Genomic DNA, 72089 nt, shown 5'->3' with positions numbered 1-72089 from the left:
GTGAAGGTGGAAGGCCTTCCATACTCCTTCTCCAACATCTCAATCCAAGTGTCGACATATTCCTCCTCTAGTATCTACATATATTCCTCTCGGTCCTCCTATTGTAAGGTTTGTTATTTCACTTCTTTTCTATCCTCTATTTCCCCTATTCTGTCGGTCAAGTCTTGAACACTATCAAATAATTCTTGTATCATCTCTACCCACTCCATGGGTTTTGCATCTGTGCAATCCAACCTCTCATAAACTTCTTCCTCTCACTTGATGTCTTCCACACCCATTTTTGTTATCTTACATTCACCCATCATGGCTATTATGGTAGGAATACTCAAAGGTACATCCTCCTATCCATCGTAAATATACAACTTCCACAAATGTGGCACAATCATAGCTCCATACCGCTTCATGAATTCCATACCCGAAAATGCTTCATAATCATCCATCAACATGATTTTGAAGTCAATGTTTCCATGTGATTAACTAATATTAACCTCCACTACCTATGCCACACCAATGACTTAGTTTGGTGGAGATTTCACTGCCTTGAGACAAGCTTGAGTTGTTATAAATCTCAAACTACCTTTCCTTTTTTCCTCCTCTGTCATGAAGTTATGGGTTGTATCATTGTTCACAATGGTGAGCAATTTGCCCTGGCCAATCTACATTTCAACATATTCCAACTTATTCCTTTTAGGATCGCACTTTGGGATAACCTTCATAGCTACTGAAGCACCCAAAATATACATCACACTAACCTCTAATTCTTCCTCCTTCTTCCCATCCGGTTGTGTGACAGCTGCAATATTTGGTATTAAAGGACAATTATTTACCATATGATCACCCTCGCACAACCAACACTTTAAAGGTTTATTTGTCTTTCATTTACACCTATCCTTGCATTGTCTTCCTTTGAAGGTTTCTCTTTCGGTCTGTTGGACTTCTTCTTCTTCTATTCAGTCCCTTCATCATAATGGTCCACCAATCTATCAACTGCAGCAAATGCCTCCTCAAGTGTTTTTGTCTTCTTCCTCTTCACCTCATTGCATGCCGAAGGTTTCAATCTAATGATGAAGTTGAAAATTTTTTCTTTCTCTTCTATGTCAGGTCGCTCCAAGTCCACACTTGCAAATTCCCATTGATACACTTGTAGAATTTTGATTCGCTTAATGTACTTGATATTTTTTCGTGCATCCCACGTCTCATCTTATGGGGTGAAATGAGTCAACAACACCTCCTTCAATTCTTCCCAAGTAGAGATGTCATCAGCATCACCATGTGAAATTGGGTCCACTCTTCGTCTCCACCACAACTTGGCATCCTTTGTAAGGAATTAAGTAGCAACCTTTACTTTAGCTTCCTCTGATGCAAGCCCCAACCATTCAAGGTATTGGTCCATATCCCATAGAAATTTTCCAAGTGTCTTTGTGCTTCTCATCCCATCGTATGAATCTATCTCCCTTATTTTGATGTGGGAAGCTCCTCCAATCGAAGCCTACCCCCACTGCTTTTTTCAAAATCGTAATCTCATTCTGAGCTTCAACAAGACTCTTCTGCAGTTTTGCGATCTCTTCCATGCCTTGATCCTTCACAACTTCAAATTTATTGACTTCATTCACAGTTTGATGGTATTCCCATTCCAAATATTCATTCCACACCTTGAGGTCAACATAACTCCCCCCCTGCTTAGTGAAATTTTCCCTAAGCTCAACATTTTTTGCTTCAAGTGCATTCATTTTTGTGTTCAACTCATCCATATGATCCAACACCTTGTTCATAAAGGCTGCATCGATCTCCATGCTAGATTCATTTGTAACATGTGATTCTTCTCCAACACTTGCCATCAACTTACTTTGTCAATGTGTCATGACCATAAACTATGTTTTTGTTCAGCTTGACCTTGACTTGTTGCCTTGCCCTTGCCAAAATTTCCCTATGTCTCATTGTGACCAACCATTATTCTGCAAATCCCTTTTTCTACAAAACAGGCTTTGATACCGTCTATCATGAACCACACTAGTTGTGACTTCTAGCCCACTTGTGAGCACAGTGCAACACCGTATAAATGTTTTGTTTCCCACTACTTGAGTTTACGGACTGTGCCTAACCTCCAACACTTAGATTATTTTTCTTCAATTGTTAAAAATGCAACGAAATTAACAATTATCTTCAAGTGTGGTGGAAATAAACATCAACATAAATAATGTACGCACATATACAAGAGAGGGGGAAACTTCCCAAATAAATCTTCCCTTACTGCAAATAATTCAACTTCTGTAAATTTTACAAGTTACAATTATTTAACAACCCTGTGCAACCCCTGCACGATTTCTGATCAAATGTTTTCTTCGTGCAACCTTGGCCCATCCACATTTAGTAAGATCCATGTGTAGACCACTGTGACCCACACCTAGGTCCTTGTCAGGTGTAGTGGCTTAGTGCCCTCCTGCCCAACTTTCATTCCTCCTTTCACCTCTTGTGTCCCTTATAGCAGCCCGCGACCCACACTATAGCAGCCTCTATACAATGCCTACACTATAGCGACCTGCTTATCCGCAGTAGCCTCCGTGCAACGTGTGCCCTATAATGACCCGCTGCGTAACAACTTTCTTGTAGTGGGTAACCTGTCGCAACCTATGGCCCCAGTTTAGTTGTTTTCACTATGGCCCAAGGAACCCTAAATTTTTCCCTATGAGATTCTACAGCCCTACAACTCGTCTTAAATGAGTTCCACTCCTACCTCACCCTTTGTTCCATCTAAGTTTGGTCCTGCGTTTTCTTTATGGTTTTCCCTTCGCTCTGTTTTAGAACGAGTTCCTTAATGGTCTCCAACGAATGGTCCTTACGTTATACTTATATGCTTGTCCACCATACGTTTTATCAAGGGTCGCATCCCTTCATAGGGCCAACCTTTTAGCCAACATGCCCACTCTCCCACATGTCTAGTTGACATGCCTACACGTGCCCCTTCACTTTTCTTTGTTGTCGTGAGCCAACCTTTGGTTGTTTGAGTGGGCGCCCTCGCTCACCCTTGCTTGCCTACATGTGCCCTCCCATCGCATACCCATCGGTCGCTTGCCCAAATCACGCACCCATGTTTCCTCTACACGCTCATCATACTCCTCTCGACAGTAGGCCCATTGCATGCCTACTACACACCGCATTCATCGTGTTGGGTGGGCGCTCACCCTTACAATGTAGTTGTGTTACCCATCACATGTTTTTGGTTAAACACGCTTGGGTGACTCGCCCATCAGTTATGTGTGCGTGCCCCTTTGATTGCCCATGTACATTTGGTTAAATGCACCTGTTGCCCAAGTTCAGTTTTTCGACTCTCCACAAGTTGGTGGGTCATCTTGGGCGCTCGATAACTCGAGGCCCTAATAGTGGAAGACACATGTGCGGAGGAAGCGTTTATAGAGGCAAGAGCTGTGCAGAGGTGGCTTTCATTGTGTGGAGTGTCAATATGTAGAGGAAACATGTTCGCAGGAGGGAATAACGACATATTGTGGAGACGATTGCGAAAACGAAGCATTCTTGGAAAACAACAAATCATGGTCCCCGCATTGCCCAAATCAATTAATTAACGGTAGAGGCAAAGACTATGTTGCGTTGCAACTATTATTATTATTATTAAATGTATCATATCAATTATGTATTAAGAATTAAATAAATTACACATCTTGCTTGTAATAAAGAGTAAATAAATTGTTTTACTTTCAATCATTTCATCCTTTTAAACATTAAAATATTTTATATAATAAACATTAAAATATTTTTCTATCTATATATGCATATAAATTTTCTCTCTAAATATATATACACTTTATCTTGCGAATCAGGGAAGGCATTACATGGGCCTACTTTGACGGGGCAGCCCAAAACAACAATGCAGGTGCTGGAATCGTCATTCATATTAGCCCCTCTCACTCTCTCAAAGCCGCTGTGGGATTAGGACCCGGCACCAACAACTTTGCTGAACTATCCGCCCTAAAACTTCTTTTATGCTGGCTAATAAACAGAAACATCTTCTCGGTTCAGATCTTTGGTGATTCTTTGAATGTAATAAACTGGGTCAATGGGAAATATAGATGTCAAAACTATATGCTGAGGCCGCTATTGGAAGAGATTCAAAACTTAAAGCTCCATTTTAATACTTTTTCCATTGAACATATTTACAGGGACAGGAATGAAGAGGCAGATAGGTTTTCTAAAGAGGGTTTGCAGCTCGCTGTGGATTCGTGGAGGATAACTGAACAGATGCATGATCAGATCCGTGTGTCGGATCTCCCTCCTCACTCTTAACTTTATCTTAAAATTTTCAGTTGTTACAGGATATTGGTTTTATAGTCAGTTTGCATATATCCTGTACTTTTTTGTTTCGGTCAAGTGAAAACTCTGATGGTTACTATTTCCTGTTTTCGGATATGTATTGCTGGAAACAAACACATAAAAAACAGATCCGTGGGTCGTTTTCCTGTGTTAAAAGGAGGCCCATGTTTTTATTTTTTGACATGTTTTAAAAATCTTTTGACAGAGTTGTCCTTAGTAGGCAACGATACAGTGCTGAAAGTAAGCGAGAAAGTGCTTATTTCTTTTTTGGTTGGACTTGATGATTCAAGGGGGAGTATGACTCTCTCCTTGAGGACTGATGGTGGTCTCAAGATCACAGAAGCTGCTGGAATGTTAACTCATGTGCTTGTAACTTTTTTATTTTTTTAATAAAAAAGTTCACTTTTTTTCCTCGGGAAAAAAAATATACACTTTATCTCTCTTTAAAATATATAAAATTATATTAGTTATATTTTATTTACAATTGAAAGTAAGAATGATATATTTTTATTAAATCTCATTCACCCTACATGTCAACCATGAATCAAACACGAAGAGACTTAGATTCTTGATACCAATAATGATGAGAATAAGATTACTAGTATTTTTTAATGTTTTTAATTAAAACTTAATAGTTTATATTTTTCCATTTAAAAATTAATTTATTTTTATTTAAAAAAAACATATATAGACTTAAAATACCTCTTACATTTATATATAAACGTATATCGATTTAAAATATCTCGTACATTTAAGTATAAAATGTCTTATCAAGAATATAATTAATCTTTATATTTTAAATAAAAAATATAAATGTCTAGAAAAAAATTATAAATATTTAAAAAATATAAAATAACCAAATCTATATATATATATATATATATTTTTTTTTTAACAATGTCGTCTACTCATATATTATAAAACCAACAGTCCAGTGATCTGGTACAAAAGAGGGAGATTTCGAGAGCTGAGGTTCAAAATTGGGTTCGTAGACCCATAGTCCTAGCTTCTATAGATTAACCACAAAACTAAAAATAAACGGCTATAATGCCTGACATATGAACCTCCTAACCAACGAAATTGGGGGAGTGCTGGGTAACAGAGTCATCCGGGAGAGGACCTCTCCTGCTTACTCTAGCTGAGGCTTCAGTCTGCTGGCTTTCGGTGAGGGAGCGGAGGTGATCTATGGCAGCTTCCATGTGTATGCAGCGATCCTTTAAATTTTCGATTTCTTTCTTCCTTTTCTCCAATTTCTTTCGTTTGGAGTTTCTGTCAGCATGATAATCCTCGGTTAGCTCCTTAACCTGCTTGTTCAGTGCATTTATCATGATTACATGCGCTTTGCACATGTGGCAATCCTTATTGTTGAAGATGCTTCCCATTGTATTCCTGGCCTGAGGCTGATTAGCAGGTTGGTTGTGCAGGTCCGCCATTCTAAAGTGGAAATCTAGATCAGCTGTATCCCAAGGAACTTCAGGAATGACAGTGAGCGTGAGGACGATCCCACTGGTCTGCTTGCTCACTGGATGATTTATGCAAAGTTGTTTTGACTTATGATTTATATTAAGATATCTTTGACTTATGTTTTATCTCAACCGAAAAACCTATCATAATAAGAATAAATTTTTGAAAAATAATTATAATATGGGAGAAAGCATTGTCAATTCAATTACATTAATATAAAAACTCTCCGATACTGATAAATTTTTTCTTTTCCATGGTTTTCAAATACTGTTCACGTGCAAAACTGTAGGGCGGCCTTATCTTTTATTTGATGATGGGTTCATCCGCATATACACTGGAATGTTAGAAGTGCCCAATCATCGGCTCGCATGGCGCTCAAATGTTTTTAAAAGTTTAACGATAGAATTTGAGATAGTAAAAGAATTTTTTTGGTAAAATGGTGATTGTTTTTTACTTAAAATGGGTTGAACGTATAAATAAATTTAGTTTTAAAAATTTACAAAGTTTAGAGTTCAATGGTGTGATTTTAGTTATTTTACATAAATGTGATGTTAAGAAAAAATTTAAAACATAAAATAATTAAATTATTAAAATTTCAATGAAAAGAAATTAGGCAAAAAAAAATTTATTCTCGAATGTAATTTTGGTTTAGTTAGGCATTTTAATAAAGGTAGTGTCTATTTATTATGCATTTTTTTTTTTTTATGGAATTGGGCCAGACAAGTTTGTAAATTTTTATTTATTTTTTGTTATTTGAAATCTGTTTTTGATTGCATTTATAAATTTGGCATGCTATAAATTTTTAAAACATTCAGATTGTAGAAAATTCACAACTCAAATTTGTGATTTCAGAAATTCTTTATTAGATTGTGAGAAAATTCAACCAAAAAATATACTATGCCAAAAGAACTCCAAAACATCTAACAAATATATTACGCTTTTCAATAAAGGATTGAATGAGCCCTTAATAATCTTCATCTATAAAAGAAATGAAATTTATTTAACAGTGGGAAAACCTAACATAATTCAATTGTCAAACCAGTACCGAGCGATGTCGGCTAACTCATCATTGTTATTCAAGGAAAACCATGTCGGCTGGAATTACCCCACTAGTGGATTGTAAGGGGGTAATATTTCACTTTTGCCATATGCCTTTCAGTCTTAGACCCTTAACCTATTTCCTTAAGTCTAAGGAAGAAAATTTAGAAGGTATATTTCAATTCTTAGTCAAGAAAGCTAGAATTCATTCCAGTTTGCATCTATCCTCCTAACATTCCACTTATTTTTTTGGCCAGTCAATGTGTTTCATGAAATTGGGAACACCCATGTAGCTAACTTTTTCTACTTAAAGAGAACTCATATGGGCTTGATCCATATTTTAGTCGGGATTAATACCTCAAATTTGTTTGTAGAGGCCATCACTACCAAGAAAAAAAACTATTTCTAAACAAATTATCAATTATGAAGGAATTCCATTTACGTGTGGAAGATGCCATACCTATGACCATATAGGAGTATAATTCTTATAGCTTGCTAAGCATGAAAATTGAGTATGAAAGGGTCCATACAGGTTGGGTGTTTCAACATTTAGCATTCAAGGTTCCCCTTCTTATTTAAAGAACTATAATTATCGGTCTTCTATCAACATGTAGTTGGATGCAGTGAAACTAGCCTCCCAAGGAATGTTTAAAGCAATCCCAACATCTAACACCAATCTTGTAGATAAGAACGCTCTTTCTTTCGCCCCGAGTCTCCTGTCCATATGCTCTAATCATAGTTATTTTGTTCATCACCCTTGTTCATGGGACATACACTCACGTTTGAGGGTCTATAGGTTTTTTGTCAGGAAAGTACCTTCCAAAGGAAGATTTAGATGATTTTTTGACCAAATTATCGGGACTCTCTAGTCCTCAATTCTCCTTAGTGATCCTTATTCCACCCTTTATCTATGGATTTGACCCTTCCCTCTCACTAGATGTGGATGCATCACTAAATTCATCATGTTATTTTTAATAAATCTCTGTGTTGGGCTATTTTAATGTCACAATAAAAACCCTTCACAAGTCAATTTGGGATGTAAACTCATGAGTTGCAAACCATAATATGTTTAGGCAACGTAAAATCTATCTACTTCTTAAAACAAATAAAATAATTATCTTTTAATTTGATTCGAAAGAATAACTCAAACTCATATATAGTGAAAAAGATATAAGGTGTGTTGGAAATAATACTGGGGGGGGGGGGGGGGGGGTGGTGAATTAGTATTATCAAATCAACCACTTTTTCATTTCCATACTCAGATTCATATATGCTACTTCAGTTAAGGGAACCTGCGTGTACACGCAACTGTGTCTAATGCAACTAGCGTATATCCAGTAAACTTATGATTCAGTTAATCCATTAAATTGTTGATCTTTAGTTAGTGCATCATAACTTTATTAACCATATAAACAGTAAACAGGTGCAGTCAAATCGAACAGATCATCACACACAAGAAGCACACATGAACACCATGATGTAAGGTGGAAACCCAATGCGGGTGAAAACCACCTGCTGCAATTCGTTTATATCTTCCTTTAATAAGAAACTTCTTTTTACAATATTTCTGTACTGGAGTAGAAATATACCAGTACGCAAGCTTCTACCTGCAGAAGGCCACAATCTTCTTTCATTCTCCAGCTTCTCCTGGAAGGAAGCTACAACCCCTTTAGCTCTTGTACTAGCTCATGTACTAGTATGTAGGTGCCGACTTACAGAAAGCTACAACCTTCTCTCGTTCTCCAGCTTCTCCTGGAAGGGAGCTACAACCCCCTTAGCTCTTGTACTAGCTAAAGTACTAGTACATAGGTGCTGACCTACAAAAGGCTACAACCTTCTCTATCTTCCTCCAGGTACCACGTTTCATAAATTTTTAGATTGGATACTCCTGAAGCACAACATCATAATCTAAAGGCCACGTGTCATCCAATTTTCATACTGGACCCATCAATATCATTGAAGGACATAATCAATCAACACTAGCATCATTAATCTCTGAATCACCCAATACTGAATCACTGAAACCCTGTCAACAAACTGCAGTCACTAGAACATAGAGTAGAACACAGAACATTGCAACAATGTTTAGATCTAATTGTGTCATCAAAAATCATGCATTAGAGTGCATACGCTACTTGGAAGAGCCGAACCAGTGTGTATACACAACTTCACCAAAGCGAACCAACGTATATGTCATTAATTACTTACTTATAACTTCGCTGCACTTCCTGACTTCAGACATACCCAGATCATTACATATACAAGGATAATATATGTGTTAGCAACCAGATCTAGTCCATCAGATCACATAAAGATAAGTCATTATGCTCCCGATCCATTATCAGATCTTGTCAATCAACACTGAAGCTAAACACAATCAACCAAACTGAATATGCAGAATACTGACACCAGTAAATAGTCATCAGAACTCATCAACAACCAGAAGCACCTGTAACTTCAAACATCATAGTTCATATGGTATAAGCTACTTAGATGTATTGAACCTGCGTATGTACATGTTTTTATCATAGTCAATGAGCGTATACATTATACATCTGTAAATATTCATTCATGATTTGTAGCTATTCCAAACTTGATTTATACCCAGATCATAATATTTACAGAAAATTACATGCGTCAGTATACAGATCTAGAATAAGCGTGATCAAACGGTATAGAGAAGATTCATTCCAAGCCATTAGATCCCAATCTATCCTTAGATCTTGTTCTCCATCAACCACTGAGATTCCTCCTTAGCTCAGATCAAGCAAAGCATTATAAAACCATAACCTACATACTAGATCTCATACTTCATGAGATATTCAAGACTTTCTGAGTATCTTTGTCTAATGATCTTCTCCTCCTTTTATAGTCTTAGGCCTTACTCAATACCATGGTCCAAAACCACTTAGAACCAATACCTTGGACCAAATACTTGGGGTCAATACGTCGGACAAGATACCTTGGACCAATACCATGGATCACAATACCATGGTCCAAATACCACGGACCGAAACCCAATGTACACGCCTTCCCTTGCATGAAAGTGCATGTATACGTATACCCGTGTGTATACATGGCTTTATCAAGGGAAACTTGCGTATATTTCTTTTTCTTCATTCTATGAGCCTGAGCTGTGATCTGTCATCTTAGTAAGTTGCCATCAAGGACAACACCTGTATCATAATGCCAACAATCTCCCCCTTTGGACTTGATGGCAAAGTTAACTTGCCATATTGAGAACTGTCATCTTAATGAGTTGTCATTGTTCATTACATATGAACTGATTCCTTTGAGCTGCCCTGCATCCCATGTATTCTGTCACATCTGATCTCTCTTCTGTAGATTCATCTAGTTATATATAAGTGAGATGTTCTGCTACAAGTGGTTTGCCATCAAGTATAACACATGTATCATAATGCCAACAATCTCCCTCTTTGGACTTGATGGAAACAACCATACCAAGTCACTCTCCCCCTTTGACATCAAGGGCGAAGGGCTGACCACGATATTCTCTTCCTTGACATACATTTCGCTGTCCATACTCCCCCTGAGTACATGCTGAAATCTTTGCTCTGCTGAAGTGTGCTGTTCATGCTCCCCTTGACTGTAAGCAAGGTCTACAGAAAGATGTTCTACAACATGATTCTATATATCATAAATGACATTCCTATCACCAAAGACTCATACATACATCCATTTCCCAACCAAGTGGGGATATACCAATATTGACTCATCCACCCAACCAAGTGGGGATATACCAGATACCAATTGTTTATACATGACTGAAATATTACATCATCCTTCCCATGCATAGTGGGGGTACAAATTACAAAAGGGATTCATCAAATGACTACAATAGACAGAGACAAACTATTACATCATGAGTCTTGATATGACCTTTACATGACATTTATAACAGAGACCAAACATCTAAATAAGACCATGATAGTCATCAACAACTATCATACACAGTGTATGATCTGCTCCATAAGCATCTGTCAACAGCATCTAGACCAGCAACCTGTATATGTCCATTAGTGTAGATAACATCAACCTGTGCCAAGATATGTCTGCATATAGATATCAATTCATCCTCTTGATCTTGAGCATTATCATAACCTTCCATGAATCAATTCTGCATATGTCATACAAAATCATTCACATTATATCATATGTGAAAAACACCATAGTCATCACATCATCATCAAGATCTGCATGATCTTATATACTATCCATGTATCATCACTCGGGAACATCCCTCATTGTGTATAGCACTATGTATCTTGAGCTCAAGATCTTTTGTTAAGACAACAACGATCCTCATCCATGTGAGCGCCAAGAACTATAGGAATCCTGCATCATAACTGTATTATAAGTCGACATCATCATATGAGTGACTCATCATCAAGTAATGAAGTTGTGTATTCAAGCTTTGTACTTCTCCTTATCCATATAAAGATCACCATGTAAGCACCATATATGCATCATCAGAGAATCAACCAAAAATCTGATCTAAACACCAACTATGTAACCCCAAGAATCATATGAGATTTTGTCATGGACAACTCATAGAAAGATGTATCATTTATCCATATAAGCATCATCACCAAGGACTACTAACCATAATGCCAACAATGCATTATTAAAAGCATATGTGCCCCTGAACCTGTGCCATCTTGTTTACTGTCAGATCTGATCATGCAAAGATCAACGAGAAGTATCAAGTCATCAACACTTCTAAACATCTTACAAGTATCAAGACATTTCCACACATCATCAGTAGATTGTAACCATTATCAAACAGAGCAAATAATGGATTGAATCATATCAGACCCTTTTCCTGAACCTGTCCTACTGCTTTTCTCAAACTGACATATACGCGACTGTGTAGTGTCTAAATCGCATATATACGCGACTTCTCTTTATGAAACTTGCATATGAGATTGAGAACACTGAAGTTTTACACTTTCAGCTTCCTCTGAGTCTGTTATGTCTGTACATTGTGTTGTGCCACATCTTTCTAATTGTACTTCCTTCTTCTTCCATATCTTCAAGTGTGATGATGTTTTCTCCTTTTGGTATGGTGCTCATACTTTATTCCTGCATTCCTTTGCTATATGTCCAAGCTTGTTACATGCATAACATCTTACATGTTTCATATTCCTTCTGTAGCAATCAACATCTTTGTGACCAAACATATTGCAAGAAAAACAATATCCCTTAAAGTACCTGGAACATGATGATCTTTTTGTGTGATGGTCTTGAACCATTCTACTTCTACATCTGGCTGCAACATGTCCAAGATTATGACATACATAACATTCAACATTATTCATCGTACGAGTAAAAGATTTGCTTTGAAGAATTTCTTTCCTTGGTTGTTGATGGGATTGACCTCTCATCTCCTTGTTGAGTATTTCAAATTGTGCATTAGTATTCCTTGTCTTATTTTGTGAACTAGATTCACCTTCAATAGATTCATGAAAACCAAGACTATTTTTGATAGCAGGAGACCTTTGACTACTAAGAATATCATCCAAGATCTTAGTACTATCTTGAAATCGTAAGAGCTTATCTTTTTCTTCTAAGTTATCTTTTAGAATATTTACCTCAACCTGATGTTGCTCTTCCTTTTCACGATACTGCTTCTTCATGTTTTCTTCCTTCTTCCAACTGATGTCTTAATTCAAAATCTTAGTTTTCTTGTTTTTCAAGAGCTTGGAGTAGTTCCTTATTCTACTTATTTGACTCTTCAAGATCTTCTTTTAATGATAGGATTGTAGCTTCAAGACTTTCATAGTAACTGGATCTTTCTCTGAGTTTCTTGATTGTTGTGCTCTTCTCATTTACTTCATTTCTTAATGATGTTACTTCATCCTGCAACTTTTGACATTGATCTTCCTTTTCCTTGAATAGCTTCCTTACCTTGTTTCCTTATTCTAGTTGGGCTTTTAGATTGGTAACATCTTCTTTGGAGACACATTCCCTTTTGTGCAATAGATCTTGTTGATCTCTAATTTTTTTTGTAAGCCTTCTAAATTTTGCCTCTATTTGATATATTTCTTTCTCACCCATAAGAGAAAATTTAGTTGTTTCACTATCACTTTCATCATCTTCAAATGGATGGATAAATGTATCACCAGAGAATAACAAACTCATACTTGATAGCTCTTTTTCTTGTTCATCTTCATTCTGAGGTGATTCTGAATCTGAAGTGTTGCTTCCACATATTCCCCAATCAATTCTTCCACAATCATAGTTCTTCTGAGATGTCTTCTTCTTCTTAGGTGCTTTCTTCTTAAACTTCTTTCCCATTGTTCTACGGATCTCCTTCAAGCGATCAAGCTTCTACCAAAGGACCTACTCTGATTCCAATTGTTGGAAATAATACTAAGAGGGGGGGTGAATCAGTATTATCAAATCAACCACCTTTTCATTTCCATACTCAGATTCGTATACGCTACTTCAGTTAAGCGAACCTGCGTGTACACGCAACTGTGTCTAATGCAACTAGCGTATATCCAGTAAATTTATGATTCAGTTAATCCATTAAATTGTTGATCTTTAGTTAGTGCATCAGAACTCTATTAACCATATAAACAGTAATCAGGTGTAGTAAAACAGAATAGATCATCACACACAAGAAACACACATGAACACCATGATGTAAGATGGAAACCCAATGTGGGTGAAAACCACCTGTTGCAATTCATTTTTATCTTCCTTTAATAAGAAACTTCTTTTTACAGTATTTATGTACTAGAGTAGACTTATACCAGTACGTAGGCTTCTACCTGCAGAAGGCCACAACCTTCTCTTGTTCTCCAGCTTCTCCTGGAAGGGAGCTACAACCCCTTTAGCTCTTGTACTAGCTCATGTACTAGTATGTAGGTGCTGGCCTACAGAAGGCTACAACCTTCTCTCATTCTCTAGCTTCTCCTGGAAGGGAGCTACAACCCCCTTAGCTCTTGTACTAGTTGAAGTACTAGTACGTAGGTGTTGACCTACAGAAGACTACAACCTTCTCTTTCTTCCTCCAGGTACCACGTTTCATAAATTTTCAAACTGGATACTCCTGAAGCACAACATCATAATCTGAAGGCCACGTTTCATCCAATTTTCATATTGGACCCATCAATATCATTGAAGTACACAATCAATCAACACTAGCATCATTAATCTCTGAATCACCCAATACTAAATCACTGAAACCCTGTCAACAAACTACAATCACCAGAACACAGAGTAGAACATAGAACACTACAACAATGTTTAGATCTAATTGTATAATCAAAAATCATGCATCAGAGTGCATATGCTACTTGGAAGAGCTGAACCAGCATACATGTCATTAATTACTTACTTATAACTTCGCTGCACTTCCTGACTTCAGACATACCCAGATCATTACATATACAAGGATAATATATGTGTTAGCAACTAGATCTAGTCCATCATATCACATAAAGATAAGTCATTATGCTCCTGATCGATTATTAGATCTCATCAATCAACACTGAAGCTAAAAACAATCAACCAAACTGAATATGCAAAATACTGACACTAGTAAACAGTTATCAGAACTCATCAACAACCAGAACCACCTATATCTTCAAACATCATAGTCCATATGGTATACGCTACTTAGATGTATCGAACCTGCGTATGTACGCGTTTTATCATAATCAACCAGTGTATACATCTGTAAATATTCATTCATGATTTGCAGCGATTCCAAACTTGAGTTATACCCATATCATAATATTTACAGAACATTACATGCATCAGTATACAGATCTAGAATAAGAGTGATCAAACCATATAGAGATGATTCATTCCAAGCCATTAGATCTGAATCTATCCTTAGATCTTGTTCTCCAGAAACTGCTGAGATTCCTCCTTAGCTCAGATCAAGCAAAGCATTATGAAATCATAACTTGCATACTAGATCTCATACTTCATCAGATATTCAAGACTTTCTGAGTACCTTTGCCTAATGATCTTATCCTTCTTTTATAGTCTTAGGCCTTACTCAATACCATGGTCCAAAACCACTTAGAACCAATACCTTGGACCAAATACCTGGGGTCAATACGTAGGACAAGATACCTTGGACCAATACCATGGATCACAATACCATGGTCCAAATACCACGGACCAAAACCCAATGTACATCCCTTCCCTTGCATGAAAGTGCATGTATACATATACCCGCGTGTATATGCGACTTTATCAAGGGAAACCCACGTATATCTCTTTTTCTTCATTCTGTGAGCTTGAACTGTGATCTGTCATCTTAGTAAGTTGCCATCAAGGAAAACACATGTATCATAATGCCAATAATCTCCCCCTTTTTATGTGATGGCAAAGTTAACTTGCCATACTAAGAACTATCATCTTAATGAGTTGTCATTATTCATTACATGTAAACTGATTCCTTTGAGCTGCCCTGCATCCCATGTATTCTGTCACATCTGATCTCTCTTCTGTAGATTCATCTAGTTATATATAAGTGAGATGCTCTGCTACAAGTGGGTTGCCATCAAGTACAACACATGCATCATAATGCCAACAAGGTGAACTATGAAGACTAAAACAAAATGTGAACAATTCTAAGATCCTTCTAGTTAGTCTTTTATCTCAGATCCCCTTACTTGGCTTTGGAATACAATATTTCATTGCTTTAGGGAAACATTCATGTACTCATTTGCAGGTTGGATTTGAAAAATAAGAGATTCTAATTATGGTTCTTAGCTTCCTGAAACCAAACATTGAAATCAAAAGTTGAGCATTGAATTAAGAGTTTACATGTTAGAGTGAAAATTTAAATAAAGAATATCTCGGGATATATACTAGTTTTGCTCCAATAGTTGTCTTATTACAAGAATTTTGAATCAAAATGAAAATAGAGAACATAAACAAAATATACCCCATATTCCACAAATATACAAATTCATGTATATGTATTTACCTGGAATCAACATGTGTTATAGGGAACAATGTAAAATTGATTTTGATCTCTACTATCACAACACAAGTTACAATATTAGCGCAAATCATTAATCTATCTCAAATGTAACCATAAGCAAGGTCCAAATTTGTATATGCAAACATAGACAATGTATTTTATGGGAATCAAAACCAGACTTATATATTGATTAGTCAAACTTCGAAATTACAAGCTAAGGGTATTGAAATAGTCCTTAGAACAAAGATTTCCTTCTCACGGACTAAGTATAAAAGACAAATAGTATTTATAAACTTAGTAAAAATTGTATCAGACCAAGGTCGCTTGTCAGAGAGTGTAATAGTTTTTTCTCATATCTCAATATTGTATTGATGTTAAATCAAATAAATAGGGGGTAAAACTATGATGCACAAAGAAGATGAAATTAAATTAAGAAGAAGAAGTCAAGGATAAGGAATATCTTCAAAGTGAGATCACTACCACTGTAGAAGAAATAGATATAATCATAGAAGAGAATAAAAGACAAAAGAATTCATGGGAGGAATATCGAGTCCAAGATCATGATGAAGTAGAAAAAGTAATTATGAAAAACCAAATAGAAGAAGCAAAAGGGATCGAAGGAGTGATGAGGAGTTAGATGAAAGAAAGAGAAGGTTATTGTGATGACCTAAACACTGATACTATTTCTTTGTGAAATGCGCTAGAAGAAGCCAATGATCAACTGATGAAGTATGAGAGGAAAGAGCATGAGTCTTAGGAGTCATCAATTATTCTTCTAAAAACTAAATCGGAATAAGATAAGAGGATTAAGGAAAATATTTTAAGACAACTAAAGGAAAACTCAAAGGAATGTGAAAAACTAGAAGAGTAAATTGTTTCTACAAAGGCAATTAGAGGAAGCAAATTAGAATTTGAAGTTGGCTAAAGGGACTAAAATTTTGGACACAATTCTTAGCAAAAAGAGATCTCCCCACATTGAGATATGCTTTGGATATAAGGAAGTTCATGATACATCCAAAGGAGAATCAAGTTGAACAACACGTAAGCAAGATCCTAAGAGCTATGTTAAAGTACTTAATAACTCAATCAAAGAAAGAAATAAAAGAAATGAAAGTGAGAAACAAACAGAAAATGATCAAATCAACCACACAAGTCAACATGGAACAAGAAATAAATACAACTTTGAACTTCCTCAAATGAGGAAACAAAGAAAGCTCACTCCCACAAGAGGATTAACTCCTCCAAGAAGTCTCTCCATAGCAAGGTATTAAATTTTTTTTAATGAATATTGTTTTATTTGACATAACTTTAGTCAAAAAGTAGTTGATTGTAGAAGAAAATCCTTCAAATATACCATGAATAGCTATGTAAAAAGAAAAATCAAAAGTATGTATGAAAGTGGCATTAATAAAATTAAATATTTTTCTCCCTTATTGCATTACATTGAATGTAAAAATTGCAATATCCTTGGGCACAACACCCAATATTGTAGAAAGGGTACATTGAGGCTCCTAAATCAAAATAGAAAAAAAATGTTATGAGAAATGGAAAACAATGAATAAAGAAGATATGGAAAAGGAAGAGAAAACATCAAGAGGAATGTGGTTTTCCTTATGTGTTCAAAATCAATATAGTTAATGGTCTACAAAAAGTGGATGTTCTCACCATATGATAGGAGATAAAAGCATATCTCTCTCTCTTAAGAGATCAAGGGTAGAATCACCACTCTTGGAGATAATGCATCAATCAAAATAATGGGAAAATAAATGGTTAGCCTTGGTAATGAAACAATTAAAGTTGAAGATGTCTTGTTTGTTGAATATTTCAAGTGCAATATTCTAAGTGGATGTCAAATGGGTGATAAAGGACATGAAGTCACAATTAATTTTAAAGGATGTGAAATAAGAAAAACAATATTTGGAAAATTAGTAGGAAAAACAACCTAGACTTCTGACAATGCATATCTCCTCAAAGAAGGCAAAGGAGAAGAGTATTATCTCTCCCATCTGCAAAAGACAACTGAGTGTTGTAGCATCTCAGACTGCACTAATAAGACAAGAGTTTTTGAGTGTCATCTACAGAAGAAGAATGATGAAATGGAAATTTTATAGGATAGACATGCCGATAATAATTTAGACGCAATAGTATTGCAAGGATTGGATGAAAAGGCAACCCATAAAATTGCAAGTTCTTCAGTGAATGTAGAAAAAGGGAAAGAGAGGCATGTAGACCCAAAATTAAGAAAGGTGAAATAGAGGCTTTTATTTTCTTCAAGAAAACACAGTAGAAGATGACAAGGAAGCATGCTCGTTGTTGTACATATTAAAGACAATCTTGTTACAATTGATCAATTGGAAGAATACCATTAATAGGGATGAATTACTATTGAAATTTATTTGATAAGGAATGTAAAAGAAGGAGAAGCATGAGTTCATGGGGAGCATTGCTTTGATGTTCTAAGAGATAAATTATGAAGTAGTACAAGCACAAGAGGATTAGTCTCAAGAACAAAGTTACATAAGAATTATGTTAGGTCCCTATACTACTAGTGTAGCCCCTTATTGTTATTAGTGAAACCCCCTTATTGTATTCTTGTGCCCATGTGGTCCCCATATTGTTATTATTGTGCCTAATAGAATTCCACTATTGTTATTATTGTTGCCTTAGAACATTATTGTTATGTTGGCTCTGACTATATTGTTACCCCTTAGACTCCTATATATGGAAAGGAGGTCTTTTCATTTGTATCATCTAAGAATTGTTCATTTTTGTAATGTAAAGGAGGTTTCCCCCTTGAATAGGTTGATTTTGAAGTCGTTGATCTATCTTTTCTATCTTTTTGTGAGTTGGTTGCATAACATTTGGTATCAGAGCTTTGGATTCTAGGGTTCTGCTGCTTGAAATAGGCCATCGTTGAATTTTCGCTATAATTTTATTTCTACGAAGTTTCAGAAGTTAAAATTAAAACCCATTTGAGCCAAAATCTTTTTGAACCTCGTGTTTGAATTTACGATATTGTCTTTCTCTATTTTCGGAGATATGAGTTGAGGAATTTAGGGTTGTTTCAAGCTCCATAATTTCATCTCAAACATGTCATCTCGAAAGTTTCACTATAATGGTTTTGCTACGATGCTTCAGAGGATTACATTAGAATCCATTTGAGCTGAAATTGTTTTGCACCTTGTGTACAAATTTCAGAACTTGGTTTGCTGTATTTTTGGAGATATTATCTAGGGAATTTATGGTTTTTGCAAGCTCCTTAATTCCATCTCAAACAAGTGACCTTGGGAAAATTGGCATAACATTCTCTCTGAGCATCAGATTCAAAATTACTAGAAAGTGACAGAAAGAGGACGAAATTTAGTTTGTTTGATATCATTTTCAGGGCTGAAGGTTGAAACATTGACACGTGGCACTTCTTACAAGTTTGATCTACTGAACCATTCTATAATCTAGTCATCATGGGATATTGGGCATAAATATTTCTTGAAGAATAAAATTGCAGTTAGACTTGTGGTTTTAGAAAGAGGACTCATAGGAATACCATAAGACGAAATTTCAGAACTTGGAGATACACAATTACATAGTTACATTCGTTTCAAGATCTAGATCCTAAGAGAAAGTAAAAGATATATGAGGAAATTTGATGGCAAGGATCCAGTAACTTGGATACTACAGATGGAGAAATATTCTAATCTGAATGGTGTGAAATTGTTACAAAAGGTATGTATTGCATCTTTATATTTAGAACCAAATCAATTTGTATGGTATAGAGGGAATTGTTCTCATAAACCACTTGTCACTTGGTCAATTTTTAAGGAGGAAATGATAGCACATTATGAGGATACAAATAGAAACATCTTCTTTAGCCAATTGATAAATCTTAAACAAAAGGGTTGAATGGAAGAGCACATTGAGGACTTCCAAAAATTGAATATAAGGGTAAATGATATTCCAGAGAAGTAGAGGATTGATGTCTTCATAGGGACCTTAAAGGATAACATTCAAAATGAGGTTCGTCTTTGGGAACCTGATTCATAAGAGAAGGCATTCAAGTTCACAAGAAAAATTAAGAGAAAAATTATGGCAACAAGGAATCCTACCACGAACAACTATAAAGATGGAACTGTTTTTGCTCATAGCCTTCCACAAACTACAAGGTTGACACCACAACAATTGGAAGAAAAAAGAGAAAAAGGGCTTTGTTACAGTTGTGATAGCAAATACACTAAAGGTCATAAGTGTGTTGAGAAGAAATTAATTTACATAGACGGGGAAGAGGAGGAAGAAAAGGAACAAGAAACATCAAAATAAGAGGATATCCACTCGGAACCAACCCCAAAGAAATAAGAAATGAATCTAACCATGTCTTTTAATGCATTGACAGGTTTTACACTCCTCAAACTCTCAAGATAGAAGGACATATCAAGAAGAAAAATGTAATAGTGTTGATTGATTCAGGTAGTACCCATAATTTTATTCATCGTAAGATAGCCAAGGAATTGAATTGCTTCCTATCTCCAGCACCAGAGTGTCAAGTAATGGTTGCAAATGGAGGAACCATAAATTGCTCTAGAAAGTGCCATAATATCAAGCTATCCATGAGATAATATGTCTTGAATATTTCAATGCTTTCCATTCCAATGGGTGGTGCTGATGTTGTACTAGAAGTCCAATGGTTACAATCTTTGGGGATGATAGCTTTCAATTTTCAAGAACTTTTCTTGATTTTTTTTTGGGAAGAAAAGGAAGTTGAACTGAATTGTATCGCAGGGAAACCAAGAAATATAATTAACTCTAATGGCATGATAAGGATTCTAAATATAGAACAACGGGGCATAATATGTTCACTACAGGTTCAAACATCGAAATCATCTACTTCTCTAGATATTCAAAAAGTATTGGACAATCATTCTAAGGTTCAAGTAGTGGAAGATCACATCGAGCATCAACAACAAGTTCTCCAGCTCTTAAAGGATAACCTCAATTTGACACAGAATCAAATGAAACAACATGCTTATCAACATCGCAACGAAAGAAGTCTTAATGTAGGTGATTGGGTATTTTTATGGCTACAACCATACAAACAAATGTCCCTCAAGAAAGATAATAAGGATAATAAATTATCACCAAAGTACTATGGTTCTTACAAGGTGTTGCAAAAGATTGGTATTATGGCATACAAATTGGAGCTTCCTGCATCTTTTTAAGTGCACCCAGTTTTCCATGTTTCATGCTTAAAAAAGGTTATAGGTGACAATCTCCCAGTTAAAATAATATTACCAGAACTTGACAAGGAAGGGAAAATCATAGTGGAACTTGAAGCAACCACAGAAACAAGAACCCAATAGCTACGAAATCAATCAATTTCAGAGTATCTCATCAAGTGGAAGAACTTACCTGCTTAATATTTCACATGGGAGGATGAGAATTTTATACAGAAGCATCCATAACTACTCAAGCGTCGAGGACAACACTTTTTGAAGGAGAGGGGAATGTTAGGTCCCTATACTACTAGTGTATCCCCTTAATGTTATTAGTGTAACCCCCTTATTGTATTGTTGTTCCCATGTAGTCCCCATATTGTTATTATTATGCCCAATAGAATCCCACTATTGTTATTGTTGTGCCATTAGAATATTATTGCTATTTCAACTCTGATTATATAGTGACCCCTTAGACTCCTATATATAGCAAGGATGTCTTGTTATTTGTATCATCCAAGAACTGCCCATTTGTGTAAGTAAAAGAGGTTTCCCCCTCGAAGAGGCTGATTTTGAAGTTGTTGATCTATCTTTTCTATATTTTTTTGAGCTAGTTTCATAACAAGACACGAGGATAATAATTCAGATGCAATAGTATTGCAAGAAATGGATGAAAAGGAAATCCCTGAGATTGCAAGTGCTTCAGTAAAGGTAGCAAAATAGAAAGAGAGACATGTAGACCCAAAATCAAGAAAGGTAAAATAGAGGCTTTTATTTTCTTCAAGAAAACACAATATAAGATGACAATGAAGCACACTCATTGTTGCACATATTAAAGACAAACTTGTTACATATGATCAATTGGAAGAATATCATTAATAGGGATGAATTAATATTGAAATTTATTTGATAAGGAAAGTAAAAGAAGGAGAAGCATTAGTTCAGGGAGAGCATCCCTTTGATGTTCTAAGAGATAAATTATGAATTAGTATAAGCACAAGAGGATTAATCTCAAGAAAAAATTTACAGAAGAGGAAATGTTCAATGCAGGGACATATAGGCATAGACTTGATAGGGGGAGCCTAGTTGTAGATAAAGGAGAAATTGTTGCCATAAGTAAAAATAAACATTTTTCATTCATTAAAGGTAAATTTTAGGGAAATAATATGCATTGGCTTAGTGAGATTATATTCTCTTTTCCATTGATGTTAAATGTGAATAATATGTAGACATCAATATAAGAACATTTAGCAAGCAGATAGGGGGAGTCTAGCCCATGGTCATCAATGACTAGCAGATGTCTGGTGTTTTTTTCATCAATGCCAAAGGGAGATATTGTTGTGCATATTTTTTCATTGATGTCAATGTCTAGTATCGTAGGAGATTGTTTAATGTGTTGTACAATCATTGAAGTCAAGTAATGTCAAAGTTCATGAGGATCTTGTTGATCATTCATGATTGAAGTAAAGGTTGCATTTCATAAATTCAGTTAGTTGGATAGCCTATATTTTAAAGAATTTTTCCTTTACTCATTCTGATACAATGAGCATGCAAATTTTTTCGATAGATAGGCCTCTCAAAGAGATTTTCAACGGTATTTGGCAATTCTTCTAACTCCCAAGGAATGAGGAGAAAACTTAGTTTGAAGCATCCTAAGTCAAGCAAGGTTCCAATCGGTCATGGTTCCATTGTGGGCTCCTTATCGAATTGGTGCCAAACCATAAAAGAAAGATAAGGAGGGAGCTTGATGGTCAATAGGCGGTGGGGTGATAAGGCCCTGTCTCATAGCTGCTGGTCACATGGATCTTGGCATAAGCACCCAAATTTTAATCGGATTGTCCAAATAATGGAAGCCCATCTATCAAAATTAGCACAATGAACAATGGGTGGTGGACTGGAAAGGCTGCAAGTGACAACCCTTTATCATAGGGAGCTTGGAACAAGCATCTATTCATCTATCATACCAAATTGAAGCATAAAATCTTGTCTATCAAAACAAGAATGATGAGCAATGAGAATTAAAACAACACGGTCACTGTTCATATCACTTGGTCACATGGAACCTGGTGAGAAGAAGCTATGCGTCTATTAAACTCCCAATGAAGACTTCATTTATGTGCAACAAAGTAATGAAAGGAAAGTGGTGGCTATCTATTGTTGGAAGAACGAGTGGCACCTCCATGTAGATGTTAGGTGGTATTAACATGGATGCAAGGAGATAGGTACACATGGTAGCTGGTGAGCATGAAATGTGGGAGGTGGATATAGCCATTTTGGGTGGCCATGTGGCCTTTTTATGAGTGACATGTAGTGGTGTCATGGCATGACAAGTGGAAGAAAGTCAAAATGGAAGATGATGTGGGAGTGACATGGGACTTACACCACATAGTTGATGTGGACAATGACATTGAAGCCTATGTGGAAATCTTGGTATTTGTGTCAGGGTAAGGGTTTACCAAAGGTTTCCTCTCTATTTAGTTTTTAGCCAAAATGGTAATAAATAAGGAAACTTTCCCCAAAATAGAAAAAGGCCCAAATTCTACACTAGTCAACCATCCAATAATATGGGGATGTATGGAAGAATTTAATTGATGAAGGACCAGATATGGATTTGGGTGGATTCAATGTAATGGGTCAAAGTTCCATTAAGACATTGTTCCATGCTAGTTTCAAGTAATTCAATTCATTGAGAATCTCAGTGTCTTCCCATAAAACATTGTTGACTAGTACTAAGAGTCATATATTTTTATACAATTGAAAAATTCCATTATAAGGATGTGGTCCCATATTCTGTTCATGTGGTTATGAAAATTAAAAATAATAATAATATAGCTACTAGAGCTAGAAATAGTAATCTGGGTTTGAAAATAATTTGGATGTTCAAAAAAACATTACAACCAAGTCAATATAGATTTAGATATATATTAAAATGTCTTAAAAGCACAGTTATGGTAAAAAGGTCACATACATAAGTCCCTAAGGTGCCAAGAAGATATGAAAAGTAATTCACGTCCTCCAAACCAAATTTCTAGTAATAGAAATAAAATGAATATCTTCCTCCATGATGTGTTAGCCTTTCTAGGTTCCATTTATGTAGTAAAGTATAAATAAACCAAAATAACTTAGAATAATTATTTTGTTTATTGTGCCATGGATACTAGATAATTCTTGCAAAATAGGAATTGAATATTTGTTCGGTTTGGTTGTGCAAAGAATGAGAGAGACAAAAAATTTGAAAGGAATCATTTGTGACTGCAAGCAAAAGGAGCCCAAGAAATTAAGTCAATGGAGGACATATGATCCTGGAAGAAGGCCAAAGGATTAGTAAAGAAACATGTGCAAATTCGTCGAATATGAAATGCAATCATTTGTAGTAGTTTTGGTATGAAAAAGTACAAAAGAATTCTGGAAATGAAAACCAAGGAACATATGTGTATCTATTCAATATGAGTATGGATTATGTCGTGAAATTTGTAATCTTGAAATTTTGTTTTTAATCTTGAAATTCCAATAAGTAGAACAAAGTATGTCTTGCAAGAGAACAAAATTTACAAGTACATAATATAGGATCAACATATAAGCATTGTACATAAGATAGAGCCAAAGATACAAAGTAGGGTTTCAAATGAAAAAGTAGAGGAGAACTTGAGGAGAGAAAAATTGAATAAAAAATCAAGAAATATGTATAAACAAGAAAACCTGTGGATCTAAGTTCGAAAATGTTATGAAAAACATATATAATAGTGAACTCAGATTGGTACTTGCATTTTGAAGGGGACTAATGTCTCCTTTTGGTTGGTACTCATAAAATATTTTAGGGGGTTGGTGCTTCCTTTTAGTTGGCACCAATAAAAATTTTAAGGGGGATGGAGCCTCCTTCTGGTTGGTTCCAAGAAATCGATGTAATGGTAGGTTGGTGTCTACAAGATCATTCAATAATACAAGATTTTTTTTTTAATATACATCTGGTGAATTTTCATATTGCTAATATGATTAATATAATGTTTGCATTGAAGTGTTTTGATTTGTTAATATTCCCATTATATTTATTCATCCCCCACTTTAACTATATTTCTAATAATTGGGATCAGAGCAAGGTTCCTTGAGAAAAAGCCTAAGAACTAGAAGGAAAATCTTGTAATGAAAATGGCCTATAAAAGGAAGAGGAAGAAGAGGTCATCCGACAAGAATATAGATCATATAAAATTATGTGATTGTACTAACAACATATCATATGCCAAAAAGTTGAATCCACCTCTAGAGGACTTATAAAAGAAAAAGGTGATGCCAAAGAAGACATTTTATTCCTAATCATGGATGTAGAATTCAATCACAAAGAGAAATCAAATGTAGCACAATTTATCTTATGTTTCAATTGTGATTATGAAGGCCACTTTGCTTCTAGATGTCAATATACCCTTGATCACAACCACTATTCATAATGAGCTTGGAATAAGCATCAAGGAGTCTGCCATACCACTCCAAGCATAGAAGCACATCCACCACAATGAGCATAATGAAAAATGAACAATGGAGTGGCAAGGGCATTGGTTACAAGGATATTTGCATAAAATCCATGCATTTATCAAACCGCACGAAGCACAAAAGTCTGTCTATTAGAATGAGCGCAATGAGTGGTGAGTGGTGCAGCAACATGGCCGCTAGTCACAAAACCTCATCACAAAAAGGTTAGTGAGAAGTTCCTAGGTGTTTATTGGACCATCGATGAAGACTTAATTTGCATGAAAAGTAACGATGAGTGGGAGGCGGTGGAAAACAATCATTTGGAAGGAAAGGTTAAACCTCCATGTAAATGCCAAGTGGTATTGATGTGTATGCAAGGTGGAAGGTACACATGGAAACTGATGAGCATGATATGTGGTAGGTTGATTTAGCATTTTTGGGTAGCCAAGTGGCCCTTGACTAAGTGACACATGGTAGTGTCGTGGCATGACAGGTGCTAGAGTCGACATGGAAGATGATGTGGCAAGAATAACATGTTGCTCGGATGGTTGCTTTGTGTTGACGGTGCTAGATACTACTAACATACAGGATATCCCATTTATAAGGTCCCAATTAAACCTCACACCATTTTGTGTAGGAGTCCCATCTAGAATATGACCCAGTTGTCATTTACTTAAAGATATGCCTTGGCTTTAACTATAAGCACGAGAGAGAAGCACAATATCCTTTTGAATGAGAAAGCGAGTGTGCATTGTGAGTATTCAATTGTAGATGTATCAAGGCTCTCTTACTGTGGGGGGGATAAATTGAGCCTTTGTTATGAAACCACAATGGGTCTTTCATATTGCATTAAAATAGCACCAATTCCATTTCCTGAAGCATCGCATTCCATAATAAAGGTTGTTTTGAAGTCCAGTGTAGCTAAGACTGGTGCTTGGCACATTGCCTCTTTAAGATGTTCGAAGGCCTTTGTTGCTTCTAGAATCCATGAAAATGCATCTTTTGTTAATAATGTTTTTAGAGGTGCTGTTATTCTCCCATAATTCTTAACAAACTTGCTATAATACCCTATCAACTTGAGAAATCCTCGCAGATGCTTTATGGATGTGGGGATTTTCCATTCCTTAATGGCTTTAATTTTGCTAGGGTCTACTTTAACTCCTTCATGAGATACAATATGACCCAGATATTCCACCTCTTGTACTCCAAAGAAACATTTGGATCTTTTTATGAAACCAGCTCACAAAAAGATAGAAAAGATAGATCAACGCCTTAGAATTCAGCCTTTTCGAGGGGGCAACCTCCTTTATATTACACAAATGAATGATTCCTTGATGATTAAAATGACAAAACCTCCTTTCTATATATAGGAGTCTAAGGAGTCACAATATAACCCAACCGCCCTAACAATAATAATATAAAGGCACAAAAATAACAATAGAGGGATTCTATGGGGCACAGTAATAACAATATGGGGACAATAGGGGCACAACAATATTAATAAGGTATACAACTACAATAGCAATGGGGTAATCACTAGTATTGTAGGGACCTAACATGCCCCTCTCCTTCAAATTGTGTTTTCCTCATTGCTCGAGTAGTTCTGGATACTTCTGTATAAAATTCTCATCCTCCCATGTGGAATCTTCAGCAGATAAGTTCTTCCACTTGATGAGATACTCCGAAATTGATCGATTTCGTAACTGTCGAGTTCTTGTTTTTGTGACTGGTTCCAGTTCCAATATAATTTTTCCTTCCTCGTCAAGTTCTGGCAATATTGTTTGAACTGGGAGCTTGTCGCCTATAACCTTCTTTAAACATGAAACATGGAAAACTGGGTGCACTTGAGAAGCTGTAGGAAGCTCCAATTTGTATGCCATAGTACCAATCTTTTGCAACACCTTGTACGGACCATAATACTTTGGTGATAATTTATTATCCTTCTTAGCTTGCTTGAGGGACGTTTGTTTATATGGTTGTAGTCATAGGAATACCCAATCACCTACATCAAAACTTCTTTTGCTGCGATGTTGATCTGCCTATTGTTTCATTCTATTTTGCGCCAACATGAGGTTATCCTTTAAGAGTTGGAGGACTTGTTGTTGATGCTCAATGTGATGTTCCACTGCTTGAACCTTAGAATTTTCTCTTAAATATGATGTGATGGATGGTGGTTGATATCCATAAAGTACCATAAATGGGGTCATTTTTGTTGCTGTGTGGAAGGAATTGTTGTACCACCATTTAGCCAGAGGCAACCATTTGACCCATTGTGTTTGTTTATCAGATACAAAGCAACGAAGATATCCTTCCAAACATTTGTTTACTATCTCAATTTTCCCATTAGATTGAGGATGATAAGATGAGCTATGAGCTAATTGAGTACCAAGACAAGAAAATAATTCTGTCCAAAAATTTCCAGTGAAAATGGGGTCTCTGTCACTTACAATAATATTTGGATTTCCATGTAGCTTTTGAATTGTTTCCATAAATGCAGTAGAAACTGTACTAGCTTTAAATGGATGTGATAATGCACAAAAGTGTGCATACTTGGTAAGTCTGTCAACTACCACCATGATGACACTCTTTCCCTCAGACTTGGGTAAACCTGTGATAAAATCCATTGAAACCTCCTCCCAACATTGGCTTGGAATGGATAAAGGTTGTAATAGACCCGGGGTCTTAATTGTTTCAACTTTATTTTGTTGGCAAACCAAACATTTTGCCACAAACTTTTGAATATCTGATTTAAGGCCATCCCAAAAAAATTCCTTCTTAACCCTGTGGTAAGTTTTTAAAAATCTTGAGTGCCCTCCTATGGGAGAAGTGTGCAATTCCATAAGAATCTTTTGTTTGAGTTGGGAATTCATACAAAGGTATAAGCAATATTTGTACCATAATGAATCATTTTTCCAACTAAATGTGTCAGATGTACTGGAATCTTGTTGTAACTTTGCAATAAGTGCCCACAATTCTTCATTATTCTTCCATTCCTCCCTTGCTTTGTTTATCCAATCTAGCTAGATAATAGAAATGGTGCACAACAATGCTTCCACATCCTCATCCTTTCTTGAGAGTGCATCTGCCACCACATTTTGCTTCCCTTTTTTTGTAGATGATTTCAAAGTCATAACCCAACATCTTTGTGACCCACTTTTGTTGCTCTTCAGAGGATAATCTTTGTTCTAAAAAGTATTTAAGACTATCATCATCCGTTTTTACCTTGAATTGTCTTCCCATTAGGTAGGGTCGCCATTTCTTAAGTGCATGTAGTATTGCCAACATTTCCTTCTCATAAATAGCTTTATGTAAAAACTTTCCCTTGATTGGACGACTTTCAAAAGCAATGGGTCTTTCATCTTGCATTAAAACAGCACCAATTCCATTTCTTGAAGCATCACATTCCACAATAAAGGTTTTTGTGAAGTCCGGTGTAGCTAAGACCGGTGCTTGGCACATTGCCTCTTTAAGATGTTCGCAGGCCTTTGTTGCTTCTAGAGTACATGAAAACGCATCTTTCTTCAATAATGTTGTTAGAGGTGCTACTATTCTCCCATAATTCTTAACAAACTTGTGATAATACCCTGTCAACCTGAGAAATCCTCGCAGATGCTTTATTGGTGTGGGGATTTTCCATTCCTTAATGGCTTTAATTTTGCTAGGGTCTACCTTAACTCCTTCATGGGATACAATATGACCCAGATATTCCACCTCTTGTACTCCATAGTGAAAATGCCACGATCATCTATTTGGAGCAGTGAAACCCTAGAATCTAAAGCTCTGATACCAAATGTTATGAAACCAGCTCAGAAAAAGATAGAAAAGATAAATCAACGCCTTAGAATTCAGCCTCTTTGAGGGGGAAACCTCCTTTATATTACACAAATGAATGATTCCTTGATGATTCAAATGACAAAACCTCCTTTCTATATATAGGAGTCTAAGGAGTCACAATATAACCCAGCCGACCTAACAATAATAATATAAAGGCACAAAAATAACAATAGAGGGTTTCTATGGGGCGCAGTAATAACAATATGGGGACAATAGGGGCACAAAAATATTAATAAGCGATAAAACTACAATAGTAATGCGGTAATCACTTGTATTGTAGGGACCTAACAGCCTCTAAGAGAGAAGTACTAATACTACCCTAATGGAGACACAAATGAATGAGAAAGACTTATCTCACATCAAGCGAAATAGTTCCAATAGATGTGACGATCATTATAAACATTACAACACACTTCACATAAGTTAAGCAGTAAAGTCACCAAAATAGTTCAATTACTTTAGTACATTTGAAATAAAAACATGAATCATAAACATCCAAAGAATTTAAAAACATTCACAATCAATGTGTGGAAATGTGCTAACCTAGAATGCTTCGATATAAAAGAAAAGGTTCTGAGATACATAAATACAACTAAAATCACTACCTCCAATAGTGGAGCATTAGAGCTAGTACTTGCTCCCCAAAAGTATTAAATTTGTCTCTCTAATGCCTTATGGGAGAAGCCAAGGTTAAAATTTATTTACATGAGAAACTAGGATCATTTTATAACTTGAGGCATGATTTTTCACATCCCCATGACTCTTGACTTTCCAACTCCTAATGAACGTTGTATTTCTACAACCTTTGGACTTCTAAATGAATTTTGGAATTACATATGACTTTTGGTATTACATGTCTTTTGGACTTCCATGGCCCTTTTTTCCATACATGAATCTTGGACTTCCACTTATTTTTCTTTACAATGATTACAACATTACATCATAACTTCCACATCATCATGTGATGAAAATATGACATGTCATTATATTTGATGATTGGGACCAATATTGACTAATGACATGGAGTTTTTTCAGTGGTGACATGGCTGCCACTCTTGTCTTTCTTCTTCACACAACTTCTGATCATTAATGTCTCCACCCTCCAAAGGATCTTTGATCTTGGAGTCTTTGGGGTGCTTTGATCAATAATATTTCAATATGTTCTATGTTCTTTAATAATTCCTTTCTTTTTCTTCTTTGTCCAATCTTCCTCATGCGTGCTTATCATGTTGTTGCTTAGATACCTGTTGCTGCAATCACTCATGACAAGCAACCATTAGCCTGAAATTCTCCTAGTCTAACATGTTCTATTCATATTTTCTATTCGTACCTTTTCAATGCACTTTGGAAAGAGCAAGGAGAGCTTCTTTGCACAAGGATGCACTTCAAAGGGATAAAGAGCTTAAGGGGGAGTCTTTAGGGCTTCGACATGTGCTCATGCACTCAAGAGGAAGAGGAAAATCAAGGTAGGGCACATGGTGCAAGTCCGAAGGATAAAGGATAAGGCTTCAATGTTTCCAAGTATGTTGTGCACTCAAGGGAGAGAGGGAGGGCACAAGGCGCACTCCTGAAGGTTGAAGGTAGAATCTTTCAGGCCTTTGGGGTGTGATCATGCATTCAAGAAGCCCACAAGGGCATATGATGTAAATCTGAAGGATGAAGGGTGAACTAGGGAGCATGTCACACTATGGAAGTCTAAAGGGTTGAACTTAAGGCCTTTAGGGTGCACTCATGCGCTCAAGGAGGGCACACTTCTTTGAGTTGTAGGATTGCGCTCGAAGGAAGACTTGGTATTTTGAAGCGCATAGTTCAGAACATGGAAGGGGAAAGGGCTTAGGGAGTACACTTTTTCACTCTTGGAGGGTGCATGGTGCACTTCTGAACAACAAAGGATTCACGATCAATGCTTCATAATGTGCTCATGTGCTCTTAGCCTTAATGTGTTCACTTTGAAATTTTTTATATCTAACTATAGAGGATAGGAAAAGGGGCGAACATGATGAGTTTTAGACATAAAACCATGTTAGACACACACAAAATCATCGAGAAAACTTAGACAAGCTTGAAAAATGATAAGTATATATCAAAACACCACTTTACATGCATTCCCCAAGTACAATAGGTGAAGCTTGTGCAGTTGTGACCAAAACGTATCCTTTTACAATAATAAAGATATTGCGACCATGAAATACACCAAATATGTTCTACTAAATGTGAAGACACTTGAGAACACCCAATAACACTTGAAGCACACATGATGACATTAAACGATACTCAAAGACCAAGGAAAAAAATGACACTATGATAAAGTAGGCTCCAAAATGTGAATGCAATGAAATTTTGGAGGGTGTTGTAGCAATGACAACACTTGGTGACACATTTTCCAAGCTTCAGCTTCTCGGTCGAGGAATAAATTTTAGTTAAAGGGTCAAACCTTGAGGAAGTATTGATTATCTTGATTTCCCCTTGTTGGCCTAGTTATATACATGGCATCTCACTTTCTCCTACTTGGTGGAACACCTACAAAAGGTACACCTATATCACAATTGTTTCAATCCAGGAAAGTGTAATGTGTGCATAGATTTTATGATATTCAAAGTATGAGATTTTTTCTTTGGTTTTCTCTACTACAATGGAGTCACTTCAAGAGAAAAAACATTGCTTTGCTGCCAATGAGCCTACATAGTACCCTAATGAAGTCACTTGCTTCACCTCCCTGCATAGGAAGCCTTTCTCTTATTTCACCCTTTATTTATTTATTTAATAGGATTGTGCATCAACACTTATTATTTTCAACAGGCTAAAGAGGGATCATGACTTATTGAGAGAAGATGAGGTTTCCCCTTTAGAGAAGTATTTTAAAACCTCTGATATTGGTTTTCTCACTTTAGAATTTTCCCTTTTCCTTTCTCTACTAGATTGGACACGTGTTAACACACAATCATATTTACACCAAGTTGAGTAGTTAAAATACTAGCATAGGTGTGGATCTAATAGGTTCCATAAAGGTTCTCCTTATGGATGAATCGTATTTTCCATCTGTACTTAACTCAACCTATGGAATTTTCCCAAACAAAGAAGGAGAACAACAGGAAACCAAGTGTTCTAACACTTCTCTATTATTCCACAAAAAATTCCTTTTGAGCCATGCACGTTTACACAAGGTCTTATTTATGTACAATTACGAAAACACATGACATGACATGGCATGACTAAGATAACACATGTAGGGTTGACATATATGAAAAGGAAAATAAACAAAACAAATTGTATAGGAAGAGTAACATGTAGCTTCTATTGAAAATAATGTTTTCAATTTCGGTCATTTATGAGAAGGGGGTCAATCCTCCTGTATAAATATTTCACCTTAAAAGTGTTATGGGAAATCTTTTCATCGTTGGTGAATGGTACAATCCACAAAGGTTGGAACTTCATGTGTTTTGCCTTTTCTTCATGGGGTTTATCCCACTTCAGTACTAGGTTGCCCACATCAAAACTCTTTTTCCCTACGGGTTTTTTATCAAAGCAACACTTTACATGGCTTTGGTGGAAAACAAATCTCTCCTTGGATTTGAGCCTTTATTCCTCAAGTTTGAGTAAGTTTTTATCCTTCTCTGAACCATAAAACAAGGTCTACCTTGTGACTCTTAAGAGAGTTGCAAATTTGGAAGATATAGGTTCGGGGGCAAGATAACTTATTTACTGTAAACTAGAAAGTACAACAAGGTTTTTTAGTGAAGGATTAGGAGTTACATGGTCAGCCCATAATGTATTTCTCAAAGCATTATGCTATTTCCTTTTCTCAAAGAAGATGGTTTTCTTGATTATGAGGATACTATTTTTATTTGTTGATTCAACTAAACCATTTCCCTGCATATTATAACTAGATGCATGTGTTAATAAAATCCCATTTTCTAATGTGAATTCATAAAGTGTCAATGATGAAAAGTAAGTCGTATTATCAAAGAGAAGTGATGTAGGAATTATGCACCTAGCTATAATATTATTTTGCAAGAAGTAGATAAATTTTTAGTCATTTACTTGCCTCAAGGGAACTGCTTCTGAGAACCAAATGAATCAATATGTCACTATGAAAATATGTTGATGTTGCCTCGATTAATGAATAAAAATTTCCCTGGTAACATCTAGGCCCCACTGTTGGGATGGTTCCTCAACTGTTACTGGTAGCAGTGGGGTGGTTGACCTCTGATCATGACTGACACAGCTCTGACAACCTGGTCACTTGCATACATAAGCATGAGAATCTTTGAATAGCGTTAGCTAATAATACCCAATCCTCATAACCTTATCCATTGTAGTGTAGACCACATAGTGGCCACTTTTCTGTCCATTGTGAAAGTCTCTAAGTACCTTCATTGTATCTTGCAACTCAAGGCATCTTAGTAGGACACCAGTCTGGTGCTTTCTAAAAAGAACTTCGTGAACTAGTTTGTTAGATATAAATTTCAAACTGATTTCCCTCTTCTATTTATTTGATGTGGAAAAGGTTCCATTCTCTATAAATGATCATATGTCACCATACCATGGTGTTGTAGATGTGGACTGAGGAACATGTTCAATATTGTACATTTCTATCTCCTACTCCCACCCTAAAGGATATTGTATGGGAGCGTCTCTTTCTTCAGTTTCTAGCTTACAGAGGCCATGACTCTTTATGGTATGAACTAGTTTTAATTCTAGATCATATTCTTGTTAGCAGGTCATCTAGTTAGCCCTCTTCTCACCCAAATCCTGCTGCATGAATAATCTTCTTAATGTTGGATGAGGTAGAAATATGATCATATGATATTTTAAAAGATAGGGCCTGAAATACTTAATGACCTTGTGGATTGGATATACATGTTTGTCAATGGCAGGGTAATTTAATTCCGGCCCCCGTCGGTTGGCACTTATATAATAAATAGGCCACTCATTTCCTTCAATGTCCTTTTGAGTCAATATGGCCACAATTGACGAATCTGAAGCAAAAGTAAAAAACATGAAGTATTCTCCATATTCTGGATTGAATAATGCGGGTGCAACAACAAATGCCTGCTTGATTTGAGTGAGTGCGTCATTTTCCCATTTATCCCATTTGTATGTTGCATCCTTCATAATCATCTCTTGTATAGGCTTGACTATCTAGGCATAATCACAGATGATTTTTCTCAGGAAATTGATATTTCCTAAAAAATATTGCATAGCATTTTTATTAACTTGAATCAATATCCATGTAATGGATTTGACCCTCTCAGGATTAATTTTAATTCTTCTTTTCACACTTATGTCCCTTAAGAAAGTTCCTTCAGACACACCAAAGACGCTTTTCTTGGGATTAAGATAAATCCCATACTTTCAGCATCGCTCAAATATCTATTTTAGATGATGTACATGGTCTAATATTCTCTTGGAAAACACACTAACATCATCCAAATTAACAACTACACTTTGACCGATAAGTCCACGGAAAGCGATGTCCATCACTCTTTTGAAAGTAGCATCGGCATTGATAAACTCAAATGGCATCCTCTTGCAGGAAAATTCTCCCCATTTGGTTCTAAAGGTAGTATTCAATCAATCAGGTTCTTCTACTAGCACTTGATTATAACCTAAGAAACCATCTAGTAGCGAGAAAATCTCATACCCAGATACTATCTAGAGAATCTATTCCATGGATGGCACTGAGTAATTGTCTTTATCTAATGTCGATTTGAGATTGTGGAAATATACACATAGCCTTATTTCACTGGACTTCTTTCTAACTTTGACGAAGTTTGAAACCAAAGTGGAGTGTCTGACTTTAAAAATTATCTGGGCATCTAGTAGCTTTCTTAATTCCTTCTGTATGAGGGGTTCCAGCGGTTGATGGACCTTCCATAGTTTTTTCGAAAAAGGTTTCACGCCTTCTTTTATAGGAATGATGTGATGGATAATACGAGTATCATATGTCTTGAAATCGTTGTATGTCCATGCAAATACATCATGGTACTATTTGAACATTCGAATAAATTCTTGTCACTCTTGTGGATAACAGCATGTACCAAGGTTTACATACTTCATATCCTCTTGGGTTCTAAGACTAATTTATTCATATGATAACCTTCAACTGTGAGTCTTGGTATTGGTTGTTCCTCTAAATTAGTTTTGCATATCATATAAATTCTTTAGGAATATTGTTTCCTTTCATTGAACTAGATGATCCCTGTAAAGATCGATCGTTCTCATCCTATTCTAAAAGAATATTTTTTAATAATAAAAGAAGAATTTTTAAATATACATCTAGTGAATTTTCATGTTGTTGATATGATCGATATAATGTATGCATTGAAGTGTTTTGATTGGTTTATATTTCCATTATACTAATTCATCCCCACCTAGCTCTCAGTATAATTATATTTCCAACATGTCATTTCCTATGGCTTATATTCTCTAGGTACTAAGCTTAGACACATCCATCAACAATGAACATAGGTTTGAAAAATATCACTTTCTCTTAAAAATGACTATGCGGAACGCTGAGATACTTGAAGAGTATGTTTGGATTCTTTAGGTATATGCCCAACATGGAAAAAATGTTCATGAATTTATTCATGCATTGTTGAAGATTCTACCCTTTCCTTTGTATGAAATGATGCCAACAAATCCATTGGTACTCTACGTACCGAATAGAGTAGAACTATGAATTGATGACAGTTTTAAAAGATTCCAACTTACTAATGGATTACCCTCTATCCCTCTAGTTTCATCTACGAAAATGGAGTTTTTTTCTCTTCATTTGTATTGTGGATAATAAACTACACTTATAACTATTACAACCAATGATTAAACTTGATAGTATCAACCTCATCTTGATTAGACTTTATTTCCACTTTAGTCTCCTTTTAAAATGGATGTTCTAAGTAGTGATGGAATTGTAACTTGGTTAGTCTTTCTCATTTTATTATACCAAATTCCTAAATAGTCCCTAACATATTTTGGAAAAGGTTCCTACAAGTAGGGTTATAAGTCACAATAGAGTGTAAAAGAGAAAGGGCACAACAATCCTAGAATAATAGTTACATGTTGATCATTATAACTAATTAAATGGTAAAAAAGACTTACTTGGAGTGATATTCGTTGAAAAAGATACATGTTGAAGAGTATTCTTAGTTCAAATCCTTATTCCACAACCTTGTTTGTAGTCTTGCACACAAGAAAGAGTAGGAAGAAAGTGAGGGAAATCTACATGAAAAATCATGACTACTGAAATCACTTGGAACTAAACAAGCAAATGAAAATAATTCAATATAATTGAGTAAATAAGAAACCGATATAACAAGTAGAATTTTGAGAAATAACAATGTGAGTTCTCCAATATTATTTAGAATATCGATACAAAAGTAGACGTCATCTACTTCTTTGTTATTATCACCCCATGGAACTGCCCTCAAGATCCTTCTAGCTTAGACCACTAAAGCTCAAGATCATTAGTATCCACTTATCCACATAAGAAGATGAAAGATAAATAATGTTTTTTATGAAAGAGGATTAAGGGATGTGTTTATGAAATGGGGATTTTTTACTAGAAGTGGAAACTTAAAAATTTAGGAAGAATTTGTAGACTTGTAGAAAGGAGTTCACTAGCATAAGGGTACTTCTCTTTTCTCCCCCCTTCCTCTTCCACCATTGTCTTCATTAGAGACTGCTCAATATTTTTGTATTTCATTGGGATTGGGCTATACGAGGTGAATCTTCAATAAAACCCGCAAATCCTACCTCAAAATATGTTACTATGTGAACATTTAATTTTTTTTAGTGAAAAATGGAGATATAAGTGAGTTTTTTGAGGGAAATAAGTGTGTGTAGGTGCTTCGTTTGAAGAGGATTATCATATGTACACATTTTACTTTTATAGAAGTTACATGTATGAACTCAAAAATTGAGTTCTAGGTAGGAGGCATTTCTGCAAAGTTAGGAAATGATGATGTCATGACATAATGTGTGCATAGGTGATAAATTATGCTATAGAAATTGATATTTTGTAATTTCTAATCCAAACCAACTTTTTAGCTAGAACCATCAAACTACCCAAAATGTCCACACCTTCATATTGGAGCTACCATGAGGAGGGCCATGCTACAAAAGATTTTATGACTTTCTCTTCTAGCCTTAGAAATATATCCTTTCCTACTTGGCAAGGGTTGTTACTAATGGAATCATATACCATGGATAGTGTTATACAACTTCCTTCTTGGTATAAATCCTAGATGCTACAAGTTTGTAAAAATATACCAAGGAAAATTTCTCTAATACCAATATGATCGATAAGATGCCATCAATATTCCATTTGGCTTAATTTGTCACAAAATATATAATGTTATAATATCTTAGATTATACAAATTATTTCGAGTTAGATCATAGATTAATTGTTTCTTTCTTAGTGGTTGGATTGATGAAATAAATAAAATTAAAATGAAAGAACAAGAAAATGAACATAGGATGTATCTAAAGAAACCCAATGTGATAGAAAATATAGCTAGACGATGAGGCTTATGCTCTATTCTCTTTTCTTAAATTATGAAAATACAAATACAAGGAAAGGGGCACTTACTATGAATCTTCTTATAATATTGTGCCCTAAAATGGATACTATAGAATCATATTCCCCCTTTGTTATTCTCTCAAATCCTACCCTTGGATATTTCACTCAACTATGCAACAAATACAATGGTAAAGAATGGAACACCTTATTCCCCCAGTGGTTTGGTATTTGATATAGCTCTATAGAAATTTAGTGCTAGGGCATTTCAATTCTCAACCCTCAATTACTAATAAGGATTTGGACCTTATAGATTCTTTGAAAGTCCACATGTTTCTAGCCTCACATGTGTGATTAGTGTGGTTTATGTGGTGTCCACTTGGTATCATAGTGCTAAACAAGGTAGGCCAACTTGTGGGAGACATAACCTTTTCATACAATATTTAATTAAGATGTTTTTTGCATAGTTGGAAATAACATGATGTGTAGAATAACTTTGAGATGATGGAAGCTATGATGATTTTTTTTGAACCCAATAATTGTCATTTGATGTCTTAAAATGGCTATGGAAGTTTTTATATCCTAGATTTCCAAATCGGGATCCACTAGTAAAATGGGATTTACGAGCCAGTTCCTCCATTTTTTCCACCAAGGAGGTTCCAATATAGAAGAAAAATTACATAATAATCCAATATAGATCAATTATGTGTATACTATGTGGCAATACTTTTTAGAAGAAACTAGGGCAGTTTACAAAGACCATGGATATAGACTTGAGGGATAAATAATATAATTTTTCGTCAGTTGGAAGAAATTATAGATTCTATGTTAGTGAAAATGACGTACACCTATAGGGATATTTGATTTCATACAAGTGGGATTTACTATCATAATGATATCTAAAAAAAGTTGAAGACCGTGTTTGATAACATTAGTGAAAATGAGGCATGTAGATTGAGTTGAACTCTTTGTATCCTCTCTCATTTACAAGAATTGGAGATTACTTAGCACACATATATAATACCCATACTTGACCCAATTATTATAAATATATGTACAAATGACACTTAAGATGGTGAGATAGATACATATGATTAATAGGTTGGTGAACCAAGTTTTATTTTGGGGTCCTACGTGCCCATATGTATATCTATATGTATATGTATACACATACATATATGTATAAGTATGCTTATATGTATATGTACACATATATGTATAAGTATATATACACATGCGTATACATGTGTGTGTGTGTGTTTTATTTTGGGTCCAGTGTGCTCAATGATACATGCCTTTAATGGCTAAGAGGCTGAAGAGCATGGAATTGTAATCGTGATGTAAAAATTGTGCACATATTAATAAAATAAATGGTTGGTTGTAGAGAAAATCCATGGAAAAGAGTATGGGGGATGATACTCCATGGATAAAAGACATGCGTATGTATGTGACCTGTGTATGTATGCTACCCCTCTTCATAGTAACTATGTATACTTTCTCAAACTTCACTAAAATGTCATTTCTTTTTCCATATCCTCTGTAGCATATGTACCAATCTGCGTCAGTTCCATAATCATCATATTATCATACTGTTGACATCAAGTACATCTTTATCAAGCAGGTTTCCATAAAGGACAATACATTAGCCATAATTCCAACAACCATCTATTATCATTACAAACATTTCATGATATAATATTTAGTTAAAGTACGATTAATGCTCTAATTTCAATTATTAACACTAACGTTTCACTATGGAAAGAAAAACATTAATTTTTCTCGGTAATATTTGATTTTGCTAGTATATGGTGAGCTATTTTAGTTGATGACGTGTATAAATGATATGGATAACATGCTTGCATTTAGCACCTTTAACAATGACATGTGTTAATCGAATAAATGCCTACATTGATTCTCGAGTGAAATGACATAAAGTTTGTCATCTTACAAATTCTATTAGGACACACTCTTTGCTAATTCTAAATGATACACTATAAATTCATGCCAAAAATGAATAACTAAGTCTCACATAGCCAGTGTGTTGTACTGTTATCTATCACTTATTTTCGCAACATAAGCACCTTGCTACGTTTATTTCTTTAGGTGAAATGTCATTTCATGGAGTGTAGAAGTGCAGAGGAAGCTTTGATTTTTCTTATTCCGCACTCTGCACAACAAAATATTCCTTTGTACCCCTGCACTCCACACAATGAAAGCTTCATCCACACTGAAAGTGAAATTGATATATTAATTTTGTGCCATGTAAATTTTCGGGTATGCACTTGCCTCATATATAATATGTTTTGAGTGTTTTAATTGCCTCCATTTAATCCAACTCCTTATTTTTTTTATATCTTTAGTAGTTCGGGGAAACTATTATAACATCAAGGTGTGGAGGTGTGGAAAATATTTCATTGTAAGTAGTGCAGAGGTGTGACTTGTAAGAACAATTTCATAAACATAAATAATGTAAGTTTCACATGGCTAGTGTGTTGTACTACCAAATATCACTTATTTTGGAAACATAAGCATCTGGTTGTGTTTGCTTGATTTGGGTGATATGTCATTGCATGGAGTGAAAAAGTGCGACGGAAGATTTCATTGTGTTTCTCCCACACTTTGCATGGAAAAAGTTTCCTTTGCACCTCTACACTTCACACAACGAAATATTCCTCTGTATCTCAATGTGAGATGAGTATTTTAATTTTGTGCCACTTAAATTTCAGGGTATGCACTTGCTTCATATATAATATTGTTGAGTGTTTGCCTCACCTCCATTTAACTTAGATACTTAATTTTATATTTCTTTAGTGGTTTGGGGCAACTGCTATAACATCAAGGTGCGGAGGTGTGGACAATGTTTCATTGTAAGCAATGTAGAGATGTGGCTTACAGAATGGTTGCAAAAATAGAGCATCCTCAAATAATGATAAAATGTGAAACCTGCACAAAGATGCAAGAACTATTCCGATATGTAGTTGTCGCCCTTGTTTTCACGTTTCATCTAGTAAACCTAGTAGGCTTGGAAAATATCAACCACCATGACGCTAGGTTATATTTTTCGGACCAATTTCCTATGATGGAAAAATATAATACCTATTTTCTTTAATAGAAGATTATGATTAAAGCTACCAATCGACTTGGAGGTAGTTGATTTTGCAACAACTTTGTGGACTTGTTTTCCTATTCAACTTGATCGGCCCACCGGAGAAACTAATTGAATTGACATTTGGAAATGACATACACTTTTTGATAGACATTTGACATGTGGAACTGAAGAACAATGACATATGTATAATTTGTATTATTATTTTTCAAGAAAAATTAAGTCTAGAGTTAACCTCTACAAAAAAATATAGATATATTATATGTAATGGAGTATTACTCAAAAATTGAATTACATAAAGGTTGTCTCTCGAGTATAAAGTAGATAATGTAGATATTGAATTAGTTAGTTAGTTTTATTATGAGATAGAATCATTGTAATTAAGTCAACTTCGAGTTGATGAGATTGGATTCCCATCAATAATTGTTGATATTAAGTTCATAGTTGTTGTAAAAAAAAACAACACTGGAAAAAACTAGTTATGTACTAGTGAAGTTAAATGTATCCTTCATGTAAATTGGAAAGAAAACTCCATACATTATAAGAAACTTCAAAGAATCCAACAAGTAGTAGAGAATTCAAGCCATATTTCATTGAGAAAGTAGTCTTGATTATGAAATCGATCATGAGTAGCCATTGGTAGCATGAAGCATTCAAGAAATAACATTGATTGAGACAAAGTTGATAAAGCATCCAAGAAGAAAAACACAAACTCTTAGAAGAAACACTTGCAATGGGTAATGGGCGAAGAAAGTAGTGAACAATGAGATGAGACAAAATGAACACACACACAAAGAGTAGAATGGAAAATATGATGGCACAAGAAAATTGAACTAATTGAGCCCCGAGGTATAAATGTTGCAAAATGATTCTTTGGGGTTGTGACCTCGAAGGCTAGAAGGTCGATAAATGATAGGTTGGTTGAGGAACAAGCTTCATCATATGGTTTTTGCAAGTGTAATATGAGCATAGAACATGCTAGGAATTTCTCCATATACATGATGATGTGGCAAGAGAGTTAAGAGGACCTTGTTGGGTGTGTAGAAAAAGAGGACTAGAGAGGCTCATTGAATGCATAAGAACCTACCAAATTGAAGGTGAAGGATGAAGAGTAATAGATCACAATACTATTGCTGCAAACTTACTTGGGACGAGAAATGAACTAAGAGTAGGGGAGATGTTGAGGAGCCTCTTAAGCCTATGTCATAGTCACCATACATTATATACTAAATACTAAGTAAATATATGGATATGTATGTAAATATATGGAAGTAAGACCTAAAGAGGAAAAATGAGTGTGCTTATCCACAAGGCTAGTATCAAATGTTAGACTTTATTTAGAATTTGGCTAGGAGGAGGTTGGTTTTGGTACATCTAGCTACATGTTGATAGAATGCCATGCAATAGGATTCTTTAAACTAGAAGGGGGACATTGGATCCTAGACACTGAAATACCCAACCTATATGGATCCTTTCACACCCACTTTTGATGATTGGTAGACTATGAACATTCTACTCCAAAGTGGTCATAAGTATGGTATCTACCACAAATAAATTGAATTCATTCATAATCGATAGGTTGTTGAAACACATAGTTTCCTTTTTTAATAGTGATGGCATATACTAACACCTTTGAAATATTGAGGCCAACTAAAATAAGGGATAAGCACATATAACTTGTCTATGAGTTGGAAAATTCAACTTCATGGTAGAAACCATAAATGTTCCTTATTTCATGAAACACATCTACTGAATAGAAAATAAGTGGAATGCTAGGAATGCAGACTAAAAGTAGAATGACCTCGACATTTCCTAACCAAGAATTGAAATCTACTTTCCAAATTTTCAAATAGAGTTCTTGCAACCCTAGTTCCATTGTGATAGAACAAGTTTTCAAGCATCTTCTACCAATGTCACTCCCAATATCCATCCTCTAGCTAGAGTCATGCATTAATGAGTATACTCCAAGATGCTGAAGAAACTCTTGTCTATCCATTTCATTAGTACTTCCATAATCATATGTTTACTAGTGAAGTGGGCCATTAGAGTAGCTTCCTCCATTATTTGGAAGTCATTCAAAGTGATACCCTACCCTAGGACTAGGCTAGGCTCCTCGGTGTTGTGCTTAATGCATTATCGGTGCATTTTGGAAGACTCCTTAATAGGTGGATCCAAGGGAGCATTTTTAGGATGGATTTATGAGTTGTCGATCACCACTAAACCTCTCTTGGGTGAGGATATGTATGATAAAGCATTTTGACAATGGGACAAATAAGGGGTTTGTAAGGAGAAATTTAGTAAAAGAACGTGAGGGGCTACCAAGGAGAGAGATTGGAGGTAATGTTGCCTGATGATTGGAGTTAATACCTTTCTCTGCAAGATTGGCTAGTGAGGTACTGGCTAGAATGTTGGAATCAAACCCATTGTGAGAGGATCTAGTGGAGTAAAGGCTTTTTTCCTTTTGTACGCTTTTGTCCTTTTGTACCTATAGAGAATGAAGCCTAATAGACTAGATATGGGTTAAGAATTAGACCTTGGATCTCCCACTATTCTCGGCTGGTGAAATGATTCATTATCGATAATGGGTGATAATAGGGGGTTATCACTAAGAAATTGTGACAATTTAAATTGGATACCGGTGAGTGATGAGTAATAAACCAAATCTTCTCTCATAGCATTGGAAAATCTAAAAAGTCACACTAAAGACAACTCCAATAAACTTTTCCCTATAAAATCAGATCCTATTAGAACTGTAAGTTTCTACAATCAATTTAAACATGAGGCAGGGAATCTGTCGGCGCCTCTCTCATTCACTTCCCATGTACCCATTTTGTCAGGCGCCTCTATCATTCACTCTCACCCATGTACCTAGGGACGGAATTTGACAAGAAAATTTCCCGTCATGGGGTGATTTTCCCGTCAAATACAGTTAAAAAATTTGCAAAACCATCAACATTCTTTGTTGAAATTGTAAAACCAGGTAAAGAGGTATGAACACTGGCAAATTTGACAGGTAAACCTGGTTTGAAATTCCAACCCTACATGCACCCATTTCGTGTAACTTAAAGTTTGGGGTGAGGCAATAGAATCAAATGTCGTTGAACAGGTTATAGTTAGATTGCACTTGTGTCCGATTTTACCACGAAGGAAAATGACATCATGGTTGCACACAGTTTGGAAGCATGTCAGCCTGTGGGTACATAGGTAGGGATACACGACCAAGCTTATCCATATCATTGTCGAAGAAAAAGCAAAGAAATTGTCATGTAGTGTTGGAACTGGACCTGTTCCGGACGATACACATGGTTTTAAAAATCCTTCCACATGCAAAATTGTATGGCCTGATCTTTAATTTGATGGGGGTTGATCCACTTATACAATTGGAATTTTAAAAGTGTGCAATCTTCGACCCTCATAGTGCTTGCATGTTTTCAAAATTTTAACGTGAAACAATTTTTTGTAAGATGGTGTTTTTTATTATTATTTAAAATGTGTTTTGAATGTATACATAAATTTAGTCAAAGAGATATAGAACATTCAGTGAGGGAGTGTGTTGTTAAGGCGCTCCATAAGCAAAGGTCACCAGTTCTAGTCTTGCCGATACCAAAAATCCAGCATGGTTTCCGCTGGTGCGACTCATGCCGGGTGTGATCCCCAGGTGACTTTGACGGCTTAGACGCCCCTGAGTCGTGGCCTCTCAGCCATAGGGTAAGAGTGATTTTCAAGATTCACCCACATATCAACCAAAAAAAAGAATGTATACATAAATTTAGTTTGTTTTTGGAATAATGAAATTGTAAAAAGTTTAGAGTTTAATGGTTTGATTTTGATTATTTTAAATAAATTTTAATTAAAAAAATAAAATATAAAACAATTAAATTATTCAAAACTTTGTGAGTGGAGAATTTTACAGTTATTCATTTTTTTTTTTAATGTTTTTGGTGGATACTAGGCTCATTATTAGGGACTAGAAAAAAAATAGGGAAAACATTTACACAATTCATATCTAAAAGATTCACATTACTCAAAATTCTTAAAGGAAATTTTTGGGTATTCATAAAGATCCTTAGACGCTCCAATTGGGGAGCCTATGGGTTATAGGCCTACGCAAACTCTAATTCCTTTGTTTCTGCAACATTGGAGCTCCCAAAATATGCTTCGATTATATAAGAAAAAACCTTGCAGCGGCACTCAACTCCACCCCTTGCTCCACCTTTCTCAATGATGCGTAATAATTTTGGGTCCCAAGCTCATGCTCCATCCCTAACGTCACAATTTGGGAGTCTTCATAGTGGTCAGGGTAGACTTTCCCATTACCTCTGCGGTGGACTTGAAGCAGGGCCCGACCACCCCACTAGGCTTGTCAGGTCCCCAAGTCATCATCGCACTTGGGTGAGTTAGGCACACACGATGGGTGCGTTTAACCGACGAGATGAGGACAAGTCGTCGGGGCGTGCTGGTGGACGAGTCGGATAGTCACATTAAATGGATGAGTTGCGACAAGCTCGCCCAACTGATGAATCGGGTCAACCGAATGAGCCAAGGGGCACGCCAACACAGTGAGCCAAAAATTGGCGAAGTATGGTAGAATACGAATTGGCTTGTTTATAGGGGGAGCGACTAAATGGAGGAGCACCCCCACACTTAGGCCAACATGTAAAATGGCTAAGTGTCGAATTAGGTGGGTTGGCTTGGTGGTAGTATGCCCACCCTATGTTGGCAAAGCCATATATATATAACTAAGCAGAGAAGTGGGAGGAGGCATCATCCAAGTCTCAATGCATAAGCAAGTCCAAGTGTATTGGGTGGACAAGCCGAGCTGAAGGGAAGATGATCCCGCGGTGATAGGCGAGCCCAAAATTGAACGCATAAAAACCGAAGGGCCGAGTGAGGGGAAGTCGGGCTACAAGCTGGTGGTTCATGTCGTAGCAGGGTGGAGTGCCCACAGGTCTGTAAGCGGGTCACACGATGGTAATGGGTGGACTGTTAGCGTGGAGGTTGAATGACAAGTGGGTACGAGAAGCGAGTTGGGCGATCAAACATGGTCGTGACCTAGGTATGGTGAAGCATGGTGCGGTCGGTAAAATGAAGGGCGATTGCAATAGTGTAACGACAATTCAGGTAGTTGGGGCGGGTTTGCACGGTGAAGTGGCTGAGTTGGGTAGACCAGTTGAGCTGAAAGACAACCCGGTTCTTCTATGTTTTAAACTATAACTTGATCGAGTAATTTCTCGAGGAATTGTAAAAAAGAATTATAAAATATTATTACTATTATACATGTTTATGACGTGTCTCTTGGATTCTTTGTTATGGTGAATATTTATGTTTATTCCGCAAATTAATAATGAAAATGATGAAAGATGAATTTGTTAGGTGTAGTCCGGGAAATGACTTAGAAAATAAAATGTTTAGGAATTCAGCTGGTGCTGCATGTGGACTAACTCTTGAAAAAAGAGTTGGGGGCATGACAGGGCCCCACCTGAGTTGGAAGTTGGGCCAGTCAGGTCCCTTCCCATTTTCTTCTTGCCTTGTGGTAGGCTAGCCCAACTACATTTGAGTCTAGACCATCCTTGATCCTTCCAATGCCATCTACAATTCACACCTTCTTTGACTCCCATTGGTGCTTCTCAACAGCATTGCAGTGGCTCTATTGGCTCAAACCTGATCTCCATTTGGTCAATGTCCTTTGCATCGACTACGATCCCTACAACCTCAAAGTCAACCTCTAGTCGCCTCACTCCTTGACAAAACACAACAACCATAAACATGCCAAGAACATGTAGATATTCTATATCAACACAAAAACTATATGTTAAAAAGGAAAAAAAACAAGTACATATATGGCCTCTCTCAGCCTAGCACCATTCGGCTTGAGATCACACTACATTTTCTCTCTCTTTTGACTTAATATAACATTTAAAATGTCCCCCCTTCACTCACATCTTGTAAGCAACTTATATAACAAAAAATCTAAAACAACCCTAACAAAATGAGAACCTCATTCTTTGTCATCACTGTCACCTTCAAGAGGTTTCAAATTAATGAAAATTTACATAAAAACATAGAAATTTGTGTCCCTTTTCTCAAGATTCCATGATTCCCTTCTCGAAGCGTCTGGAATCAATTACAGTTTTGGGGTGGGGTTATTTCTCTTGCATCAATATTCGAGTATTTTATTAGTTGGAAAAAAATGTCATAATAATCTGTCGAGTGTAGGCTGACCCCTTGCTTCTATCAAGTCAAATGATCTATCCAACTTGAAGTTGAGAAGGTGAGAATCTATGTTTACCAATTATTAAAGGATGACAATGGTATGCTTCCTCATTTAAAACAAAAAATGAGGTCATTAAAAATAAAAATTTACACACACACATATGTGCACTTCAAATCTATTTTATAATTAAATATTCATAAAAAGAGGGTAAATTGATTACTTGAAGTTTTAAAGGCCTAGGGTTTTCATAGGTTGTGGGATTCAGTCTCCCTTCCAATGTCTTATAAGGTATTTGAGTTGATTTACCTCCCTCTCCCCCTCTTCTATGACAATTGAATTTCACCAAAGCGATGGGAGAAGACTTGGTCAATTACTCAAAGGACCCACTCGCCACTATTGTAATTTTTATTCAACAACTCCTCTTCATCACCCGCTATTGGCATTGAATCAATTCATGAGATGGGATTAGTAGGAGATCCATGGTCTAATTCTAAGACCATATCAAGACTACTAGGCTTTGTTCCTCTATAGGTAAAAGAGGAAAAAATCCTTTACTTCATGAAATCCTCTCATGATGGGCTTGATTCCAACATTATAGCAACCATTTCTCTAGCCAATCTTGCAAAATAATGTATTAACTCCAATTCTTGGGAAGCACTACCTCCAACCTCTCTCCTTGGTAGCCCATTCTAATCCTCTATTGAATTTCTCCCTACAAACCCCTCATTTGTCCCACTGTTAGACTGTTCCATCATACATATCCTCACCCTAGAGATGTTTAGCGACAACAAACAAATTCTAAAATCCATCCCTAAAAATTATCCTGTGGATCCATCTATTAATGAGTCTCCCATAAAACATTGAAAATAAGCACAACATTGAGTATCCCAGCCTAGTCCCGGGGAAGGTACAAGTTCGAACGGAATCCAAAAGATGGAGGAAGCCACATGGATAGACGAGAGTTTCTCTCGTATTCTGGGATACTCTTCTCAATGCCTGACTCTAGCTAGAGTAGGGATAGTATGGATCATGACATTAGTAGAGCATGCTTGAAATTTTTTTCTATCACATTAACATTGGGGGTTGCAAGCACTCTATTTGAAAATTTAGAAGGTATATTTCAATTGTTAGTAAAAAAAGCTAGAATTCATACTAGTTTGGGTCTATCCTCCTAGCACTCCACTTATTTTCTGGGGCTTTGTGGATGTGTTTCATGAAATTGGGAACATTTTGGATTTCTACCATGTAGCTGAATTTTCCTACTTCAAGATAATTTATATGGGCTTCATTCTATTGTACTGCGAAACAACCCCCCCATTTATAACAAACAATAACTAGGCTTAGAATTTTAAATGGGGAACGTTTTAAATTTTTAGGCTTAGGATAATAAAACCCTAACTCTAAGGAAATTCCTAGCAAAACCTTGCAAAACTAACTAAGGATTAAATCCATATTGCAGATTTCAAATCAGACTTTTCCACATGACCATGTTAAAAAACCTTTACAAAAGTGCGATATGCCATTAGGTCTCCTACTGTGATAACATCACCGTCTCATTTCGTAATCGCATTTCACACTTCACATATTTCGCAAGAAACCTGACCAAGCCATTAGAACAAACACAAACACAAACACAAACGATTTGTGAAATGCGATATTGCGATCTCTGCAATTGAATTTTGCTTAATCAATTCGGTAATGCTATATTGTATCCCTTTTAAGACCATGATGCGCTATTAAGTTTGGTAAAACGTGTGGAATAAATACGTTTTAAATGCTAAAACAAACGAGTTGATAGGTTATTAAATATTTAGTAGCCCAAGGAAGGATAATCATTTTCCTTGTTATGGGTAGTTATAATCGAGTATCTCATTAAAACCTTTCTCATAATCCAAAGTCATTTCACAGAAGCTTTCAATCTTAATTACTAGATATCGTCTGTGCTGATATATATTGTCTATCTCAGGAAAGCGACAAAAGACATGTCCCTAAGAAAGGTGATGCACAAATAGAGAAAACACACCATTGTTTAAGCTGAGTTTACAGAGATGGCTCCTATCCTTGTTGATACAGTTTGTGATGCTATTGGAGGCATAACAACTTGGGAAGTAATTTACAATAGGCTGGAGGACGAGCATCCTAAAATCATTGTTATGAGAGAAACGATTGAATCAAAACTGCCTTCAAAACTTCAATGTAGGGATGCTTCCTGTTCATTCCTTCATAGGATAGGAGCAAGGGATAAAATCCTCCCCTATACAGATATGATCAGGTGGGTGATTGAAACCTTATAATTGAAGATAGGCAGTTCAAGAATTCAAATATGGAGCCCATAGGGTCATTCAGAGCAGAGGATCTGAAGAAGATGTACCACATACATGATCCCCAAGATATCTACAACAACACATTTGTGGCTATCCAGACCCCCTCAAGCTAATTCAGGTTTGGAGGGTGTTAGACAAAAAATTCAAGTATGACAAATCGGGTATGTATTCTATAGCTTCTTTGAAAAACCCCTACAACTATGCAGCAACCATGTTATGTAGATTGTATGGGCTACCCAATAATACTAAGTTTTCAATTTAATGGATTCCTTTGATTAATGCCTGTGTTAATTTCCATATCATGAATTGGAATTCCATCCTATCTGACAACCTAGCCACCACCATTACCAAATATCGGTAGAATAAAGCCTCCTTTTCAGATACCCTCCCTCCCTTCTATTTTAGTGCCTACATTATGGATGCTATCTGTTTTTGCACAACATTTCCAACCATGGGTTGGAAATGGACCTTACAAGATCCTTACCCAATCCATCTCAGTCATAAACAAATATGGGAGTCACATTACATACCTCACTTCTATAAGATATTCCATGATGTTGTGTTGCCCCTACATCAAATTATTTTCAATAAGAAAGCCCCTAGGTTCTCCCAAGAAGCTGCATCAGACCTGCTTACTATTGGCAAGTATTTTATTGAAGAGTGGTTCACCTATATTAGGGTTTTTGGTATCACAACCGATCCACATGTCCTACCTTTATATGTTTCTGATAATTTATTAGCAAGAGATATTGCCTACCAGACTGTGGGAAAGGGCTTGACTAAAGTTCCCAAAGATGACAAGAAGTCATTATGGCCCATTTTCCCTGTCAAATGTGGCTCTTTTGCTTTAGCCAATTTTGTTCATGCCACTAAGGAATCAACATATATGGAAGCCCTCAGGCTTCATACATTGCCTAAGAGGCAATTTGATCCAAACAAAGTGGCATACAATGTCACTACTCCAGTTAAACTCAAGCCATACAATCATGACGATAATGATTTTGAGGATTTGTTACAGTCAATCGTATCCTTCGAACAAGCGTTTGAATGGGAAAAAGCGAATCTAAAACCAGAATATTTTCAAAGAGTTTAGGAATTTAGATATGAGAGGTTTTGTGTGATCCCAATGCATCTATTAAAACCTAATGATAAGTATACTCCAAGCGTCTTTGTTGATAGTGCAGGCCCTATGTTAGGTCCCAGTACTACTAGCATAACCCCTTATTGTTATTAGTATAACCCCCTTATTATATTGTTGTGCCCATGTAGTCCCCATATTGTTATTATTGTGCCCCATAGAAGACCATTATTGTTATTATTGTTCCCTTACATTATTATTGTTATGTCGGCTCTGATTATATTATGACCCCTTAGACTCCTATATATAGAAAGGAAGTCTTTTCATTTGTATCATCCAAGAATTGTTCATTTGTGTAATGTAAAGGAGGTTGCCCCCTCGAAGAGGCTGAATTCTAAGGTGCTGCTCTATATTTTCTATCTTTTTGTGAGCTAGTTTCCTAACGTTTGGTATCAGAGCTTTGGATTCTAGGGTTTCACTACTCCAAAGAGGTCATCATGGCATTTTTTCTATAACTTTTTTTCTGTGATGTTTCAGAAGCTACAAAAAAAAATCCATTTAAGATGAAAACGTTGTGAACTTTGGGTCCAAATTTTAGATCTTGTCTCGCTATATTTTTGGAGATATGATCTAAGGAAGTTAGGGTTATTGCGAGCTCCAGAATTTCATCTAAAATAGGTTATCATGGAATTTGCGCTATAACTCTTTCGCTATGAAGTTTCAAAAGCTAAAACAAATAACCATTTGAGAAGAATTCAATTTGAACCTTGGCTCGATATTTCAAATCCTGTCTCACTATATTTCTGGAGATATAATTTGAGGAAGGTAGGGTTTTTGTAGACCCCCGAATTTCATTCCAAACAGGTCACCTTGGGAAAATCGTCATAACGTTCGCTCTGAGCATCAAATTGAATTTTTGTAAGAAGTTTCAGAAAGAGGATGGATTGTAGTTTTTTGGGTATCATTTTCAGAACCTAAGGTTGAAACAGTGACCCGTGGCACGTCGTAAAAGTTCGCTCTACAGAACCAGTCTATAATCAAGTCACCGTGGGAGATTTGGCATAACTCTTTCTTGGATAATCAAATTCTGATCAGGCTTGCAGGGTTAGAAAGAGAACTCAGAGAGCTATCGTAGGAAGAAATTTCAGAACTTCGAGATCTGAAATTACAAAGTTAGAGTCATTTCAAGATCAAGATCCTAAATTCAAGAAAAATCGAGATGAGGAAGTATGATGGCAAGGATCTGGTAAATTGGATACTACAGATGGAGAAATATTTTGATCTACATGGTGTACCACTATTACAAAAGGTATGTATTTCATCTTCATATTTAGAACAACATCAATTTTTATGGTATAAAGGGCTTTGTTCTTGTAAACCACTTGTTACGTTGTCAATTTTCATGGAGGAAATTATAGCACATTATGAGGATACAAAGAGAAACACCTTCTTTAGAGAAACACCACAACAATTGGAAGAAAAAAGAGAAAAAGGTCTTTGTTACAAAGTGGAAGGAAAAATTATGGCAACAAGGCAGTCTACCCCTCACAACTATAAATATGGAAGTGTTGTTTCTCCTAGCCTTCCACAACCTACAAGGGTTACACCAAAACAATTGGAAGAAAAAAGAGAAAAAGGGCTTTGTTACAATTGTGATAAAAAATACATTAAATTTCATAAGTGTGCTGAGAAGAAATTATTTTACATTGATTGTGGAGAGGAGGAAGAAAAGGATCAAGAAACATCAAAAGAAGAGTATATACACCAGGAACCAACCTCAGAGAAAGAAGAAATGAATCTGACCACATCTTGTAAAGCATTGGAAATAATTACTACTCCTCAAACTCTTAAGATAGAAGGACATATCAAGAACAAAAAGGTTCAAGAAGTGAAAGACCACATCAAGAAAGAAGAAATGAATTCGACCATATCTTGTAATGCAATGGCCAGAATTACCACTCCTCAAACTATCAAGGTAGAAGGACATATCAAGAAGAAAAATGTTCAAGAAGTGAAAGATCACATAGAGAATCAAGAAATGAATCCAACCATATCTGGTAATGCACTGGAAGAAATTACCACTCTTCAAACTCTCAATATAGAAGGACATATCAAGAAGAAAAAGATTCAAGCAGTGAAAGATCACATAGAGCATCAACAACAAGTTCTCCAACTTTTAAAGGATAACGCCGCTTTGGTGCAGAATCGAATGAAACAACAGGCAGATCAACATCGCAATGAAAGAAGTTTTGATGTAGGCAATTGGGTATTTTTATGGTTACATACATACAAACAAATTTCCATCAAGAAAGCTATTTATGAGAAGGAAATGTTGGCACTACTACACGCACTTAAGAAAGGACGACCTTACCTAATGGGAAGACACTTCAAGGTAAAAACGGATCATGATAGTATTAAATACTTTTTAGAACAAAGATTATCCTCTGAAGAGCAACAAAAATGGGTCACAAAGATGTTGGGTTATGACTTTGAAATCATCTACAAAAAAGGGAAGCAAAATGTTGTGGCAGATGCACTCTCAAGAAAGGATGAGGATGTGGAAGCATTGTTGTGCACCATTTCTATTATCCAACCAGATTGGATAAATGAAACAAGGTATGAATGGAAGAAGGACGAAGAAGTGTGGCCACTCATTCAAAAGTTGCAGAAGATCCCAGTTCAAACAATATTGCCAGAACTTGATGAGGAAGGAAAAATCATATTGGAACTTGGAGCAATCACAGAAATAAGAACCCGTCAGCTACGAAATCGAACAATTTCAGAGTATCTCATCAAGTGGAAGAACTTACCCATTGAATATTCCACATGGGAGGACAAGAATTTTATACAAGAGCATCACGAACTACTCAAGCGTTGAGGACAACACTTTTTGAAGGAGAGGGGCATGTTAGGTCCCTATACTACTAGTGTAACCCCTTATAGTTATTAGTACAACCCCCTTATTATATTTTTGTGCCCATGTAGTCCCCATATTGTTGTTATTGTGCCTCATAGAAGCCCACTATCGTTATTATTGTTCCCTTACATTATTATTGTTATGTCGGCTCTGATTATATTATGACCCCTTAGACTCCTATATATAGAAAGGAAGTGTTTTAATTTGTATCATCCAAGAATTGTTCATTTGTGTAATGTAAAGAAGGTTGCGCCCTCGAAGAGGCTGAATTCCAAGGCGTTGATCTATATTTTCTATCTTTTTGTGAGTTGGTTTCCTAACCTCTCAAATAGATTCTCAGGTAAACACTCAGAATACACTAGACACAGGGAAGCCCCAAGATGCCAACAACACAGCTGAATCCAACAGGAAGTTAGCTGAGAAGCAAGTGATGAGCACCCTAGCTATAGAAATTGGTTAAGAGACCAAAGGTGGTAGTTTGGAGCAGGAGTGGGATCAGTTTAATCAGAAATTTCAAGGCACTCCCAAAACCTCAAATGCCCAAGAAACAAAGGAATTCAAAACTCCTCCACATGTTCAAAAAGATACAGATCCCAAGTCTGCCAACAAGTAATCTACACCTGTGGAGGAACAAGCAACAACATCCCATCATCTTGATTATCCCTTGGTCTGCCCACATTGGAGATTTTTATCAAAGTGATTGGAATACCTTCACTTGATGTGTTCTATAGCCCTCTCCACAAGGCTATAGTTAGAAGGTAGAGGAAAAGGAGAAGGATAGATGAACCTGAATTCCTAGCTGGAAACAAGCTCGTGGACGTTTTCTAGAAGGACATTCCTTTCAATCCGGCCGAGAACTTGACTAGACTATCATAGTTCATGAGAGCATACAAATCAACCACTATGGACAAGGCTACTGAGGTCTCTACTCCACTAAGGGAGAAAGAGGAGAGAATTACGCAGCTCGAACAAGAGCTTGAGGTAGAGAAAGCAACCACAAACAGGAAGGTGGCAGAGCAAATAAAGAAATTACAGCAAGACATGGAGGTCCTGAAAATAAGCCATGAGGCTGATATATTGGCCAAAAACATGCAACTCCAAGAAATGAAGAAATACATGGAAAAATACAAGGACGTTCCGACTACTGAGGAGCTCACCAAAGAGGCCTTGGAATTAAATTCCCTTCTAGTGAGACATCAAGAGTATTTTTTCCAAAAGATGTCACATATTACTCCCTATCTGACTACGAGCGACCAGCTAACAAACAAGGCAATAGACCAAAGAACCGAGTTTAATAATTTAAACACCAGAATCCCTGAGTTCATTAAGTGGCAAGAAACATAAGATTGAAAGAAGGCCAATCTACCCAAAATTTAAGAAACTCATAAAGACATTCTCTTTACAGATTGGGATGTCAGAATCAAACAGGCTGAGCTAGCAGTCACAAGGGCAATTGGAGTATCAAAGAACATCGTCAAATAAGTGAACCACACCCTGTTCACCACCAATCTCATCAAGGAAGGAAATACGAAAGAAATGCATGATTTAACTGCTTTGTATAAAGACTGGCAAGAAAAGGCAGGGATTCAGAGAGAGGGAATTGTGAAACTAACCACAACCAATTAGGAGTTGTATTGGTAATATTTGGTTAAACGACATAACCAGATTATGACTCTGAATTGTTTCCTTCACATGACTCAAAGGATGTTGCCACTGCTCACCGATTTGATCTTCATCGGCTAACTCAAGACTCATTTTTGGCCACCTCCTCAAATTCAGCAGACGACCAATATTTGTGATTTGAAGGACAAGCAGGTAGACAACAAGTCATCCTCTTAGTTTTTTTTATTTAGCCTCTATTTATTTTTGGAGTTAGTTACCTAATCAGGAGGAAGGTTGTTTGAAACCTCCTCAAATTTTTTATAATCTATTTTTACACATTTAGTTAGAGTAGTATTTATACCCTTCTCATGCATTTAGAGAAGGGTCCATAATTTTATCAAAAATATTTGCAAATAATGCACTATTTTAAGTTTGTAAATGCTTTGGTGAAATGATGGAACATGATCGTTTCTTTTAGATATCAGACTACTTTCCTTTGTTGATGCACTTTTGTATTCTTGGGAGACAATCTGATTTGAAGAAACAAGTTGGTCTATGCCATTTGTCAAATGAGAAGGAATTCACACATATGGTATTATTGTCGTGTATGATTGATTATATTTAGATTTAATTAGTGGGAAAACTTTAATTTCATGGATTATATGCGATATTTATTATTCATGTTAAGTGTTAGTTGCACTTTTGTATGATGCCTAGATGAAGTTGTGATTTTCATATATAACTCATCATATATGCGATACATTTTATAAATTCCTTTGACTAACTATATAGTCAAAGGAATTATCTCTTACATTATCATCTCTATTTAGTTGTGTTCAATCTTTATTATCACATGCTAAATAGATATCCTTGTATATTGCATATCACATGAGAACACCTGGGTTTATATTAGAATAAGTTAGTTAGAGAAATTGCATTGTAGAATAGGTCACTTAGATTATCATTATTCTATTTCAAAGCACTCATAAACCACCCACTCTCATCTTAAAACCCACACTGGGAAACTGGTCCCATTATCCCCAGTCGGAGCCACCACTTTAAATGGAAAAGGAGTTGTCTTAAGGTTTGGACCAGGTGGTTATCCCCCATGTTTCGGCAGTAGAATTCTGAGGCCGCAACATGTCCATATTTTATCTAGCCTCAATACCTCAAAGTTATTGGTAGATGCCATCATTATCAAGAAAGGAAACTAGGTGTTATACAACCTATCAATTATGAAGAGTCACATTTATGTGTGGAAGATGCCATACCCATGACCATTTGGGAGTACAATTCATGTAGTTTGCTAAACATAAAAAATGGGCATGAAGGGATCCATAGAGGTTGGGTGTTTCAATTTTTAGCACTCAAGGTTCCCCTTATTATTTAAATAACCCCAATTATTGGCCTTCTGTGAACATGTAGTTGGATGTAGTGAAACTAGCCTCCCAAGCAAAGACTAAATCAAGTCCAACATCTGACACCAACACTCTAGATAATTACACTCTTCCTTCCACTCTGATTCTCGCTTCCATATACTCTGATCATAGTTATTTTTCTCACCAACCTTGTTCTTGGGACACACACTCACGTATAATCTGATCATAGTTATTTTTCTCACTAGCCTTGTTCTTGGGACACACACTCATGTAAGAGGGTGTATATTTTTTCTGTTAGGACACAACCTTCCAAAGGAAGGCTTAGATGATTTTTTGACCAAATTCTCAGGACTTTCTAGTCCTAAACCTTCCTTTGTGATCCCTATTCCACCCTTAATCTATGGATTTCACCCATCCCATTGGCTAGATATGGACCCATAACTAAATCCATAATGTTTTTTTAAAGACATCTCCATGTTCAGATATTTTAATGTCACAGTAAAAACTGTTCACAAGTCAATTCGAGATGTAAACTCATGAGCTATAAAGTCCAATATGTGTAGGAAACATAAAATCTATATATTTCTTAAAAAAACTAAAATAATTATCTTCTAATTTGATTCAAAATAATAACTTAAACTCATATCTAGCGCTAAAGATATAGAGAAAACTATGAAAAATGGAACAAAATTTGCAGGGTTCTAAGATCCTTCTAGCTAGTATTTTATCATATCCCCTAGTTTGACTCTAGAATACAATTTTATATTGCTGTAGGGGAAAAATTTATGTACTCGTTAGAAGGTTAAATTTGAAAAAAAATAGATTCTAGTTTTGGTTCTTAGCTTCCTGAAACCAAATATTGAAATCAAAAGTTGAGCATTGAATCGAGAGTCTAGATGTTAGATCTAAATTTAGATTAAGGCTATCTCTAGAGATATGCTATTTTTTCTTGAGCAGTGGTCCTCATATAAACCTTCTTAATCAAACTCAAGATAGAGAACATAAAAAAAATATACCTCACATTCCACAGATATACAAATTCTTGTTTATGTACTAAACTGGAATTAACATTTGTTACATAGAAATTGTGTAAAAATTATTTAAATCTCGACCATCATAACAAGAGTTACAATATTAGTGCATATCATTATCAATCTCAAATGTAGCCATAAGAAATATCCAAATCTCTATATGAAAACACACATAATGTATTTTATAGGAATCAAAACGAGACTTGTATATTGATTAGTCAGACTTTGAAATTATAAGGTAAGGGTATCGAATTAGTCTTTAGAATGTAGATTTCCTTATGATAGACTAAGTGTGAAAGATAAATACCATTTATAAAGTCAGTAAACACTGTATAAGATCAAGGTCATTTTTCACCAAGTATAATAGTAAAAAGAGAAGAAGTTATGTTCAGAATAATAATTTGAGGATAAGGAAGATATTCAAAGTCAGTTCACTCCCACTCTAGAAGAAATAGAGAAAATCATAGAAGATAACAAAAGATATAAGAAGTTATTAGAGGAATATGGAATCTTGGATCATAATGAAGTAGAAAAAATAATTATGAAAACCCAAAAAGAAGAAGAAAAAAGGATGTAAGGAGTGATAAAGATTCAACTGAAGGAAAGAGAAGGTCACTGTGAGGATCTAAAATTTGATATTGTTCTTTGCCAAATGAACTAGAAGAAGTCAATGATCAGCTGATGAAGTATGAAAGGAAAGAGAATGAGTCTGATGAGTCATCAATCATTCTTATAAAAACCGAATTAGAAGAAGCTAAGAGGATTAAGGAAAAGCTTCTCGGACAACTAAAGGAAAATTCAAAGGAATGTGAAAAACTTGAAGAGGAAGTTGTTTCTATGAAGAAGCAATTATAGGAAGAAAATCATAATTTGAAGTTGGCTAAAGGGACTAAAAATTTGGACACAATTCTTAGAAAAAAGAGATATCCCTGCATTAAGATAGACCTTGGTTATAAGGAAGTTCATGATACATCCCAAGGAGAATCGAGCTCAACAAAATTCAAGGAAGAGCCTAAGAGCTATGTTAAAGTACTTAATAACTCAATTAAATAAAGAAACAAAAGAAAATAAAGTGAGAAATAGATGGAAAATGATCAAATCATCCCCATAGGTAGACATGGAACAAGAAAGTAGCAGAACTTTGAACTTCCCCAAATGAGCAATCAAAGAAAGCTAGCTCCCTCAAAAGGATCAAATCCTCCAAGAGGTGCCTCTATATCAAGGAACTCAAATTTCTATAATGGGTATAATTTTATTTTCCACAACTTTGGTCACAAAGTAGTTGATTGTAGAATAAGAGAATATAGAAGAAGAAAATCCCTCAAAGCTACCATGAATGACTACGTAAAAAGAAAAATCAGAAATATGTACAAAAGTGGCATTAGTCAAATTAAATCTTGTGCTCCCTTATTGGATTACATTAAATGTTACAAATGAAATATCCTTGGGCACAACACTTAGCATTGTAGAAATGGTACATTGAGGCTCCTAAACCAAAGTAGAAAAGAAGATGTTGTCAAAAATGGAAAACAACAAATAAAGAAGATATGGAAAAGGAAGCAAAAGCATAAAGAGGAATAAAGTTTAGCCTTATGTCTACAAAATCAAGACAACGAATGGTATATATAAAGTAGGTGTTCTCACCATATGATAGGAGATAAAAGTAGATATCTCTCTCTAAAGGAGATCAAGGGTGCTAGTGTCACTCTTAGAGATAATGCATCAATTAGAAAAATGGGTAAAAGGATGGCTAGCCTTGGTAATGAAAGAGCTAAAGTTGAATATGTATCTTTTGTTGAATATTTGAAGCACAATATTCTATGTGGAAGTCAAATGGCTGAGAAAGGACATGAAGTCAAAATTAATTCTAAAGGATGTGAAATAAGAAAAGCAATATCTAGAAAATTAGTACCAAAAGCAACCAAGACTTTTGACAATGCATATGTCCTCAAAGGAGGTAAAGGAAAAGAGTATTATCTCTCTCATTAGTAAAACATAAGTGAGAGTTTGCAACATCTCAAGTTGCATTAAGAAGATGAGAGGTTTTTAGTTTGAGATGTGGGAGAAGAATGATGAAATGGAAATTTTGTAGGATGATAATTCATATGTAGTAGTAGTACAAAGAATGGCTGAAAAGACAACTCTTGAAATTCTAAGTGCTTCAGTAAAGGTAGCAAAAGAGAAAGAGAGGCATTTAGACTCAAAATTAAGAAAGGTAAAACAAAGGCTTGTGTTTTCTTCAAGACAAAATAATAGAAGATGATAAGGAAGCATGCTCATTGTTATACATATGAAAGACAATATCCTTACTGTTGATAAATTGGAAGAAAATTATTGGCATGTACGAATTAATACCTGAAATTTAATTGACAGGGAAAGTAAAAGAATGAGAAGCAGCAATTCAGGGTGAGCATCCCTTTGATGCTATAAGAGATAAGTTGTAAGGTAGCATCATCATAGAAGGAGTAGTCTCAAGAACAAAGTTATAGAAAAGGAAATGTTTCATGTAAGGACATATAAGCATAGCCTTGACAAGGAGAGCCCAGTTGCAGATAAAGGAGAAATATCAACCATAAGTAAAAATAAAAATTTTCCATTCATAAAAGGGGGAGTTCAAGGAAGTAGTATGCATCAACTCAGGGGGATGATATGACCTTTTTCATTGATTTCAAAGGGCGGAGAATAAGAAAACATCAAAAGAAGAACAATTAGGATGGAAACAGGGGGAGTCTATCCCATGGTCATCAATGATTAGTGGATGCCTGGTGGTGTTGCCATCGATGCTGAACGAGATATTGTTGAGCATATTTTTTTCATTGATGTCAACCTCCATAAGCATGGTAGATTGTTGAATGTATCCTACAATTATTGATTTCAAGTAATTTCAAAGTTCATGATGATATTTTTTAACATTCATGATTGAATTAAAGTTTGCAGTTCATAAATGCAATTAATAGATAGCCTATATTTTCAAACATTTTCCCTTCAATTATCCTGATCAAATGAGCTATTTTTGATTTTTCCTCTCTCCCAAGGAATGAAGAGAAAACTCAGTTTGAACCATCCTAAATCAAGAAAGGTTCCCATAGGTTATGGTTCCAATGCGGGCTCCTTATTGGGTTGGTGCCAAACGGAGCATGATGGTCAATGGGAAATGGGGTAGAGAGGCCCTGGGTCACATACCTTGGTCATAAGGATATTGGCATAAGAACCCAGATGTCTTAGATTGACCAAAGAACAAAATACCAACTATCGGAATGAGGACGATGAGAATTGAGCGGTGGACCAAAAAAACCTTGGTCATAGGGAGATTGACATAAGCACCCAATCATCTATTGAACCATCCAAAGCATAGAAGCATGTATATCAAAATAAGCTTGGTGAGCAGTAAGTGGTGGAGTAGAAAGGTTTTTGGTCACAACACTTGGTCACATAGAACATGGCAAGAAGCACCTATGCATCTATTTGACTACTAACAAGGACTTCATTTACATGCAACATAGTGACAAATGGTAAGCAGTGGATGAAAACCATTGGAAGAATGGGTGGCACCTCCATGTAGATGCTAGGTGGCATTGACATGGACACAAGGAGGTAGGTACACGTGGTATTTGGTGAGCATGACACTTGGGTGGTGTATTTAGTCATTTTGGGCAGCTAAGTGGCCCATTTATTAGTGACATGTAGCAGTTTCATGGCATGACAAGTAGAAGAAAGTCGAAATGGAATGTAGTGTGGTAGTGACATGGTAGAGTGATGTTGCAATAAAACCACATAGATGATTTAGTAGACTACATAGTAGTGAAATGGCAGCTCGTGTTTAACTCTTGGTATTTTTGCTAGGGAAAGCTTTTAGAAAAGGTTTCCTATCTATTTAGTTTTTAGCCAATATAGCGATAAACAAGGAATATTGCCCCAAAACAATGAAAGGCCCAAATTCTAGGCTATTCGACCATCCAATAATTTCGGGGTGTATGAAAAAGGTTAATTGATGAAGGATTAGATATGAATTTGGTTGGAATTAATGGACTAGGTCAAAGTTCCATTAAGACGTGATTTCGCAGTAGTTGCAAGCTATCCAACTCATTAAGCATTTGAGGGTCCACCCATAAAGCAGTGTTAATTAGTGCTACGAGCCGTATTTTCAAACACTAGAGCTTTAATATAAGGACATGGTCTTGTTATTAGGTCATGTGGTCATGAAAATTAAAAAAGAAATATTAAAGCTCCTACAGCTAGAACAAGTATCTTGTCTATGAAAAGAATTTGGATGTCCAATAAAACCTTACAACCAAGTGGATTCGGATCCATATATATATAAAAATGTCTTAAAAACATGGTTACATTAGAAAGGTCACATAGATAAGTCCCTGAAGTGCCAAGAAAATATGAAAAGTAATTCGGGTCCTTTGAATCAAACTTCCAATAATAGAAATAAAATGAATATCTTCCTCCATGAAGTCTTAGCCTTTCTAGGTTCTGTTGTTATAGTAAATTATAAATAAACTAAAAGAGGTTGGAATCATTGTTGTGGTGATTTTTACATGGATACTAGAGCATTATTACAATACATAAATTGAATATGTGTTGGGTTTGGTTGTAAAAAGAGTGAGAGAGACAAAAAACTAAAATGATGTCATTTGTGATTGAAAGAAAAAGGATCCCAAGAAATGAAGTCAAAGGAGGACATATGATCCTAGAAAAGGTCAAAGAATTAGTAAATAAATATGCAAAGCCGTCCAATATGAAGTGCAATACTTAGTAGTAATTTTGGTATGCAAAAGTACGAAAGAATTCTGGAAATGAAATATAAGGAATGCATGTGTAGGTATTTAATCTGAGTATGGAGTATGTTGTTAAATCTATAAGATTGATTTTTTTTAGAACTATTAGTTATAAATAAGTAGAACAAAGTATGGCCTCAATGAGAACAAAATATATAAGTGCACAATATAGGAGTAGTGTATAAGTAATGTAGATAAGTTAGAGCTAAAGACATGAAGCAAAGATTGTTATGTAGAAGTAGATGAGAAGTTGAGGAGAGATAAATTGAATAAAAAATCAAGGAATATGTATAAACAAGAACAATTGGGGATCCGAGTTTGAAATTTTTATGAAAAATAGATCTAACAGGAAACTCAGATTAGTACTTTCATTTTTCAAGGGGCTAATGTTTCCTTCTAGTTGGTGCCAGTAAAGCAATTAAGGGAGTTCGCACCTCCTTCTGGTTGGTGCGAATAAATCAATGTAATAGTAGGTTGGTGCCTACAAGATCATTGAATAATATAATTTTTTTTTTTAAATATACATTTGGCTAATTTTCATGTTTCTAATATAAATTATATAATGTATGCGTTGAAGTGTTATGATTGTTTAAGATTCCCATTATACTAATTCACCTCACTCTCACAGTGTAATTATATTTCCAATGATTGGGATCAGAACAAGGTTCCTTCAAAAATATCCTACTTAAACTAGAAGGAAAATATTACAAGGATAATAACCAATAAAAGGAAGAGTAAGAAGAGGTCATCCTAGAAGAAGATAGATAATATTAAAGTCTATGATTGTACTAACAATATATCGGATGCAAAGACAATTGGATACACCTTAGGAGGACCTATAAAAGACAAAGGTGATGCTAAAGAAGACATCTTATTCCTAATCATGGATGTATAAGTTAATCGCAAATATAAATCAAAGGTAGTACAATCTATCCCCTCTTTAAACTGTGATTATGAAGGTCACTTTACTTCTAGATGCCAATATGCCCCTAATCACAACCCTTAGTCATAGGGAGCTTGGCATAAGCATCTAAGAATCTATCGGACCATTGAAAGCACAAAAGCATGTCTGTTAGAATAAACAAAATGAATGATGAGAAATAGAGTGGCAAGTCCACTTTTTCTAGGGATATTTTCATAAGCACCCATGCATTTATTAAATCGCCCTAAGTGTTGAGCCGTAAAAAGGGTCTTTTTCACCTCTAATTACCTCACATTAACTTGTCAATCCAGGAACGATTTGTTATCTCAAAGAGTGTACTCAGTTTGAGGCTGTCATTTGTCAGAGTAATGCTAGTAGTATAGCTCAAGAAAATACAAGAGTAAACGGATGCTTGAAACAAGATCTACTTACAGCAAAATACTTTAAAACTAAATCATGCACTTGGAAAACTAAGCAATTTATCAGTCAAGGGTCCAGTAACAATAACTCATCCCTTTGGAAACTGATGTAACTAAAGGTAATCAAGGAACAGATCATCAATCTGGGGACTAGACAACAAATGCCAACGCCCACTACAGTTTCAGATCGTTCTGCACACCAAAGCAACAATAACGCAGATAATAGGAAATGGAACAACAACTAAGAAATGGAACAACAACTAGAAAATGTAACAGCAACTAAGTCTGACAGCAATTAAGGAAAAAATGCAGCAATCGTATCCTACAGAAATCGGATGGCAATCTTTACTTAAAGGATAAATCAGACAGCAAATAGAACGACAACCAATTACCAATGAAATATAGAACAACGCTTGGAGCCAATTGTGAATACACAGTACTGAAATAAATAACACACACAACACATAGAGATATTAAGAGAAACAGTAATCTGTGTTTGATACCACAAATATTGATCTCAATTAGATAGGATAACGATCACAATTCATAATGGAACAACAATGTAAATTGAACAGTAATCGTAATAAAGTATAAACCATAGACGAATATAGTAATACCAACTTAAGAATATTAGAGTTCAGTTACTTTGCAATTGAACAACAGTAGCATTCTGTAAAGAATAGTAATTTTACATGAATGATCTAAAGGAACAATAATACGTTATAGGGTCGGAATGAACAATACGGCTTTCCTATTGCAGAGAACGATATTGTAAATATAACAGAGTTGTGATATAAAATAACAAAACACACTAGATTACTGATCAAAGCTGATAATGAAAACCACACATGAACTAAAGATAATGATACAGGAGCAAGTGTTCCACCAGGGTGGGGCCCTTAGCCTCCAGGGACACCCCGCTTGAAATTATTCCAGGATCAAAGATGGAACAGCAACCAGATTTATATTAAAGCATTAAAACAGAGTTATAGTGGATCACTTCTCAATGAGAGTCGATGATCAAAGTTTCAAATACAGAGCAAAGTTACATAAAAATTAACAGTCTTCTTTTTCTTTCCTCGGGCTAGCAGTGTTGCCCCTACTTATAACAGCTGAAGCAGAGATATCAAGGATGCGAAAATAGTTAAAGCAACGATCCCTCAGGATCAAAGGATCCTGAGGGATCCGCCAAGCTGTTAATCCTCAGTTATCCAGTCATTTTCTTGTGGCGAGTCAATATCTCCTTTTCCTTTCCTTGGATGAGATGTTTTACTTTAGATCGTCTTGTTTGCATATGGTTCCCTGCCAAAGGGATAATAGTTAGCTTGGCCCTGTCTTTTTCTTTGGAGCAGAAATCTTTAGTTTTTCCCTTTACCTGCGTAAGAAATGGAAATTATTAGCGTTTTCATGTTGCATATAAATCTTGTAGATTTTTCATGATTTCTGATTATCTACCTAGTTCATGATGCAAAGATGTTACTAGTTCTAAAGAAAAGATAACAAAATAGTCAATAAAAACATACCTTCTTCAGTACTCCACACACCCCCCTGCTTACCCTTTTTCATGCCCTCATGAAAACATTGTAGTTGACATGTAAGGCAATGAGAGAGTAGGCTAGAGATGGGATCTCATGTGGTGGTCTACAACCATGATGCCTAACTAGGTGTTCAGAAAGATGGCCTGTCTGACCTTCAGGCATTTCATACAGGGCTTGGTATCCAGGTGCGGGGTGCCAAATAATTGGACTTCGAAACCTATATCCTAACCAAGATGGCCCTGCCCTCAAGATAACTTTGCCATAGAGGTTCAAACGATCAGCGGCTAACTTAAAGTTCTCGTAATTAAATGGTTCCTTGAGTTGGATGTTCAGATTAGAGGTCTGATATCGAAATTTAGCAACTGCAATGGCAAGGTCCTTAATGGTAAAGAAATATTCTATCCCTTGCCGATTGATTTTTGTATGAATGGGTCCTAACGCGTCAATCACGCCCGGAGTCCTTATGAAGCTCTTGTGTTTATTCCATAACTGTAATAGATCTCTAGGCTCAGCTCTTACCCATAAGTCTAATCCATTTTCTTGTCTTTGGAAGGCATTATAGGCTTTAAGCCATTTGATTTGATTAAATCCAAATGAAATAAATGCTTGCAGTTGGATATCTCCAATGAAAGGGCCAGGGTTCTGCTCTATCTCTTGATCTAACACAAGGTTATGCAGATAGAATTCACACAGTAGTCTTTGAACCTTTACTCCATAGTGCTTACAACAATTTATAAAATCATCAATAGTATTAATTTGTATAGGGGCTCCTGCTTTGACGACCTTAATTTTCAATTGCAAATATCGTTCCATTAAAAACAAGGCATAATTCTTAGCAAGGGCTCTACATGCTAGGACGTCAGTGTACAAAGAGCATAAGGTATCCATCTGTCTGATAACTACATCTAATCTATGAGTTACCTTTGCGACTTTTTCTTGTTCTTTTCTCCATCCTTAAAAGGCCTGGATTTCTGATAAATTGACATTCCTTAGATGTTGTTGTAATTCTTTATACTTTTCTCAAGAAACCGTTTGTTTCGTGAGTTTTTCTACTGCTTTCTGAGCTTGCATCAAACCCTCTCGTAGGGTTACTGTCCTCGGATCACTGTCCCACGTAGTAGTGGCCAGTGGAAGATTTACTTGAATCTTCTTATTATGTCGCCTTGTGTTTATAGTCTGTATCCCTTTAAAGGATTGTGCCTTTGTCTGAACTTCCTTGTCACAGGCTGATATATTGTTTGTTTGCACTTCAACATGAGCAATAGTGAAATGCTGTTCCTTTTGCTTTTGAATGGCAGTCTGCACTTTAACAAGAGTTTGAACAGCAGACTGTTCTTCAACAGCGGTTTGAACAACAGACTGTTCTTCGACAGGGTTTTGAACAACAGGTTGAACAGGGGTCTTTCGAACCTTTTTCTTGGGGGGTCTCATTGGAGTGGCTGCATGTCTTCCCCCTGAAGTTCTTTTTGCTCTCTTTCTCATTCTCAAAACCCTGATTTGCTATCGAAGTCGAGCTATCACATTTAGTAATCTTTGTTGTTCTTTTCGTAATCGTTTAATTTCTTCTGTTTCCTTAGAAGGAACAACTGTCTGTTTACTCGGGCCTAGACTGTTATCTTGGCCAATTCCCTAGTTTTCCTCTTGGGGTGCTCCTTCGCTGTTTTGTTCAGGTTGCTCAGGAGTAGAAACCCTAGCTGGCTCTATTATTTCTTGGGTAACTTCTTTGTCCACCCCTTCTTCTTCATGAAATTCTTTCGGTGTAGTCTGGCTGGGAGCAGATTGTTCCCTTTCTATATCTTCATCATTTTCTTCTCCTGTCATACTTTCATCATGAACAGAATGATTCTCTTCATTTTCTTCCTCGTCACACAATTCTTTGGGTGCATTTTTGTCTTGAGTAGAATGCTCTTTTGGTTCTTCCTCAATCTGGAGGCCTAGCGGGCTAAGAGGGTGGCCATATTTGCCCATATTGGCCAGAATTTTGGCCAGTTCATCCTCTTGTAGTGGATTTTGCAATGGACTCTCTTCACGCTACTCTGTCTCCACCTCCACCTGCTTAGGCTGCTCGTTCTCTTCCTTTATTTCTCCTTCCTCATTTGCTCCCACTTCTTTCTCATTCTCTTCTCCTTCCAATTGCGGGGGTTGCTCATCCCCTGATTCGTCTATCTCCACAGGTTGGCTAGTACTCCCTTGGGGATTTTCCAACCTCCCTCTAATCCATGCCAGTCTAACTAATTTTCTTCGTTTTGATGGTCTATTTGTTGTATTGGCAGTATGTTTTCATTTTGGGGCTGGCGGAGTTGGTGCCCCATCTATCATAGCAATTAGCTCTTCCGAGATACTCTGCTACTGAGCAAGACTGTGGCTAACTATCAGCCGTATCACTCCATGGTGACTTACTACCGATTCTACAAGTTGTGACTTTTTCATGCTTCGGGAAACATCATGAAGTAATGAATTTAAAAATGCAGGTAGCTTCATAGAGCATTTCTCTTTTAATACAGCTAAGAGTTTAAGGTGTTGTGGTCTTACCACGTCTTTCCTGCCTTCACAAGTGATGTAGCTTTGGATGATCCTCGCCAATTCTGCCCATGGCTCTCCTAATGCTGCTGGTAGGACTCCCTTTCCTCTGACTATCAGGTTCTGGCCTTCATCCTGGAAGATCTTCATGATATTTTGCAGTCTCTCCTTATTTAGAGTCCACACAAGTCCAGTGGTTGGCAGTCCCAAGACCTCTGCAATTACATCATCGGTAACTGCTATGTGTTTTCCCCTTACTGTGGAGTGGTATTCTTGCAAGTTCTGCAAGAATTCTATTGCCATGGTCTCGTTGGATTCCTGTAAATGATTAAGATAGACTAACCATCCTGCCCTTGCCAGGATTTCCCGTGCAGTGTCAGAAATTGTCAATACCTATGGTTCTCTTTGAATTGACCTTCCTCCCATGCTTTAGCTCACTGTAAAAATGCAGAGACGGCAATGGAACAACAGGCTGTTCAAACTGTTAGAAACATAGAGAAAATAGCAAAATCACAAGGCTCGTTCAAATCTTACTAATTGTTGCAGACTATGATACAGAAATATCTTAGGAATAGCAAGGCATGCAAATTGAAAAATGAGATACTGTTAAGCCTTGCTATTCCCGATAAGAATTTGCCAAATAATAGCCTGACACGTATGTCAGCAAATTATGAAGTCAACCCCCCCCCCCCAATGTGATAGGCCATCCTCGGCCGTCAAATGAAGGAGAGGTGGGCCTATCTATTCTGGTACAAGGTCGTAAAGGAACAATGTATGCCATGTTTACAAACGGAGCATGTTACTAAAATCGAGGTGTATAATAGGATCGCTTAATAAATAAGAAAATGCGGTTACATGATGCGAGGCTGGGAGGATAGGACAACTGACATGCACAACGAGTGTAATGCGATCATTGTCTACTTTTTCCATCATGATTGGTTATGATGGATTTTCATGTGTTTAATGGTTTGGGGAAGTGATATGCATAATCTTATTTGACAGATTACAAAGGTATAAGACAGAGAAGGGTATTAATGATTACTATTGGTGTATAAGAAATGTGACTTCAATACCATTAACAGAGCTCTGCTGCCGACAGGTGTCCATAACCTTGGCAGAGTTGTTTGTTTCACCCATGGAACCATGATCCTTTGTGTATGCCTAGGAAGTATTGTTCAGTGCTAAAATGGAGGTCATTATGCTGGCTTGGTAACCAGATAAATCATAATGTCATTCACTAGGAAGGAGAGAAAGGTGGGGAGGCCGGCTCGTGATGAGACCTCCTGTTCCAAGGACTCTTTATTTTTTCTGATGTGCCTCTTGGACCATATCTCTGGTGTGGTGGCCATAGTGGGAATGCCACTTTACTTTCTTCCTTATGATCATGGTAGGTTGGCTCTTGATGAGACCCCCTATCCTGAATTTGACAATTCAATTTTTTTTTTTTTTATATAAAATGCTTTCCTATTTATACAAAAAGGGTGGTTCGGCCATCCTTAAGAGTAGGAATGGTGGAAGAAGTCTTAACATCTCAATAGAAAAATATAAACCCTTTGTTCTTATTCCTTAATAATGATAAAAAAAGATTATGGGAATTTAAAAAGAACCAGCATGATAAAGATGACCATTCATGTCAGTATTAGTAGGGTAAAAACAACGAAAGTGATGAATAATTGTGTCCTTTCTTTGTTCCTCTTTATCAATTCACAACAATTTCTTGTAAAAGTAGCAATTTTGTATAATTTGCTGATTTCAGTATGCTCTAGCTTTGTATCCAATGCATAAGTGTATAGCTGTGCTCAAAAGACCTGAAACAGGAGGAACATTAGGTATCTTTAGGCATAAGTAAAAGGAATACGAGAATGTTGTCGTTTGAAAAAGGAAGGGAAAAGGAATACAAGTGTTGTTCCTTTGAAAAAGGAACAGCAAAAATTGAAAGTGCCATTCCTTTGAAAAAAAAGGAACAACAAAATCTGAACATGTCGTTCCTTTAGAAAAGGAACAGCAGAAAACCAAAAGTGTCGTTCCTTTGGAAAAGGAACATCAGAAACGCAAGTGCTAAAAGTGTCGTTCCTTTGGAAAAGGAACAGCAAAAATCGAAAAGTGTTGTTGCTTTGGAAAAGGAACAGTAGAAAACGCAAATGCCGTTCCTTTGGAAAAGGAACAACAAAAATCAAAAGTGTTGTTCCTTTAGAAAAGGAACAATAGAAAACTCAAATGTTGTTCCTTTGGAAAAGGAATAACAAAAATCAAAAGTGTTGTTCCTTTAGAAAAGGAACAGCAGAAAACTCAAATGTTGTTCCTTTGGAAAAGGAACAACAAAAATCAAAAGTGTTGTTCCTTTAGAAAAGGAACAGCAGAAAACTCAAATGTCGTTCCTTTGGAAAAGGAACAAAAAAATGAAAATGAGAAAGAACAGCTGAAAAAAAAGGTGTTGTTATTTTGAAAAAGGAACAACAACAACGACAAAAGTGTACACAAATGTTGTCTCTTCAAAAAAGGAACAGCAAAAAAACAACGCTGTTTCTTCTGAAAAGGAGCAGCAGAAAAAAATGCAAATACAAAAATATATATAGAACAAAGAAATTATGTACAAAGTATAAAAACAGGTGAATCACTTAATGAATCACAGGTGAGGAAGATTGCTCTTCCTCCTGCAGAATTTGCATATCGGAGTCCTTGCGTAGTTGCTAGCAGAAGGATTCCCGAGTAAGTGGTTTGTGGTATAATCAAACTCGGTGGCTATTTACTTTAAAGGTATGTCTAGATCTGTCAATAGTGACTAGAGTTAGGGTGCCATTATCATGTACCTTCTGGATTTCATATGGCCCCAGCCAACGAGTCTGAAGTTTCCCAGGAAAATCTTGAAACCTAGAATCGTATAAGAGCGCCTAGTCTCCTTCGCGGAAGACTTTGTTTTTAATAAGAGTGTCATGCCATTTAGCTCACTGATGTTGGATTAATGCAGTATGTTGAAGGGCAGAGAACCTGATTTCATCTAGCTCATTGATCTGCTGTAATCTATTAATCTGTGCCTCATTTAGATCTAGGCCTACTTCTTGTGTTGTTCGCAGTGTTTGGATTTCGAATTCTATGGGGAAAATAGGTTGCTTTCCAAACTCCAATTGGTATGGTGAATAGATGGTAGTGCTTCTCCATGTTGTTCTATAGGCCCACAAGGCTTCTGGTAGTCTTGCAGCCCAATCGCATCTATGTGACGCAATGGTTTTTTTCAAGATTTATTCTATTATTTTGTTGTTGCTTTCTACTTGACCGTTTTCTTGCGGGTGGTATGGAGTAGTAAGTTTATGCTGGATATGATAGTTCTTAAGTGTTGTAGCAATCTTGTTACCAGAAAACTGTGGTCCACTGTCTGTAATTATGTCTCTTGGAAGCCCATATTGCAGAAATATATGAAACAGGAACTGTATGACGAAATCCTCTGTAGCTCTTAGTAATGCTTCTGCTTCAACCCATTTGGTGACATATTCTGTTGCTACCAGAATATATGTTTTCTGGTTTGAGGATGGGTTAATTGGACCAACAAAATCAAGTGCCCATCGCTTGAATGGTTCAATAACCAGTTGTGGGTTCAGGGGCATTTCGTCGAACTGGCCAGGGCGTCCTGCCCTTTGACAACTGTCACAAGTTTGAACGAACTTCTTTGCATCTTTGAAGATCGTAGGCCAATAATACCCTATTTGCAGCACGTTATGTCCAGTTCTCTTATCAGCAAAGTGTTCGCCACATGGCCCGTCGTGAAAAGCTTTCAAAATATCAAAAATTTCATCCTCCTAGACACATATCTTGATGTGCATATCTGCTCCTGTATGGAACAAGTAGCCCCCAATCCAGAAAAATTGAGCACTTCGCTAGACAATCTATTTTCGTCCATTGGGGGTCAGATGTGTTGGTAATTTACCTACTGCTAAGTAATTCGCAACATCAGCATACGAGTGTGTTTTAACAGTGACAACAAACAATTGTTCATCTGGAAATTGATCTTCAACTGCTGCTGCGTCCACTGGTTTTGGCATTCGCGAGAGAAAGTCAACTACAGGATTTTCTTTTCCAGGTCTATCCTTGATTGTAATATCACATTCCTACAATAAGATCACCCACCTAGTTATTCTTCCATTTGTGATTGGTTTATTTGCTAAATATTTTATGGTAGAGTGATCCGTATACAAGATAACAGGATATCCAGTAATGTAATGCCTGAACTTATTGACAGCATGTATTACATCTAGAAATTCCTTTTCGGTAATAGTATAATTCAATTCAGCAGGGGATAACTTCTTGCTAATATAATAAATTGCATATGGTTTTTTATCTTCTTCCTACCCAAGCACTGCTCCAATAGTTGTATCTGAAGCATCTGATGAAATTTGGAATGGCAGGTCCCAATTTGGTCCTCGAAGGACTGGAGCTTTGG

Source organism: Pinus tabuliformis, chromosome 8, assembly GCF_031772625.1.
Source record: "Pinus tabuliformis cultivar Carrire ecotype Pingquan chromosome 8, CPIR1, whole genome shotgun sequence".
Taxonomy (NCBI): Eukaryota; Viridiplantae; Streptophyta; class Pinopsida; order Pinales; family Pinaceae; genus Pinus; species Pinus tabuliformis.
Note: the sequence above shows the minus strand (reverse complement) of the source record.